Source organism: Rosa rugosa, chromosome 5 (assembly GCF_958449725.1).
Source record: "Rosa rugosa chromosome 5, drRosRugo1.1, whole genome shotgun sequence".
Taxonomy (NCBI): domain Eukaryota; kingdom Viridiplantae; phylum Streptophyta; class Magnoliopsida; order Rosales; family Rosaceae; genus Rosa; species Rosa rugosa.
In genome coordinates this window covers 56,198,182-56,270,270 of record NC_084824.1, presented here as the reverse complement: position 1 = coordinate 56,270,270, position 72,089 = coordinate 56,198,182, and the positions used below count along the sequence as shown (strand labels likewise).

The 72,089-nt window shown below is 41.7% G+C and overlaps 3 protein-coding genes across 4 annotated transcripts; all 3 read right to left on the bottom strand.

Moving 5' to 3' along the window:
- Positions 1–17,455: 17,455 nt before the first annotated feature.
- Positions 17,456–34,224, bottom strand: LOC133709422 (uncharacterized). The gene is made up of 24 exons (XM_062135155.1): positions 34,000–34,224; positions 33,777–33,886; positions 33,630–33,702; positions 32,894–32,955; positions 31,775–31,916; positions 30,296–30,514; positions 30,100–30,166; positions 28,654–29,053; positions 27,624–27,771; positions 27,358–27,518; positions 27,059–27,158; positions 26,022–26,096; positions 25,779–25,913; positions 24,384–24,473; positions 23,712–23,894; positions 22,774–22,878; positions 21,743–21,901; positions 21,387–21,431; positions 20,994–21,215; positions 19,840–19,946; positions 19,691–19,744; positions 19,533–19,605; positions 19,155–19,409; positions 17,456–17,731 (listed from the first exon to the last, which is right to left on the bottom strand). Exons 1-23 carry the CDS (start codon positions 34,138–34,140, stop codon positions 19,248–19,250), a joined length of 3,033 nt encoding a protein of 1,010 aa, XP_061991139.1. The 5' UTR covers positions 34,141–34,224; the 3' UTR covers positions 17,456–17,731; positions 19,155–19,247.
- A 28,668-nt stretch (positions 34,225–62,892) lies between these two features.
- Positions 62,893–65,456, bottom strand: LOC133708679 (leucine-rich repeat extensin-like protein 4). The gene has a single exon (XM_062134159.1). The coding sequence runs from the start codon at positions 65,366–65,368 to the stop codon at positions 63,005–63,007; it is 2,364 nt and encodes a 787-aa protein (XP_061990143.1). The 5' UTR covers positions 65,369–65,456; the 3' UTR covers positions 62,893–63,004.
- Positions 65,457–66,321: 865 nt separating this feature from the next.
- Positions 66,322–70,660, bottom strand: LOC133708680 (glucan endo-1,3-beta-glucosidase 6). 2 transcript variants are annotated; one of them, XM_062134161.1, is made up of 3 exons: positions 70,160–70,660; positions 69,666–70,020; positions 66,322–67,656 (listed from the first exon to the last, which is right to left on the bottom strand). In XM_062134161.1, exons 2-3 carry the CDS (start codon positions 70,013–70,015, stop codon positions 66,528–66,530), a joined length of 1,479 nt encoding a protein of 492 aa, XP_061990145.1. In that variant the 5' UTR covers positions 70,016–70,020; positions 70,160–70,660; the 3' UTR covers positions 66,322–66,527. The 2 variants fall into 2 exon arrangements, with proteins under 2 accessions (XP_061990145.1, XP_061990144.1); XM_062134160.1 differs by having other exon boundaries at positions 69,666–70,660.
- Positions 70,661–72,089: the final 1,429 nt, after the last annotated feature.

Below are 72,089 nucleotides of genomic sequence, written 5' to 3'. Positions count from 1 at the left end.
CAGCACCTACTCCCACGCCACTAGCATCACATTCAACCTCGAATATCTTGTCAAAATTAGGAAGAGCAAGAACTGGTGCAGTACAAAGTTTCTCCTTGATTAAAGAAAAACTTTTCTCTTGTTCCTCTCCCCATTGGAATTTGCCTTTCTTCAAACATTCAGTAATAGGGGCAGTAATGGTACTGAAATTCTTCACAAATCTTCTGTAGAAAGTAGCTAAACCATGAAAACTCCGCACTTCAGAAACTGATTTTGGAGCTGGCCATTCTCTTATTGCTCGTACCTTTTCTTCGTCAACCTGAATGCCTTCTTCTCCAACCACAAATCCCAGAAATAATAACTTGCTGGTGCAGAATGTACATTTTTTCAAGTTGATGTACAGTTTATTCTCCTGTAAAGCTTCCAAAACCTGCTTCAAATGCACCAGATGTTCTTCTTTGGTCCTGCTATAGATCAGTATATCATCAAAATACACTACTACAAAGGAACCTGTAAAAGGGCGAAGAACCTGGTTCATAAGCCTCATAAAAGTGCTGGGTGCATTAGACAACCCGAATGGCATAACCATCCACTCGTACAAGCCATCCTTGCTCTTAAAAGCTGTCTTCCATTCATCCCCTGGCTTGATTCGAATCTGGTGATATCCACTTCGAAGGTCTATCTTGGTAAACACTTTGGAACCTTCTAGCTCATCAAGCATGTCTTCCAAACGAGGAATAGGAAACCTGTACTTCACAGTTATCTTGTTAATGGCCCTGCTATCAACACACATCCGCCATTGATTGCCCTTCTTAGGAACAAGGAGGACTGGAACTGCACAAGGACTCATACTCTCTCGAATGAACCCTTTTTTCAACAAGTCTTCAATCTGCTCTCTCAAAATCTCATTCTCCTTGGGACTCATTCGGTAATGTGGCAGATTGGGCAAGCTAGCTCCAGGCACCAAATCAATCTGATGTTGAATGTCTCTCATAGGTGGCAGCTCGTTGGGTAACTCATCCGAGATCAACTCTTCAAAATCTCCCAACATGTCCTGTACTTCTTTGGGAATCACCACTTCTTCCTTTTCTGCAGACAACAACCCCTTTATCACCACTGGACAGAAAACCTCAGATTCTTTAAAGGCCCTCTCCATCTCAAGTTCACTGCTAGATAAGGTCAGGAAACTCTCCCCTTTCTTCACATCAGATTTCTCAAATTGACACACAGGAGCCATAGCAATTTTATGGTTATTCCACATAAACAACATCACATTGTCCCTGCCTTTATAAGTAATATCCACATCATATTGCCAAGGTCGGCCAAACAAAATATGACAAGCATCCATATCAATAATGTCGCACAAAACTTCATCTTTATAATGCTTACCAATGGATACCGGCACTTTGCAGGATTCAACAACTCGAACTTGTGGACCTTTCTTGACCCACCCGAGGGAATAAGGTGCCTCATGAGGCTGCGCCGGTAACTGCAAATACTCCACCAGTTTCTTGGCTACAAAATTTTCGCAGCTCCCATTATCCACAATTAAATTACACACTTTGTTATTAATGGAACAAAGTGACCTGAAAATATTGCGCCACTGCCCCTCTTCTTTAGGACATAGTAGAACCCGCTGCAACACAATGTTAACCTTCTCAGGGGATTCCTCCTCCGCAAACTCAGCTCCATCATAATCGCCATCCCTCCTAACTTCTTCTTCATCCTCATCATAATCATCTATAAGGGCAGTTTGTCTCCTCTCAGGACACACATTAGATCTATGCCCAGGCTTGTTGCATCGATAACAGACATCTCCTGTAGGTCTAGCATAAGGATTATTGATCCTCTGATTCGGGGCTCTATTTTGAACACCACTAGAATTGTTAGAACTGCCCGCGCCTTTAAAAGGAGGATTAGAAGCTTTAAAGGCATTTTCTGCTCTCTGCAGCGTAGTTGTACCCTTGGTAGTTGAAGCATTAACCAAATCTGCACTCCTTTGGTAGTTATACCTCTGGAAAGAAGAAGCTCGTGAAGGTTTCTCCAACAACTCTGCTTTCAATGCTAGGTTTGTCACTTCGGCCATAGTATGAACAGTTTGCAACCCAATTCTCTCCTGAATGGAAGGCTTCAACCCACTGATATAGCGAGCGACCTTCTGGCCTTCAGTTTCTCCCAATTCATTACGCTCTGAATAGCGTAAGAATTCAGCCGTATAATCAGCCACCGTCCTAGTTCCTTGGACACATTCAATATACAGCCTATATAGAATCTGCTCATAATCATCTGGCAAGAACCTCTCCATCATCAACTGCTTCATTCTTCGCCATGTTCTAACACCCTGCTTCCTCTGTTTCTTTCGAGTGTTCTGCAACTTATCCCACCATACTGCAGCAGTACTCTTCAATCTCCAGGCAACATGCTTAACTTGCTTGTGTTTAGGCACTTCCATAATCTCAAAGAATCTGTCCACCTGAAGCTGCCAATCCAAATAATCTTCTACACCCAAATTGCCCGAAAAGAAAGGAATTTCGGCCTTGACTTTGTAATCCTGGTCAGCTTGTCCATGTTGCTCTTGTTGTAAAATTTCTTCTTCAGGCTCAGATTCTGATGTATTGTCAACAACTTCACCACGTGGAGCCCTAACTCGCTGGCCTCCTTCCCCATCTCTACGCCGATTATTGTTGTTGTTGTTGTTGTTCCTCTCACCCAACAATCCACGAATTTCTCCAATCTGATTATTCATGGAATTGATGGCAGCGGTAAACGCTGCTGTAAGAGCTTCAATATCAGATTTCGTAACTTCACCCATTGCTACTAAGGCAAATAAAAGAGACAGGGAAGACCTGCTCTGATATCACCTGACGCAGTCAGATTGATAACTAGGTTTACCAGCAATAAACCTAAGCAAAAGATTATGGAGTCCACCAGAGATAAAAGAGAAAATCTCTATTATATTGATTAAAAGTTGAAAGATGTGTTCTGCAGCCGCTTGCGGCTGCATAAATAAGAGAAAAGTATCCTAGGGCGACTAACAACGAAATCCTAAGGCCCATGGATAAAAACGAAAACAATCCAAAAATAACTAAGAAAACCAAAAACGGGTAAAATAGAAAAATGCCGTTTTGAGGCCCTAAACGATCCCGAAAGCCCGAAAAATGCTACAGCTCATGGCAAAGCGATGAGTCTTGTTTCTAGCGCGATTCCCTTTCCGGAAAGGTAAGGTGCGTCCCAATCAGACACCGAACTGCCATTTTCTGTCTACTAGTCACTTTTCGTTTTCCTCCTTTAGCACGGTCTAACTGTTGTTCAAATTGAGCCGCCATCCTCTCTGCATCAACAACTCACTTGCAGAATCAACTAGTCTCGAAAATGGTTGGTGCTTAAGCGCGTGACCTATACCCGGACGTCAGGACAAGTGCCAGGCCCCGATGAGTAGGAGGGCGCGACGGTCGCTGCAAAACCTGGGGCTTGAGCCCGGGCGGAGCGGCCGTCAGTGCAGATTTTGGTGGTAGTAGCAAATATTCAAATGAGAACTTTGAAGGCTGAAGAGGGGAAAGGTTCCATGTGAACGGCACTTTCACATGGGTTAGTCGATCCTAAGAGACTGAGTAACCCCGTCTGAAAGTGTGTCTCGCACGAACTTTGAAAGGGAATCGGGTTAAAATTCCTGAACCGGGATATGGTGGTTGACGGCAACGTTAGGGAGTTCGGAGACGTCAGCTGGGGCCTCGAGAAGAGTTAACTTTTCTGTTTAACAGCCTGCCGACCCAGGAAACGGCTCAGCCAGAGGTAGGGTCCAACGGCTGGAAGAGCACCGCACGTCGCGTGGTGTCAGGTGCGCCCCCGGCTGCCCTTGAAAATCCAGAGGACCGAGTGCCATTCACGCCCGGTCATACTCATAACCGCATCAGGTCTCCAAGGTGAACAGCCTCTGGTCAATAGAACAATGTAGGCAAGGGAAGTCAGCAAAATGGATCAGTAACCTCGGGAAAAGGATTGGTTCTGAGGGCTTTCCCGAACCCGTCGGCTGTCGGTGAACTGCTTGAGCTGCTCCCGCTGCGAGAGCTGGTCGCCGTGTGCTGACCGGGGGACGGACTAGGAACGTTCCTTCGGGGGCTTTCCCGGGCATTCAACAGTCGACTCAGAACTGGTACGGACCCTAAACCCTAAAGCACAATCTAAAGTTCTTGAACAACCCGAACCCACTTCTGTAGACCACAACTCTCTCATACGATCTCGGAATCAAGTGTGCCGCATGTCTACAACCTCATATCGACATGCCCTTCGACAATCTAGAGGTCCTTAAACCCTAAACCCTAACCCCCCAAACTTCTGTAGACCACAACTCTCTCATACGATCTCGGAATCAAGTGTGCCACATGTCTGCGACCTCATATCAACGTGCCCTTCGACAATCTGGATGTCTAAACCACCCCAACTCTTAAACCCTAACCCCCAAAATTCTGTAGACCACAAGTCTCTCGTACGATATCGAAATCAAGCGTGCCTCATGTCTGCGACCTCGTATCGACGTGCCCTTCCACATTTCGGATGTCTAAACCACCCCAACCCCTAAACCCTAACCCCCAAACTTCTGTAGACCACAAGTCTCTTGTACGATATCAGAATCAAGCGTGCCGCATGTCTGCGACCTCGTATCGACGTGCCCTTCAACATTTCGGATGTCTAAACCACCCCAACCCCTAAACTTTTGTTGACCACAACTCTTTCATATGATATCGTAATTTAGCTTCCCTAAACCCTCAACGCGGAACACCTTGGCAGGATAATAGAAGTCTACGTGGATGACATGTTGGTCAAGAGCATCAAGGCCAGCGGACACGTGGCAAACCTCCGCATCATATTCTCCATTCTCTTGGCCTACGGTATGCGCCTCAACCCGAAAAAATGTTTCTTTGGCGTCACCGCCAGCAAATTTCTTGGTTACATCGTCAGCGAACGAGGCATAGAGGCTAACCCTGACAAGGTTCAAGCCATCCTCAACATGAAATCCCTGGTATGGAAGGTACACATCCAGAGCCTCCTGGGCAAGCTCACCACTCTGTCTCAATTTATCTCCAAGCTTACCGACAGATGTCTCCCATTCTTCAAAGCCATGAAGAGGACCCACAAGAAGGAAATTTACAAGACCCCAGACTGTGAAACGGCATTCCAGAGTCTGAATGAGTACTTAGCGGCAGTCCCACTACTCTCCATTCCTGTACAAGGCGAGATACTCTACATATATCTAGCGGTATCCCCTTCAGCGGTAAGCTACGCCATTGTACGCCGCGAGGGACAGGAGGAGCTCCTGGTATTCTACGCCGGTAGGGTATGATCGGTGCCGAGACTAGGTACAACCCTTTAGAGCAACTCGCCCTCGCACTCATTGTTGCCGCTAGGCGTCTCCGCCAGTACTTCCAAGCCCACACAATCCACGTCTTGACAAATCAACTGCTGAAGTAGGTTATGCAGAACCCTGAGCACTCGGGATGCCTCAGTAAGTGGGCTATCGAGCTCAGCAAGTTCGATATTGAATACAAGCCAGCGTACCGCTATGAAAGGCCAGGCAGTAGCGGACCTCATCGCTGAGCTTACTGAGCACCAGGATGAACCCAGCCTCAGAACAAAAGAGGACAACACCGCAATGGTAACCGCTGAGGAACCTACACCCAGGCAGCAGTCAGACTGGAACCTCCACGTGGACGGCTCCGCCTGCGCTAAGGCCTACGGCGCTGGAGTTATCTTAACAAGACCAGGGGGACTGAACGTGGAGTACGCCTTGAAGTTCAATTTCACAGCTTCAAACAACATGGCGGAGTATTAGGCACTCATTGTAGGCTTGCTCTTCGCCATTGACTCAGGCATTGACAGCGTCAACATCTTCAGCGACTCCCAACAAGTCGTCAACTAGGTCAACGACACTTTCCAAGCAAAAGACAAGCAACTAGCGGCATACCTGGGATACGTCAAGACTCTCCTTAGGAAATTCAAATTCCACAACATCACACAAATCCCCAGGGAAAAGAACGCCAAGGTAGACTCCCTGGCAAGACTGGCAACCGCTCAACCACACCAAAGTCCAACGGACACAAGGGTCGAATGCCTTGACAAACCAAGCATCATGAAAACCCTAGCGGAAATTTTCAACATCGAGGTAAGCGCCAGGTGGATGGATGAGATTATCGAGTACAAGCGCAACGGAACGCTGCCAACCAACAAAGTCAAAGCACGCAACTCAAGCGGAGAGCAACCCGCTACAACATACAAAATGGCAAGCTATACGGCAGGGATTCATCCATCCCAACCTCCGGTGTCTGACCCCAGAGGAGAGAAAGGTCGTTCTGGCAATGATACACGCTGGGGAGTGTGGAAACCACTCGGGTGCCAGGTCTCTGGAAAATCGCACGATGCGGCAAGGGTACTTTTGGCCCACGCTCGGCGACAACGCCAGAGAAGTCTCTAGGTCCTGCCACAAGTGTCAGCAATACACTGACCTCCATCATGCCCCGGCGGAGCCCCTCTCGATAATCATCGGCCCATGGATTCACTCCACTTGGGACCTCGACCTACTTGGCAAATTACCAACCGCTAAAGAACAGTTCAAATATATCATTGTTGCCATCGATTACAACAGCAAGTGGATCGAAGCGGAACCGCTTACAGCAATAACTACCGCCAAGGTGACTTACTTCCTCTGGAAGAACATCTACTGCTGCTACGGCGTCCCTCATACCATCATCACAGACAACGGAACACAGTTCAACAACAAGGAGCTCATATATATCTTTCACCGCTAACCTCGGCACCAAGATGAGCTTTGCATCTGTCGCTCACCCCCAAACCAACAGCCAGGTTGAAGCGGGAAACAAGATAATCAAAAAACTCCTCAAGAAGAAGCTCGATGATGCCAAGGGTCTATGGCCATAAAGGCTACCAGAAGTCCTCTGGGCCATCCGGACAACCCAAACATCCGCTAATGGTAAGACCTCTTTTTGCATGATGTTTGGGACTGAGGTCGTCCTACGGTTGTGACGCCATTCTTGTCCATTAAGTAGAAGGTGTCGGGGCTAACGACTTCCACTATTTTGTATGGTCCTTCCCACGTGGGACGGAGTGCCGTTGGCGGTGGAATTACTTCCTTCATAACCCAGTCCCCAAGTTGGAGGTTCCGGGCTTTGACTCTAGCGTTATAGAAACGCGAGACTCGTTGCTTATACCGATATTTAAAACCTTGGTCACAACGACCCACCCTTGGAATACCGAACACCTTCGGTATTATTACAAATAGTTGTGCCCCTACCCAAGAGCATCTTGACTTAGCTAAATTTTTGTTCAATATTTAGCTAAGGGAAGCTACCCAACGGGTACAACCCCTCTTTTGTAAACGCTGATCTCTCAGCTAATCAATGAAACGAGGAATTATTCAAACCATTGTTCTACACACACACAACGTTAACTGGCAAAGCCAACAGCGGTCAGCGGACCACGTCCGCTACATCGTGCACTTAGAACAATTTTAATCCCTTTAATGTTTCATTGATTAACAAAAGCATGTCAAAGTTCAAGCGGTATACTAACATTCATCAACATAATTATTTGGCCAACGGCAACATCACACTTGGAAAATTTCAAAGACTATTATTTCATTATAAATCCAGGTCGGGACTCCCCGTCCAAAAATATTGTCACAAGTACAAAATGCCTCAGCAGCAACAAACAAAAAAAAACAAGGGGGGAAAGAGCGATAGGGCTGCGATAGTCTTCAAGGATTGTTGGCAGCGGCAGCAACATTTTCATCATCCACCGGCGGCTGTTGGTCGGCCAAGCGGCTCGTCTGATCGGAACCATGAGCGGTAGGACTCGGCGTCACCATGGTGCCATCTGCCTGAGTGTGGGCTGCCATGAACTCAGCGCGAGAAATTTCAGACTGGGTAGGCAGTGGAGTCTGCTGAGAATCGTCTGTCGGACCATGGTCGCTCACGCTACTGCCAGAGCGCACACCTTCAGTCTGGTCAGCGGCAGGCCTACCTGCCGACACGGGTGGCTGGCTCGACGCTCTGGCAGACCCAGACGCTTTCACCCAGTCAATGGCGCCTTTCTTGTTCAGCAGCTCCAAGTTGGCAACGGCGTCGGCCTTCGCCGCCTCCGTCAGGGCATCCTTGAATGCTGGAGACTGCTTGTAGGCTTCCACGGCGGCAGCCTCTGCACGGCTCCTCTCAGCTTCCATCCGGGCAACCTTGCCCTCCAGCTTTTTCAGCTCCGTGGACTTGGTGGCAGACTCCCGCTGAAGGATATCGGCCGGCTTACCCTTGGCCGTCAGCTGCTCCCGCAACAGGGCCATGTCCTGCTCCAGCCAGGACACCCGGTCGTTCCGCTCAACATCTCGGTCAATGGCGACGCTGAGTTTGCCGCGAACATCCGCCAAGTCAAACTCGGCCTTGGTCAGGAGGCGCTCTGCCGTCAACTTGTCATTTGTCTCCCCCAACTCCCTCCGGAGACCTTCAATCTCCTCCCTCAGCTGCCGCTCAACATGAGGTTGCTTCGACGTTGCCAGGAATAGCTCGTGCAGCCCAACAGACAGGTGCCCAAATGCCAAGTTGTACAGCGATTGATTGACAACCGTGGAGCGGACGGTCCTATCCAATCCGCCGAACCCAAGCTGCTCGCACAGATGGAACAGAAACTCCCGCTTGGGATCGGTCAAAAACTCCGCATACGCAGCAAAGCAATCCAGACCGCTCGGCGACAGCCGCAGTCACTGGCTACGAGGCCTGCTTGGCCCTCTTCTGTTGACGGGTCCAAATGGTCCCCACGTCGTCATCCACATCATCTTCATCAGCATCATTTTGCCGCCATTTTCGCTGGAGGGACCCCCGTGTGCTCACCGTGGCAGCAGGCCTCGAGGGTCCCTGCGGTTCTAGACTCGCAATGATAGTGGGCTCCTTCGTCGGCGTCGTCTTCTCTCTTTGGGGCCCTCGCCGTTGGGCAGGCGCTCTCTCCTCGCCTTTCTCCTGACCGGCGACGCCAAGATGCGAATGATGCGGTATCGGCATCACTACCTCAGTCTCCGACTGGCTCAACTCCAGCGTCTGAGGGTCGACAATGGTTTGCCTGGCGTTGAGCCCAGCGGCGTACATGCCCTTAAGGAAATTTTGTAGCTCCGCACGATTCATCGCTTTGCCAAAAGCCTCACGACTCGCCTTGTTACCAGGAACAGGATCTGACCAAATCAAACCAACAAAGCAAATTAGCATAGGTCAGGGCTGCGAAGACACGAGTCGGTGGGGCTCTTACCAGGAAGACGGGTTAGTCTCAGCTCCGCTAACAAATCCCAGCCTGTCAGCAGACGAAGATCTAGCAAGTTGAGATTCTGCCAGCACCCTTTGATCCTTGCTACACGGCACTTCTCCTCGCGCGTCAATATAAAGTGCAAGCCCGCTGCACAAAAAAAAAAAACAAAACAAAACAAGACAAAACAAAACAGGCGATTAAAAATAAAAGGAGGTAGACGAAGGCAACTAAGTCACAGCAAGTTAACTAGCAAGGTTAGCGGCAACCTCGGATAGGCTGGAACTCAGACTTAATCCTAAAACTTGGGGTTTTGTGTTCACCCCCGCATCGAATTCCAAACCCTCGGTCGCAACACAGAAGATCGCCCGCCAGGGGGACATAGAATCCTTCAAATTCTCGATCAACTTAGGCGCCCCCTGACAGCGGGTCAGATTCACTTGCCCACTACAACCTTGGCGCTTCACATACACAAGCTCGTAAAAATGGAGCACCTCAGCCACTATCGGGCCTTCGCATCCAGACAACCGCCAGAGCGAGTTCAGTGCCATCAACAGCCTCCACATGTTGGGGCAAATTTGCCCAAAGGCGAGGTCAAACTCACATAACAGGATCTGAAGGTTGGGCAGTAGCGGAAAGGTGACACCTTGACGGAGCACTGCCTTGTGTACAGCGGCATGGCCAGCCGGCAGAAACAACGCCTTCTCGTCTTTCCCCGGCGAACGCAGATTCACCACGCCAGTTAAACGGAACACCCTTTTCATCTTTGCAATGGCGGCCGGCGGCATCAGTCCTCCCGTCTCATCGACTAGTGTCCTATCTCGAAGTACCCAAGCCGACTCTATCTCCTCTTCGATGGCGTCACTCCCATGAGCGGAACCGCTCGCAGCACTGTGGTTGGCCAGCCTATCCTCACATTGCTCGTGGGCAGTGGTTTCCTCTCTTGCCACTGACGTTTCTGGGCGCCCAGCACAAGCCATCGCTACTTCCCACGGTATGGTTTGTAAAGGTTGGATATCTAGTGGTTCTGACAGTGAGGTTCCTGCAGGGGCAGACGGACACAACGAATTAATGAAAACCCTATCGGAACCGCTGAGCGACACGTCAGACCCGGAATCCTCACTACTCAAGATCTCTACAACGCTAGCCATCACAAACACCCTAAAACCCAAATCAGTTAGTTCCAAGTGGATCTAAACTATCCCTATGTCAGTTTTAGCCAAGAACACCAAGAACAACCATACCCAGAAAACCCAGAAAAATACCAAAACAAGAACACAATGCAATATATACTCAGAACCCAGATTCGACCATCTAGCAAATCCATAAACCTCAACTCTCTGCCACAAACACCTAAAGACATCCCCAAAATCCCTCTAGACCCTCAGACACACCATAAAACTGAAGGAATGGATGGATTTCAAAACTTTTTAATTAGTGCGGAATTAGTTTAACAATTAAACTACTAACTAAACATAAAATCCATTCCTTTAATCCATGATCTTGGCTTATTGTGATATGTATATAAACATAGCATGCATAGTAAGGAAGAACAAAGAGGGAGTTTATGTTCTACTCACCCTTGGAGCGTGATTTTAATCCGATCCAAGTGAACCACCAAAGTTCCTCTCCTTGATCTCTCCTTGTGTGTGTTTCCTCCACCTTGAAGCACCTTGAATTAAGAACTCCTTCTTGTACTCCTTCTTGTGCTTGTAATCTCCTCCTTGATGTAACAAGTAAAGCCACAAAAATATATGGCCTCTAAGGATCTTCACCAAGTGAATCAAGAGATGAAGAAAGATGAAAGAAAAGAAGAAATTATGCAAGTGTTCTTCTTTCCTTTAATTTCTAAAAAATGGACCAAGAGAGAACACTCTTTCTCTCTCTCTAATCTGAAAAATAATGGTGTAGAGATACTTCCATTATTATGTCTATGCTTTCACTTTTATATAATTGGAAATAACTCCAATTACTAAAAGAAAATATTGACTTTCATAAAGCCAATATTTTGGCTGGTCCATACATGTTATTGGGCACTAAAAATGTGTCTTGGGCTTTCATTTAAATCTCATTTAGTGAAGCCCAAGTCCACACCAAAATCCGACAATCGTTTAGGCCCAATAGGTTCGGTTTTACCCGAAAATTCTAATTATGTTCAAATAATAAATCTAATTAATTATTTGCTCATAACCAACTCTTGTTTAATCTTCTTCATATACAATCTCAAGGATCCACTTATATGGTGTGCGATCTCTTAGGTTCTAATTAACAAGGCAGTGAAGTTTATAGAAACCATTCTATTTTGTTTACGAATCAAAAACTCCATTTTTGATTCTCCCTTGTTATTAGAATAATAAATGTTTATTAATCCTCGGGGACTTCACAAGTCATGAGTGACGTCTTGCAACATATCATGACTACCCTAGTTAATGTAGAATGACAAAGAACCTATTCAATTGGAATTACAATACAATACGGTCCTTCTCTAACACGATGTTCTAAATCACATCATCGGGGTATGGAATTGATATGTCAATCCCCTAATGTGATTTTCATTCTTATGTGATTCTTAGAATATGATTAAAAAATCCTTTTTAAATCTCATTCAATGCTTTGGCCAAAGACTCATTGAATCACATCTTTGAACATACACCTTATTTACTTAAGGATAGAGATTCCTTGTTGTACACTCACATGTCTACATGACCGAATTGATTATACCAATGAATGCATCTATTATATCCATTAAGGGACACAATATTATTGCATCATCAAGAGATAATCCATTCACTCATAAGACAACTATGGTGTCTCAGGTCAAAGGACTAATTTGTATTATTGCAATTTAGAGTTCAAGTTTGACATGTAAGTAAGACTCCATACAAGAACTCTAATGATCGCGTTCAGTGTACTCTTTAAGTTAAGAGCACCCACATACTTGTATTAGTGTCTCTACACAAATGACAAGAGACATATCATCCTCCATATTGAGCATACATAGTATGTGCTAGTCTTTCCGGATTATCAATGTCCAAGTGATAATCCTATGACTAGGAACCTTTTAGGATAAGAGTGTGAAAGAGTAAAGGTCTCACACATCTAACTCTTTAGATTACTTTCTCTTTAACTCATATTCCTTGGACCTTGTTCAATCAAATATTAAATATAAGCAATGAACAATAAACTTGCCCTTTTGATTAATAATAATTACAATAATAATTACATCAAAATGATTGTTTTAGGACACAATTCCTTCAAAAACAGCAGCAATTCTTTCGAATCATAAAAGTATCAACTGACAGAACCAAGAAGCAATCAAATAGGCACGAAACTCGTATTACCAACCTGAGATATGGGAACTTCGGTGCTCCTGGGGATACTTCTCACCACTTAGACGAATCTCTTTCGTCAAACAGCAACAGACTTGACGTGCAGAACGTACTCCTAAGCTCTCAAAAGCAAGGCTTGAAGACGACGAGTTAGGTTTGAAGAACAGAAAATGTCAAAAACCTCTGAGTTTCCCTCTCTTTTATGTCAACATCAATCAGATCGAGGCCGTCAGCTTAAAAACGACATCACACCAGCACCGTACACGTGCCCCACGATCGCATTCACTATCCAGATTAACCGAGGCGTTGCCTTGGTTACAAAATCGATAACTACTAGCATTAATGGCGAAGAGACGGGCGTGCTAAGGTGACGTACGCCCACACGCCAATCCAATGCATGATAGCCACATGCCGGGTAGTGTCAGACAAAGCGTCCATCCGAAGTAACCGTAGGCAGACATACCAATCGACAAGCGAGGCAGTCTCCGCTAACCGCAACACTGCTAGCAGAACTCCTCCCTTTCATCTTGCAAGCGAGGCAGTCTCCGCTAAGCGCAACACCGCTAGCGGAACTCCTCCCTTTCATAATGCAACCGAGGCAGTCTCCGCTAAGCGCAACACCGCTAGCGGAACCTCTCCCTTTCATCTTGCAAGCGAGATAGTTTCCGCCAAGTGCAACACCGCTAGCGGAACTCCTCCCTTTCACCTTGCAACCGAGGCAGTCTCCGCTAAGAGCAACACCGCTAGCGGAACCTCTCTCTTTCACCTTGCAACCGAGGCAGTCTCCGCCAAGCGCAACACCGCTAGCGAAACTCCCTTTCATCTTGCACACGAGGCAGCCTCCGCTAAGCACAACACCGCTGGCGGAACCTCTCCCTTTCATCTTGCAGGAGAGGCAGTCTCCGCCAAGCGCGACACCGCTAGCAGAACCTCTCCCTTTCATCTTGCAGGCGAGGCAGTCTCCACCAAGTGCGACACCGCTAGCTGAACTTCTCCCTTTCATCGTGCAAGCGAGGCAGTCTCCGCCAAGCGCATCACCGCTAGCGGAACTTCTTCCTTTCATCCTGCATGCGGGAAGGTCCCCGTAACACTTCTTTCTGCTTACTTAGTAGAGGGATTTCCACCAACGGCGATTCCCGAGGCAACGCCTCATACCGACAACGACTGCCACGCGGCGTTACAGTCAAGCTCTACTCCTCCGAGACAAGTAAGGGGACACGTCAACACAGTCTTCGACAGCCCTGATCAGGCACGTTGACCCCCGCCACTAGGGTATCAAAGATCGGGCTCGCTACCCAACACCCTCTGCTCAGCGCAGATCCCCCTCATCAAACAATATGCCTGCCAAACGGAGGCCTATCTTAGCCGGGGAGTGGGGGACTCCCTGGGGGGGCCTAGCAGGGGCCCACCCGAAAGGGTATAAAGCATTTGCTCATAAACAAATCCATGGTTGACAACGCACTGACGCAAATTATGCTGTAGCAAGTCTAGCAGAGGTAACGCTTCAAACCACTAGGCAACTCCCTAACCAAGATTGCCCTCCTTGACTGGGACTTGGGGGACTTGTACTTATATGAGCATTTTCCAAGCATAATTAGCTATAATGAGCCACGCTCATACTACCGTCAGTGGTACCAACAACCATCAGTGGTGTGACCTACGGAAACACAGCCAAACAGGCTATCATCTGAGCCCTGGCTCACCCCCAGATTACAGCTGACGCGCTGCCACGCGCTGCGCCAAGATGGCTCGCTAAAGCATCAGAGGCTAGGAACTGAAGCATATCAGTCCCACATCGAAAACAAGGAAGAGGTCAGCCTCTTCCCCACCTATAAAAGGTTCACTCCTCTCTCCTCATTAATTACGCATTTACTACTTACCTACTGTTATTCTATCAACATAAATACATTGACTAACTTAGGCATCGGAGAAGTGAAGACCGCCAACCAAGGTCTCTCTTTGACGCCCTTTGTATTTCATTTGACAGGTAACGGAAGTCACAAGAACATCTTAAGTAGCGGTCCACCCCTCGGATCAGTGTTAACTGAGATTTGGCTACCGCCCAATCTCAGACATTAACAACTGGTATTTCCCTCTTCTCCTCCTTTTAGAAGCGGAACTTCATTCTCTCCAACCATTGTGAAAGAAGAACAGTGTGCAACGGAATTAACACAGAAGTCTAGGGTTTCAAAAAATTGGAAACTAAACCTATGAGAGTCTTCTAAAATAATAGAGAATAATCTAAATCACTGAAAAGTGATAGGAACATAAATCAATCCTCTGAATAAGAGGAAAGAACAATGAAAAACAAAGAGATAAAGTCCTCGCAGATATATGCTCTGATGGATGAAGAGAAATATTTGTGTGAGAATTTTCTGTAATATTATTCACAATCGTGTTAGGGGTATATATACAACCCTAAATGAGTACTACACAATTGTACTACAAGTTAGTGCAACTTAATATAAGAGACCTATTTCTAGAAGGTAACTACTAAATGTCTAAATACATATATTCTCCTAATAATTTTTATAATGATTAAATACTTGTTACTCCTCAAACTTTGCCCTGAAAAACAGTTTAGTCCCTCGCCTTTTAAATTAAACTGGATAGTCCTTATTCTTTGCAAATCTCACACAACAGGTCCAAAATGACATTTATACCCCTCACTTCATTTTTCTATATTATTTTTCTCTCTGTTTTTTTTTTTGTTTTACTCTCTCTTTCTCTCTTTCTCTCACTCGCTCACCAACGGTGACCCGCCTCTTCTTCCTCTTCTCTTCCACAGCGATGGCCCCGCCCCATTCTCCGATGGGCCACTCCACCCAAAACAACGCCGCACTTCTCTCCAACCTCGGCATCGGACCCCACTCCACCCAAAACGAGATTGAGACTCCACGCCGGCGACATCAACGTTCTTCTGCAACCCGACTCTCTCCAAACGCCATCTCTCTCTCTATCACCCAGCCTCGATTCCGGACCCGAAGACTATTTTGGTGACCGGCAACAGAGGAAGAGGATCCACATCGCTCGATCCAGGACCTCCGGCAACAGACCTCTAGTTTTCGACCCAGGACCTCCAGCGCTCGACCTCCGGTGCTCGACCCAGCTCTCCGGCGCTCGACTCAGGCCAGTGGTAGAGGAGAATGATAAACCGGGTGCCCAGAGCTTTTCTCTGGGTGCCCAAAGCAATTATTTTCTTTCTTCTTCTTTTCTCTTTTTTGGTAAAATGGGATCGGAGCTGGTGCAGATGGTGGAATTGGTCTCTGAGGTTTGGTTGAGTTGGGCAGAGTGGTGTGACGAGTCAAACTCACAAGGAACTGGAGAGGGAGTTGTCGGAGAGTCAAGGTTATGGGTACAATTGTGGGCTGGGTTCTGGATCGGGCACCAAGTCGGGATCTTTAGCTTTAGGTTAGTGTTTGCTGTCTAGCTTTCTGTAGAGGTGATAATGTGATGGATTGATGTTGGTATAGCAATTGAAATTGGGATATTTTGTTTTTTGAATCATATGATGGCGGAGGAGTCACGGGAGTGGCGGCCGACAAGGGATTGGGAGTGGTGAGGGGAGTCAACGGGGCAAAGGATGGGGTTGGACTGAAAAGACATGGTGGTCTTCTCGCCGTTGTGGGAGTCGCGGAAGGGGCTTTGGATGTAGTAGATTGGGCGACAGGGGAATTGAGTTTGGGATGATGGTCTGCACTAACGGCGGAGTATGCCTACACCAACTCACAGAGAGAGAGAGAGAGAGAGAGAGAGAGAGAGAAATTAAAAAAAATTGAAAAAAGAAGATGAATGAGGGCATAATAGTCAATTTAGGTCTGTTGAGGACCTGTTGTGTGAGATTTGTAAAGTATAAGGACTATCCAGTTTAATTTAAAAGGCGAGGGACTAAACTGTTTTTCAGGGCAAAGTTTGAGGAGTAACAAGTATTTAATCCTTTTTATAATGACTCACTAGTCAACAGGACGGGGCACGCATGTTGGGCACTTTGGACCTATATTTTGTAGAGATGATGCTTGGTGTGAATTGTTGGGTAAGTAGTGTTGGCACTACTCTTGTGGTGTCCCTTGCTATTCAAGAAGCTTCACATCATACTCAGTCCCCTTTTCGTGTTGGTGGTCAAGCAGTTGTTAACAAGCGCCCATTGTGCTATGTTTCGTTTAAAGTTTAAGTGAGAGGCCCACTCTAGAAATGACCTCGTAACTTTTAAAATTTGAATATTTTTACTATTTTTCACTAATTTAACAATTTCAACCGTTGATCTTTTATATTTTAAATTTTTAATACAAGAATTGTGCTTACAAAAAATCAACTAAATTCATAATTATTTGGTCATTGAAAATGTGTAACAAATATTGAGCTAATTAAATGACTAAACGCTTTTAATTTGACTAAATTTTTGTAAAATTCATGTGTAGAGAATGAGTGATTTAGATTTACATGCTAAAATTAAAAATATTCTCAAATTTCAAGCTAGTTAACAGGCTGCATTGGTTAACAACCTGTACATATTGGCCCATACAAACATGGCCAGACGGAAGAGATGGATCAGCCATTAATCCCTAACGTCATCATGCACGACTTGCCATACTCAATATCCTCTTCATCACCATGAGGAAGTTTATCTCATAAATCAAGCACATCAGAGAGACAATTAGTACCTCAGGTGCAAGGAGTGCTCCATGTCTGGTCTTAATTGTGAAAATGAAACATCTCTATTTAAATCCCGTTTTCCTTTCATTTCTTATGCGAATACTAACTTATAATTAAAGCTTAATTCCTTTACTCATAACCTCACATTTCAAATGGAGCCTGAGAAGATTACAAATTGGCACATCTAAGCAGTGCACAAGGGATGTCAAGAGAACTCATGACCAGCTTCCCATGTCCTTTCCTTCCTCATTTCTATTGAATATTAATGCCATATGTTGGTAAATCAATTCCACAACCCTCTGCACTTTCCATCCAATGACAAAGATTGGCAAGCTATATACAGTCTCTTGTTGCCTAAGAGCATATGAAAATAAATTTGAAGATACAAAACAACAGCACATGCCCACCCAGAAAAAAAAAATTTAAACCAATGAATAATGACACCAGTATTCCGGAAGCTTCGAACTTCAATTCACCTGACAGAAATGATAATCACGTATTAGATACCAGCTTAGAAGAACAACATATGTGGATGCCCGTAGACAACAAAACAACGAATTCATTATCTGTACAAGTAGTCACATTCACCTACTCAATTTTTTCCTTACTCAGTTGTGCTCAACTAATCACATCCAAGGATGGAGAATAGGCAGTTGGAATGGGTTTATTTGCCTCATTATACTGAACAATTGGATGTAGATCCAAGGGAAGTTGAGAAATGAGAACTGAGTAAGAAATCAATTGCGTACATGAACAAGAGTCATAATTGCAGTAGTACATGAGAAAGAGAAAATGTCTCTGACCTATAGCAGAGTTCACAAAACTGCACTATTACAATTTATAATTTGGAATCCAACTCAATACAGCATCCTCTCCATCTGTGGAATTGCCAATTGGGTCATATTTTCCAAAATAAGTTCTGAATTAGACACGTCATATTTTATTACTTCCGTGCGAATTCTTTTACTGTTTGGTCAAACAGTAATTAACGGTAAATTACAGTTGGACTGTAAATTATTACTCTGTCCAAGGGTGGAGAATAATGAGGTAAATAAACTCATTCCAACTGACTGCCTCATTCTCACCTTAGATTTAGATGCAAGGGCAATTGAGCGAAACTGAGCTAAGGAATCAATTCAGTACCTCTCTACTGATAGTAAATATAGAATAAACGCGGAAAAGGTAAACTGCAGATTTACTTTATGATAGTAATTTTTATAATGATATTGACTTGTTTTTAGCTATTTATTTTCATTTTTGCTCATATTACAAGCATGTAAATGCAGGGAATAACATGTAGGAAGGACTCCATGCTTGAAAAAGTTCAAAAATCTTAATTATACAGTTTATACTGTATAATAGTTAAAAAAAATTGAAAAGGAAACGGCTTTTATTAAAAGATCAAGGAAAGCAAAGTACAATAAGGTGAAAAAGAAGTCCACTTCGAAGAAAGATAGGCAAACAGCCTAGATTGAACCTAAAATACAGCTGCATTCCAATCTAATAAGATAGAAGATAAGCTATAGTTTTCTAAATTCCCCAAAAACAGAAGTCCAAAGAGACGCCCAAAACCTAACTGTCTAATAAACAGCAACCAAAAAATAACAAAAACTACCAAAAAAGAGAAGAAGAAAAAAAATATCCCTTGTGGCCCATTATTTGACCTTATCGTTCAAAAACCCATAATTTAATGCATCCAAGACAATATTAAGAAAAACACACGATTCACTTTCTCAATTTCATATAGGGACACATGCTATCTCCATTCCACTAAAATTTTCCCATTTTGTTGGTGGAAATCCATAATGTTGCCTAGCCATAAGTTTGATGTAAAATAGAGATGATTGAGCAGAGGGAGCGATATAGACAAAGCACAGTTATATTTGTTAAAGAACTCACCCTATACTGTCTTCACATGGGAGAACAGGGGAAATTTGAAGGGCCTTGAACATATACCACCATGGATAGAAATATGAAAGGTATGAAAGCCAGCTAAGCCATCTTTAATGCCTGCTTCAACTGTGTAAGGGCCGAGGGATGCATGTTACCGATGGCCTTACTAAAAGATTCTCCATGAAGGGCAGCACATGTTTGAAGGTTTTCCCTTACTGAAGCCTCCAGAGACATATGGTTTATAGGGTCTGAAAACTTGACCTATAGTGGGATATAAAAACTTCATCAGGAAAATATTAACTATTGAATGATCAACTATAGACAGCTTATATGACTTTAAAAAGTAGTGTAATGACCACAAAGGAGAGAAAAAAAGTTGTTCACCTGTCTTCTTCGCAATTCTTTACTCGGAATGCTGTCCTTACTAAGAGACCCGCTGGAGCTTATACTATCACCACTGTTGTTGGTTGGGGTAACATTCATGAGTGAAATAGTCGTATAATCTAGACAAACACATTAAGGTTAATCACTTGGGAACTAACCTGGACTCCTCTACTAAGTCATCATTGCCACCCAAAATTACAGTCGTACACACACTGCACGTAAAAATAAGCATCAGTTTAAGATGTAGAAACAAGATCGTTTAAGAATCAGAAGCAGATGACTCACTGAATTCATATAAAACTCATACCTCAGAATCTGATCAAGTTTAACGAGGACTTGAGGAAGTCTTAATGTCAGAATAATAGAAAGGGCCAAGCCATATGTCTTCCTTTGGACTGAAGATACATTATCTGCCTGAAACAGTAAACACCAAAATGAAAAAAACAAAAAAACAAAAAAAAAAAAACCACAATACGTTAAAGCAGTGAGGTCTGAATTTGGCTAGAAAAAGCTCCATTCAAACAAAATATTCAAAGCAGTATGAAAACCTTTCAATTGCAAAACCCAACGAGTATGACCACAATTATTTTTCTTCATTTACTAAATTACTATTTTGTATGGACAGAAGCATGCTGTAAATTGTTCTCCTGCACATTTTACTAACAAGAAATGCTAGTGTAAAATTATATGTATTCTTCAAATGAATGAATTATTTTTATGTAATAGTTCCAACTGTATGACAAGAAAGACAATGACAAAAAGGACCAAAACAATGATACCCAGAGTACAGTAGCTCCGGCACCTAAGGCAAGTATATGAGCGTGTGGTACATTTAGTTGGTATTTGGGTTGTGGTACCCACTATGACTTTCATTGGGGTTACCTTGGTGCTATAAATATATTTTTAACCGCATACACGCACGCGCGCGCACACACACACTCTTCACCAATCATAATACTTTAGCAAGAATGATATTTACTTTATTGTTATGTAAACACAACTAGAAAGTTTTTTTTTTTTGGCAAAGAAACACAACTAGAAAGTTTAATGATGCATTTTGAATATTTGATAAATAAAAAAATAAAGATGAAATTAGATAGCACACCTTAAGTAATAATTCTGTATTGAAAAAGATCTCTAACATTTGTTTTGAATATAAAAAAGTACACAAATCTAAAAATCCATAAAGTACAGATATTAAAACTAAAAATAAAAATAGTAATAATAAGAATAATAAAATAATAATAATAATAATAACAACAATTATTAATAAAAATAACAATGAAACACAAACTGGCAAGCAACATGCATCCAAATGTGCATCAAAAAATCTATTACGCACTGAGAATTCTCATAACATATTTTGGTGTCTCAGACATAGGCATACAAGATCTAATTACCGAAAGAAAATTATCAACAATCTTCAGAAGTATCCTTGTAGTGAGATGAAAGCTTACTAACCTTGTCAAGCCATATGTCAACGAGAGAAAGAAGTATATTTTCCTCAATTGGGACACCCGACTTTTGAAGGAGCAACAAAAGTGATGGCTCGGACGTCAAGTGTGCTAGGTAATTGGTATTCATAACCAATATTCTTGCCAAGATGGCAGCCGAAGATGCTTTAACAGTGGCCTTAGAAGGATCTCGGTCATCAGCTCCAGTTATGCATATAACAATTAATTTCTAGCAACATTTAGCAGAAAAATTACTTTAGCTCTAAGAAGGCCTTCGAAAGGGATGACAAGATAATACTACTAATATTATTTTTTTTTCTTTTCTTTTCTTTTTCAGGGGCGGGGGTGAATGAAAATTTAATATAGGAACATCAGGGATCTTAATAGCAAAGAACCTCACTTGTAATGCACTGCTGATCAACTGTGGTACTTCTGTAGGGAAACACTGTAGATAAACAAACTGAATTAGTATTGAGAAAAATCATGATTTGGCCGGTTCAGAAAAACATCAGTACATGTATATGACCAAAAGAAAATCATTTCTATAACAAAAAAAAAAGATACAAGCTCTGAACATGTCAAATGACAACCAAAAGCTTTCCAGCTTTCCCATTATTTAATTAGCAGATTAAGTGGCTAGCTAGTGCATCCTCTTAGAAGTTAGGACTATTAGAAAAGCGTAGTTCATTCCCCAAGTTTTCTAGATGGCCCTATTATCCTACTGTAATAATTTCCACTTGCAAGTTTGATCAGTACCTGTATTAGAATATCAATGACAGGGAGAGTTGACAGAAGTCCCCTATCATTGACATTCCCAACAACCAGATCTAGTATTTTAGCCACACTTGATGCATGCATACTCAGAAATTCCGATCCACCTAAGATAATGTAATCTTCAATTATAGTGACAGCAACCTGCAATAAAGTCTCAGTCAAGATAATTTAGAGCACAAGCATGACAACGAAGTACACACACACAGAGAGACCCTGGGGAGGGGTTGTCGTTGAGGGGTTAACAACCAAAACCGTATGACATATAAAAGAAAACTAACAACTCAAAGAAATTGGAGTGCTATCATTGATACACTAGCTTGAGTGATGATAGATGCCACACACACACAACTAACTCTAAAATACGCAAGCAAAACCTAAGATAATGAAGCGATGCCATCTGTAAAGAACGATATCTCTTCAAATAATTGATGAATAGAATGGTTGAAACATTTCAATCATAGGCCCACCACCTGGCTAAATTCCTAACTATATGCAATAGGATGCCCTACAGTTAAGATCACAAACAGCCAACTAGCATATGGTCTTGAGGTAAAGTATTTCTTTAAAACAAAAGATTGGTCCAGGTCCCAACTCTGATTACACACCCCAGTTGATCAAAAAAAAAAAAAATTAAATAAGATCACTAGAATTTGGTCTAGTGGTAAAGCAATTCTTTTAAAGAAAACATTGGTCCAGGTCCCAACTGTGAATACCCACCTCGGTTGATCATAAAAAATTAAAATAAGATCACTCGAATTTGGTCTAGTGTTAAAGCATTTCTTTTAAAACAAAACATTAGTCCAGGTCCCAACTCCCAATCCCCATACTCAGTTGATCAAAAGAAAAAGTACAATCACAAACAAAATGCTTGGTTCCCAAAGTTAAAGGTTACAGCAAAAGAAGACCATCTGATACATTAGTCAAAGTGGAATAGTGGAATTTCACACAAAATCAGACAAATTCCACAGTATTTGAACAGATAATAAAAGAACAGGTCCTGCAAAATTTCTAACCTGCAAGTGATCAAAACTTCTTTCCAGAATCTCAACTAAACAAGGGAAGTATGCTAGTAGTTGAGGCACCATTGAAGGGGCTTGAGAAAGTGTGGCTTCCCATAACTGCAATATTTATGCAAACTGAATCAGCATAGAAAAAGGACACTTACAAAAAGGCCATTTCAGGAGGTCGAATGCCAATAATCAATTGCCAGAACAGCCAGTGGACTCCCCTTTTTTTGTTTTCTCTTTCCTTTCTTTCCGCAAACAATGTTGCAGCCAGGTAGTAAGTTTTTCCTAATATAGATCACTAACAAGTGGGATGTGCTTATTTTGGGAATATTTATGCATTTTTGTTGTTTTGATATTTGGAGTGGGTTAGATCATCCAACTGTTCATTTTTTTGCATTTCCCTAGACCATGAACTTCACTGGACTGATATTGTTTGTCATTGTTAGTGCCTGGCGATAACAATCTTACCAAAGCTCAGGAACAAACCTAGTGCAGGTCAGTATGAAACTATGAATATTGCTGTGTCTTGGACATCCATTTCTCTATGAATTCTGAACAGTTTTCAACTTCAAATCAAACCAGACAAATACACCTCCACCTTCACAAAAATAACCTAAAAAAACCTGGAGTCCTATTTTAACAATCCTATTGCAGGTCAGTAGCAATCTTTTTGTATCTTTGCATAAACTAACCTTAGCGCCAAATCTTTCTCTTTTCTGGTTCAACTCAAACCAGACCCATCCAATTCCACTCACACCCATCCCTTGACAAGCACAAGACAAAACAGACCCAACCATCAAGGTTGGAAGTTTACTGCCTGGCATTAACATTGAGGTTAAAAATTTAAGATAAGTTTGCCTGGCTTTTGTTGTCACAAGGCCTCCTAATATGGCCTTTTTGTAATTGGTTATAATAAAAAGATGATAATAATAATAAAGACAAACCAGCATGCTATCCTCTAGAAGATTGAGTTCATCAGGGCTATTTATATCGATTCCCTTTTGCAGAACGGGCAGCAATATGTTGTAGCAAAGAGGTGATTGGTAACCAAGTGCGACCACAAAGTTCTTCAATGCAACGAGAAGTTGAATCTGCAGAAGGCATTCACCAGAAGATTCCTCCCAAACCTTTACCAAAAAGAATAAAATCACCAATGAGAGAGAGAGAGAGAGAGAAAGAGAGAGAGAGAGAGAGAGAGAGACGTGCTACTAAACTCAAAAATAAAAATAAAAAAACGCATAGCAGCCTACTCTTCTCCTCGTGTGTTGTCTACTTTAAAGAACGAAGTAATTCAGGTCAACACGATTGTTAACATTGAAAAACAAAATGTAATATCTTGAGACAAAATTTCTCTGTTGACATTTGTTAGCAAAATATGAAAAAGGTCATATAATAGTAAAATGTAATGTTTCAGAGATTTATGTGCTGTTTCTGAACTCCAATGTCCCAAAAGATTTAATTAAACTTGTATTAATCATCTTGAAAACTTTACCATAGACGTGGCAAGAGGTCACAGAAAAATGAAAAACGAAAGAAAAGATAAGTAATTCTACAAAGACAAAACAAAGAACTAAAAATAAATAAAAACAAAACAAAACAGTATGCTGTTCTCGTACCTTCTGAAAAAATAGAACAAGCTTGTTTGCGAACGGAATAACTTCAGTCACATGTCCAATGAGAACAGAAATCAAATTCAAAACCTGAACCTGAAAATAAGTGAAAATAAATAGGAAACATAGAAACTATAGTTAAACAATCAGCACCATCCTTCAAAACACTTGTGAAATCTCTTGTCATAAAATATCAAAGGCATGCTTTATAAAATTCATACCTGAAGCTAACTAAAACATAACCCTGAGCATATAGGATGTGCATGCAACTATATGAATTAGAAGAAATACAATAAGACCCATTCCGTAGCATCATCACTCATCACACATGAAAACGAAAATGTCAAATCTCATAGAGAATTGTATCATGTGACAAATAGAGTGTCTTCTCCACAGGGACGTATAGTCAAAATTTTTGTGCTGAGCATTCTTTCTTTAGACCAGATTTTAAAGTTTGAGATTAGGAGTTAGGCCGGAGCACTTGATCCAAAACGAACTTGCAACGGGTGGAGGCCCATGTCCTCATAAGCTCTATATAAGGTCTTGAATTTCAGATGTGAGACATTACTCTAAAGACTAGACACAGCCACTCACACGTGGCCATTATATTGTGTAACATGGGAGCACATGATGCCATTGTGCTTAATGTCGGGGGGAAAAAAAAAATTAATTGGCAATGGATGAATAGACACACGACCTCACAAGCTATTGTGTGAGGCTTGCATGTATAATGTGAAACATTGTTCTCACCAAGTATCATAAGAGTGATAGATAAGGTGGTGTCGTAATACATCAACATACTCACACATAGACAATTGGCAATGATCTAAAGGAGGACACAATAGCCGGTGCATAGCTCCTCATTGCTAACTTAGAACAAGAGAAGATTTCTCATAAGAACACCCACCAAAATCTCCCGTTGGGTTTGACGAACTTTCATTCCCACAGTTTATCTCATTGGTCGTTCATCCTTCTATATTGGCTGAGAGAGAGAGAGAGAGAGAGGTTGCTTCCTCTCTTTGCAGAATATATTTCGGGAGGAGGCTGCATTATTTGGGAGTCCCCAGCAAGGAGTTCTGCCCCTGTTTGTCAAAACCTTTTGGTTTGGCAAAAGGAAGAAGACATTTCTTTCAGGTAGTTAGTGTAATTCTAGCCCCTGCTATTTCATTATATGAGCTTTGTGCACTATTTTGTACCCTTCTTTGGTTCAGTAAAATTTGTTTCTTTGAGAGAGAGAGAGATGAAGGTCATTTCCTCAATAACTAGTTGGAAAGAGGAATCAAGCAATACTTTTTTTAAGCCAATATATATTCAAAAATGTTGGGAACAGAAGTAGTTATTAACACATACAAATATACTAGTTGAATCATTGCATCCGAATGAAGTAACAGTAATATTTACCTTCGAGTCAAACTCCTGAACTTCCTCAATCAACCTAAAACTTGAATCCCAACATATAGGGAGAAGATCAACGAATTCTCCTTCTGAAAAGCTAGCATCTTCAATATGCGAACACAGAGACCTACAGGCTGCCAACTAAAACATGAAAAGCACACAATTGAGCAATAATCAAGGAAAACAGCCAACTACCAGTGCAGGCAAACCAAAAGAGAAGACAACATTCACATATGAAAATGGGCATACCCTAACAGATAGGTCTTTGTCCTGTAGTAATCGGATTAAAGCACAGTAAACTGGCCTCTTTGTGTCCTCTTTAATCTGGCATAACAATTAAACAAACCAATCAGATTGCAATAATGAACATCAAATCTGATCAATGAAAAGATCTATTAATTCGTCCAAAGCTCCAAATCTTAAAAGAGCGAAGTAGTGGGAGTGTCCCAACATAACATAGCCTCCTGGAAAAATCTCGTCCAAAGGACTAAAGCAATAGGACAATGTGAAAATAGGTGATTCTCACTCCCCGCTCCGTGTTTACACATTACACACCAATATTTAGAAACACAAAAAGACCTACACTGAACCACATCATGCAGTCATTAGCAGCAGATCACATCCATCTCCCACAGTGGAAGTTTTATGCTTAGATTTAGGCGACAATTAAAAATTTCAGCTTATCCACAGCAATTTCTTCCCGGAACGTGAAAGGTATGGGATGTTAGCCTAACAAGATATGCCTAATTGGTTGACAATATATCTAAACAAGGCCATTCTTCAGAGGGATCCCTGCTAATGAAAACCAAACTGGATTAAATATGGATCTAACGATCAATTTAATACAATGATCTGAACCATCCATTTGTTAGGTCCCAATTCAAGGACTATCCTTACAAACAATCAACCAAATCAAAAACCACTTACGTCGATACCCCTGAAAGGACCAATTGGTCAAAGGAATTTCAGATTTTGCTGCTTTATGCAAGGATGATTATATAATAGAGTTCTAAATCTTAAATGGTTCAGATCATTGAATTGACATGGCCACAACAATAGGATCCCTTTTGGTTTTAACGATAGAGTTCCCACTTAAGGATCTTGTTTGTCTAAATATGAATACATGTTATGCACTTATGTCTAGCATAAATACATATGTATCCTCCAGTGACTAGTTTCTACCTCAGAAAACCACAATATAATGCATCTTGGGATGTCAGTGGACATCTTCTCAGTTGTACTTCGTTCTTTATAAAAAGTTTACTTATATGTATATAAATTCATACCTCAGAAACCCATTGACCCAAAATTAGTGCAACTTTCCGGTGGATGATACGCATATTTGGATGATCATTTGAGAGTTCAAGGGATAATGCACCATTAAACCTGCAATATTCATAAACAGATGTCCCAGCTCATTCAAACACTTTTTAAAGCTAGAAAAGAAAGAGACAGAGATAATATGACTGCTACTCGATCAACTCCTACTGCATTTATAAATATTAACAAACAAGAAACCTGAACTGTCATCTAAACTGATAATAAGATGATCAAACAGCCTCGGAGTCTTGTTGAATGAACTTACCAATCTTTAAAGCTCAGGTAATTTGAGAGTTCGTAATAAACATATGCAGCAGCACCATAAGCAGCATCTTTAAGAAGCAACCCTGGAGTGATTTCAGTCACTGAAGATGGGCAGCCATTCATTGCCTCTTGAAGGATGGAAACCACAACAGGCCCTAGGAGCTAAAATCAATAAATCAAGATGTCATAAGCACATATTCTGTAAATTTGAGCACCAATTACATTTTGTTCAAAACCATCTGATTGTACACAAAGAAATGCATCAACCTGGCTGTGGTTTTCAAAAAGAACAATGTATAAAGCTTCAGCACATGGCCTTAATTTTTCTGTCCACTGAACCATATCCTGCTCATGATGAAAAGATTCAGGATTCTGGTACCACTCTTCCAAATCACTTGTTGTTAGAACAAAATACCTGCAACAAATCGCTAAAATAAATTTTCAAACAGAATACATAGTAATTTTGTTAACCTTAGATAGAACTATAAATTCTAGATAAATCTCCCAAATGCTTGCATCTTAGTGCCATTCAGGATGTACCATAACTAGAAAAAGGCTCAAAATGGTCTTTTATCTTTCTTCTTTTGTTTGAGTGTTCAAAGAATTCACTATATTCCGTAAAATAAAGTAAGAGAAACTTGTGCACTACTAGAATAATGTCAAGAGTCACATCCATAAGTTTTCCAAGATTCTCTCACACCTCTAATCAGTCTGAAGTTACAATGTGGATTTCAAATCACATAGGTGCCACTGTACAATCAGTCAACTGTGCGAAGTACCAAAAAGATAGAAACATGTTATTGACTTGCATGTCAAAATTACCAAATAGTCATATATGCTTCTATTGTTAAAGTTTATATTATTTATTATTGACAGAATTTTTATTAGTGAGTTTTCATTTTCTGAACTAAGCAATAAGTATAGTTATTTGAAGACATGGTTGGGGTTGTTTCAAGAGGATTTATGGGACAGTGGTTTTGGCAAAGGCTGCAAACTAATATGTCCAGGAATTAACTCTTTCATGTTTCAGATAAAAAAAAGTTTGTCATATTATAGTTTGCTTGTTTACTTACCTATCTTCTCTTGTGTGAAGCTTTTAGTTTCCCTTTCGTGTGGATTACTTCTCCACAATGTGCATTCTCTCTTTAGTCTTAGCATTAAGTCTTGTCTCTTTTCAAAAAATAATAATTATATATAGCAACCTTGTCCAACTGAAACGTCAAGTATAAATTTATAAACCAAGCAAGAGAAGGCCATTGAACTTGATTAAGTGAAACAGAGATTAAGGTATCATTACCTTCTTATCAGTGTATTACACAAGACTATAATGCGTTCACTTGTCATGAGGGAAGTCAAGATGCCACTGACAGCACCAGATATATTTTTCTTCATTTGCTCCAGTGTAACCCCATTTTCATCCATCACCCGACCAGTGAGACTTGGCTTGTACTCTTTACATTCTAATATAGATTTAATCATTACCATACATTGAATCAGAAACTGCTCAAAGGATAATACATCTGGATCAGGATCTGTTATCTTCTGTAAACAGAAATCAACTACAGTCGGAAGGACGCATTTATCACTAAATGAATAAGGATGCCTGCCCTGAAGTGCAATTAAAACCTTCATCAGTTTAGTACAAGCCCTCTTTAGGAAGTCCAAAAATTTAGGATGTCCTTTCTGAAAAGATGAATCTGGAAAAGAAAGCAACAGTTGTAAAACTTCATTAAGAAATAACATATTTTAAACCATAATATATAATTTATGCATTTCTATATATCCCATATTGTTATTCATGATGACTTCAGCTTCCTTCACCCAAAAAATTACTGAAGGATTACAGGGGTAAACTGACAAGTACAAAAAATGTCATCTGAGGAAACAACAGAAATCAATGGATCTTACATTATTTAATCTTAAATGGCACTTTACGAAATTGAAACAAAGAACTTGGTGAAAAAGCAAATTTAAAATAAAAACTAAAAAGCATTTGCCAAAGTAATATAACCAAATATTTCTATTTGTTATGATCAGTGGGCGTGAAGGATTTCAAGATTTTTCATTGAGAGAGAGAGAGAGAGCTAATATTATCCAAACAACCTATTACATAATTGCTATACAGGAACAAAGATCTGCAGGTGATGTACCCATTATATCATAATCCCCCATACCCCTTTTTTATGGGGCCTATATATCACAATCGTTTACTCTAAGATTATCAAAGCAGAAAAGCTCACTAGCCTAATTATTACATTATTTAGTTAATACAACATCATCTATATGGGTTGCATAAGAAGGATTCCACTGAAAACTGTCGAAACAGAGGCCTTTCTTCCATTTTGTTAGATTGGAAGGCTGCTATACTCTAGGTTTGTTATTCTTCCAGGGGAATGTTTTTACTTTAGTCTTGTTGCTGTTGTTGTTTGTTTGGGATTTTTTTGTGTAGCTCTGTTCCTTTATGAACTCCTCCACTTTCTCTTTTGTATCATTTTTCTTTTTCAATATGTTCCGTTTCTATTCCCAAAAATAATAACAATAATAAAATATAAAAGATTCCATTGATTTGTTTTGATCAGAAGCTAATACAATGTAGTATTCTTCATTCATTTATTACTATTGCTTTACTTCTAACAATCTCTCATATACACCAAGAAAAAAATGTACTCCTGTGTAAATGTATAAGACTGGACAAGGGACAATAATAACTGTTTAATATTAGTATAGACGAGCAATATCTCACAGTATGGGAGAAATGACTGAATGGCATTCAAGAGCATGGGCGAGACCTCCATGACTGGTCGGACCTCCTACAAGATACACAGACGATTAGAAGTGATATTGTATATTGCCATATTTAAAAAACCACATGGTTTCCGAGTGAAACCAACAACTTCTGTTCCTGTTTTTCTTTTTTCTTGGGTTGAGGGGATACCTACCTGTACGCATTTTGCGTCACTTGGAAACCCTGAAACTATTAATTGGCGTATTATCTTTAGGCACAACAGCCATCGCTCACATGTTAGATAAAGATCATCGTGATGTTGCTCCAATGTATTTGAGTTGTAGCTTTGAGTCAATGTAGAAAAACCATGTAACAACGTTTGCACATCTGTCTGCCAAAGGTGCCAGCTATAATCAAAGAAGCGAGCTGATATCTGCCAAAGAATGTCCATAAGTACCACAATTTCATATAAGATTGTTCATGAATATCATCCTCAAAATAAGTGATAAATTTATGGGGGCGTGTGTGTGTGTGAGACAGTTGGGGGGGGGGGGGGGGGGGGGGGAGAGAGACGGACAGACAGAAGCTTGAAGCCCTAGGTTTAGTATTATAATTCACGTCTCAGAGAAATAAGCAAAAGAGCAGAGTCTACTCAGGATGTCCCATCAAATATCTGTATCCAACAGTCAGCATCTTTACAGACAATTCTTTTTTTTATTAACTTCATCTGGCGTCTTTGTCTTGGAAGACAAGAAACTGATTGGAAAGATATGCCTGGCGCCCCAGCTCTCAAATCCCATCTACTTAGAGACAAGTAAATTTTTCTCCTTTAAAAGATCCACTTCAGTAGTCATCCCAGTCACAAGGAACTATGAAATCAACAACAGATTTAGTAAAAACAGAGAAGACCACAAAGTTTGACATCATCTCTGACCACAGCTGGAAGGATAGCCCCTTTAAGAGTAAAAATAAAAAATTCATGAAAGGGAGAGCTCACACCATGCAACTGATATTTGTCCAACTTAACCATGTTATGCACTACAAACTAACTTCAAACTATTCCCAGTAGGGCACAGCAATACAGTCACTGATAATCATTAAGAAATCACCTTCGAACACATTAGTAAGAGAAGAAAAACATTACTTTTTAATAATTCTGAAATATTTTTTTGAAATCCTTATTACGAAAATAGAGACCATACAAGCAGGCATAAAAAGTTAATGCCATAAGGGCTGCCCAAATTTACCATCTATGTGCTCTTTCACACTGGGGACATCACATTAAGCTACAGTTTGCCCGCTCAGGGATGCAAACCAATTAACCAGCTTGAAGACAGAATTAGAAACTCAACTATAAAAGTGTTCCTTCATTAAAAAAATATGACTGGTAGCTCAGGGCATATATTTACATATTCTACAGGAAAGAAAACTACCATAAGGTATCTATATTTTATCTACGGTAGGAACGAATACTATAAAAAGACATCTCACAAAAAATTACCAAAACTAAGCTTTAAAGCTATACAGAAAACACATGTAAAGCCCAAGCCTCTGGGAAGAAAATAAAACTACAACCAAGGCTTAAACAGTGATGCCCTAATCAGCACATTTTTTTATTTCACTAATATGATCAAATGAAAAAAGGGAAGGAAGCATTTGTAGAAAGAGAGTGGAAAGAGTACAGTAGCCTAACCTCTGCAAAGTTCTTTTGGTCTGAGATGAGACGCTTGGTGGACAACTCCTTCAAGGTTCGAAAGAGGGTCAAAAAAATTCTGTGCGAAGAAAGAATATCTGCTGATTGAAGCTTCTGTGCTAAAACAGAAAAGAGCTCAGGCCTGCATATGTCATTAGCCTGTTATATACTTGATGAAGGAAGATTCAATATGGTGCTATGGAACGTTTTGAGATTAAAAAAAAAAAAAAAAGGATAATCATCGAGATCTGAAACCTAACATTCAAAAACCTAAATATGCCTAAACTCAGCAAGAGATAAATAGAAGGTATAAAAGTTTCCGAGTCTTGATACAACCTGTCAACAATTAGTATGTCAATGTCTGGAATGTACAATTCGCTTCTTGCACTATATGATAAATTCATAAATCTCAGGTCACCTATACAAATGTTATTCCCCATTTTGTTCTCTCTGGGGTCATTTTTATTCCAAACTATAGGGAACAAGGACGCATTTCCATTCTGGCACTCTGCATTGTAATACACCGAGACATGTAGCTGCATTATAGTTTATACCTCTTTTTTTGTTTTCTAAGTCATGCAAGGCTGCTTCATATAATTTCTCTCACTAGTCTTTTAATTTACACTTCAGAAATGTATCGTGTACCCAATTTCTAACTCAGACGCAAGCCAGTAAAAGCATCACAAACTTTATTCCAATCGTAGCTTAATTGCTATGATATATATATATATATATATATATATATATAGTCTTATCGCCATCTATAGTTTTATCCCTCTCCATGTTCTTTCTTCTTGTTCGCTAGTTCCATCTCTAGTCCCATCTCTTCCCAATCATTAACTATATAAAGAATAACTAAAACATCCCATTATCAAGTTTTATGGCACCACAAAGCTCAAGTACATTAAGAGCTTATAACTTTGCCACAAGACCCAAGTTTGAAAACATAGAAGTTATAATAACAGCAAAATCCAGAGAAGAGGACAAAGGAATCCACAAACAAGAAACAAAGAAGCCTAGAAGGTCTCTAAACCTTAGAAATTTGTCTCTTCTTTTCAGTAATAACGTCTTTGTTTCTTCTCATAAAATAAAATAAAAAATATAACAGCAACATCATACCATTCTCTCGGGTAATCTATACGAGCAATTTTGGAAACAAGCACAGCCAACATTTGCGCTATCTGTGTTGGAAAAAAAAATTGAAGAAAATAGAAATCAGCAAAGTTGAGTAAAGTTTTAAGTCACCATAGGCTGAAACTTAGAAACTTAGAGTGAGTGAGTGAGTGAGTGAGTTTAGTGACCTCAAATCCTGAACATGTAAGTCCCTAGTGACCCAAAAGACTTAATAGTAGTTTCATGTGCCCTATGAAAACTAAATCCCATCTCTTATCCTCGAGGAGCTAAAATAGTAGCAACTAACAAATTGTAACCAACTCAAAAAGGTAAATGGTAGCATGTCTATAATTCAACACAAGTAATTTTAGGTGTGGATCTAATTTTCCTTAAGGAATTCAATGATAGATAACGAGCTCATACCTTGAAAGCCTAGGTAAAATCCAATTAGCGGGTTGAATTTCCATTTACATGATAAATTTTAAGGAAAAAGAAGCTTTTACTAAGAAGAAAGATGAGATGCAAGAACAGAAAAATAGATACAGCTCACAACTCCCACACAGTCTAAGATGTTTTTGACTAAGACGCTGATAAAGAAGCTAAAGTCTAATCTTCTCTCATAAGTCAACCTCTTTCCCCCAGTAACAGCCAATAAGTTTCCAACCAAAATGCTCTAAAGACTATTGCAATTGCATATACAATTCGGTACCAAAAGAAAAGCAGGTGAATGTAAACAGTGTACCTGATAGTTCTCTTCCCCGAAGTGTGATAAGAGTTTTTGTCTGAGATATAGTTTCTCCTCGTTGCTAATTCCCCTGAAAACAAACAAGAGAAAGTGATAAGCCCGGTGTAGACAAGATTGAGAGAAAGGCGATGATCAATATCTTACGAGGAATCACGCCTGTGCCTCCAGTAACGATTAATACTATTTTTGAAATACACTGAAGCCATCAAGCGAACATCTACATGAGGTGCCAAATCCTTGGCTGTTATGACTTCCTGCATAATAATAGTCTAATTTCAGAAAGAACAAGATTGCACATTTCATTTCACGGCCTAAAACCCTAGAGCATAGCGACGATTCTATTTCCCAAAAGAAAAGGTCTGCTTACCATTAGACAAGAGCAGAAACCAGGCCTCGCCTCCGACTGGGAGAGCGCCGCCTCTGCCGGTTTCCGGACACTCTCATCACCACTCAATGAGTTACTCAGCAACGAGAACATGGCCGGTAGGTCAGACGCCGATAGCGCCATTGCTTTACACCGCCCACTCTCTGACTCGCCCCCTTAAGCAATTGTTTTTGCTACACCCTACTACCAATTGATCACAAGCTTTTTTTTCCTTTTCCAATTTCTAGTTTTAAGCTCCTTTTTTTTTTTTTTTTTAACTTTTGTAACCCAACCTTTGTTAAAAACATCGCTTTGGTCGTAATAATTCTTAAGAATTAGAGCTAATCGATCTAAATCTGAATTCGTTTAGTAGCATATAAAATTCAATCCAATCTTATCCAATAATTAGTTAAATCATTGATATTATCAATACATTCACATTTGTATCCCGTAAATTAACGGATATCAGGTCCATTAATCAGATATTTTTATTATGTCAAGTATTATTGAATTTTTAAAGAAAAAAAGTTATAGTTTTGTCACCGTACATAATAAAATTTAACTACAATACTATATTATAACAATCTTAAGATAGTTTTCCTCTTTATATGGGTGGACGTTTCTGCAATTTTCTCCATCTCCGATGGAGATCAATGTCGGCTCCTCCTTTGGTGTCGTATACCTCAAGTGCGGTGCAAACCGTCTCTTCTATCCTTCCAGTTTGCTTTTCAAAGGCGTGGTTTTCGACTCCTCCTGCGGCGGCAGATTGCGATGTGTTCCCTTTCTCTCAGATCTCAACAACTTGGGATTCCAAGCTGTGGTCGATCTGGGCCTGTGGTCGGCGACCTTCCACCTGGAAATCGGAGGTGTTGGATCGGATCCGGATCTGGGATCCAGGGACTATGAAGACGTCTTGGAACCTTGGTCGTGCCTTCTTGGACTTTCTGGTAGTAGGGCTGTGGGAGGGGCTCGAGATGGGAAGGTTCATGCCTCAGCCTTCTGGCGGAGTGCAGCTGTTAACGTTAGTGATCCGAGGGATCTCTAGTTAGCTTTAGAGAGAGAGAGAGAGTGACACGAGATGTATAGTGGTTCGTTTCCCGCCTTAGCGGGAAACTACGTCCACTTGAATGTTATACTAGTGTGTTGAGCCTTGCGGCCCAAGAGGATTACATGAGATGTAATGGGATCGATTTAGTTGTGGGAGGAGGCATTCCTTTTATAGGTGAAGGAAGCCATCTCATTTACATGGTTTTCGATGTGGGACAAGTAAAGATAACTATTCTAGTGTAGAAAGCCTAGTTTGTGAGGGCATGTTGGCAAGGCCGGGAAGGTGGCTTCCCGGCGACGGATTTGCCACTTCCGGATACCGTGGCGTAGCTTGAACATAGGGCTACAAGATGCAAGTAGCGGTTGGGCCTCACCATGGCTTGTGGGTGTCCCAAAGAGGGTGTTACTTATGCTTGGTGATGTAGCAAATAGCCTTGCTAGTAGAGGGTATCTACAAGTCCCCGAAGTCCCCAAGTAAGAGGAGCTTCTTGGTTGGGGAGTTATAACCACGAAGTCATCAAGCATAAGTAACCGGGCGGCACGGAGCCCCTACAAGTCCCCGAACTCCGTAAGCAAGAAGGGACTCGTTAACCTGCACAACAAAGACAAAAAAATAGGCATATGTAGAATGCTTGTTGCATTGGGCAACAAATGTGAGTTGCATTGATATGCGTTGGCATATACGAATGTATGAGGTGCGTGATACATGGTCGTGTGAGCATATGGATTGCATATGATAAATATGTGACGCGCGCAAGGAGACGAACGAGGTCGAGTTTGACGGGGTTACGCTCGTGAGATGTAAGTTGCATGAGTGCCGCGAAGGTATGCATTTGTAACTCATGAACGATGACCGCGCGTACGGTTGTCTGTTTGGTTTTTGCTCGTATTAATGGAACGCGAAAAGAATTTGATTTGTCGCGGTCGGTAAACGACAAATGGTAGAAAAATTCAATGTTCCATTAACGTGTGGTGTGTCGAGTAGACATGAGAGTAAAGCTCGAGGATTGCCGGGAAGGCATGAGCGGAAAGCTCGTGAGCGGGAAACTCGGGGTTGCCGGGAAGGCATGAGGGGGGAGCTCCTAGGTTGCCGGGAAGGCATGAGCGGAAGCTCGGGGTGCCGGGAAGGCATGAGCGGGAAGCTCAAGGGTTGCCGGGAAGGCATGACGGGAAGCTCGTGGGTTGCCGGGAAGGCATGAGCGAAAGCTCGGGGTGCCGGGAAGGCATGAGCGGGAAGCTCGTGGGTTGCCGGGGAGGCATGAGCGGAAGCTCAAAGGTTGCCGGGAAGGCATGAGCGGAAGCTCGGGATACCGGGGAGGCATGAGAGGAAGCTCGGGATGCCGGGGAGGCATGAGCGGAAGCTCGTGGGTTGCTGGGGAGGCATGAGCGGAAGCTCAAGGGTTGCCGGGGAGGCATGAGCGGAAGCTCGTGGGTTGCCGGGGAGGCATGAGCGGGAAGCTCATGAGCGGAAGCTCAAGGGTGTCGCGAAGGCATGAGCGGTAAGCTCGTGAGCGGAAGCTCAAGGGTGTCGCGAAGGCATGAGCGGTAAGCTCGTGAGCGGAAGCTCGGGGGTGCCGCGAAGGCATGAGCGGTAAGCTCATGAGCGGAAGCTCAAAGGTGCCGCGAAGGCATGAGCGGTAAGCTCGGGGGTGTCTCGAAGGCATGAGCGGTAAGCTCGTGAGCTGAAGCCTAGGGGTGCCGCGAAGGCATGAGAGGTATGCTCGTGGGTGCCGCGAAGGCGTGAGCGCGAAAGCTCTGTGGTGCCGCTGAGGCACAAGTGCGAAAGCTCGTCGGTGCCGCTGAGGCACGAGGGGGAAAGCTCGGCGATGCTGCTGAGGCACGAGCGCGAAAAGCTCGGCGGTGCCGCTGAGGCATTAACGGGTAGGTCGAGGTGATGCCCTGAGGCATGAGCGTAACCGTTGCTAATTATGTCGGGCTGTATGTACAAGTCCCCGAAGTCCCCAGTCAAGAAGGGTGTTCTTGCGGGTTGATACTAAAGCGTAGCTTTGTGCCGTATATCAAGCATAATTAGTGCGAGTGCGTCGTCCATCTAGAATTGGTTGGAGCGAACGCTTTTGTCCTTTCGGGTGGGCCCCTGCTAGGCCCGCTAGGGAGTCCCCCACTCCCGAGCCACGACGGACCTCCGGATGGTCGGTAAATTGTTTGTTGAGGGGGAGCTGCACGGAGCAGAGGGTGTTTGGTAGCGAGCCCAATCTTTGGTACCCAAGCGTCGGAGTTAACTGCCGGATCAATGGCTGCCGTGGGCTGTGTTAACTAGTCCCTTTACTATTTCTCGGAGGAGAAACTTTACTGCAATGTCGCGTAGCGGTCATTGTCATTATGAGGCGTTGCCTTACCGCTTGGCGGTGACCATAGACTCGTAAAGTTTGTACTTGTATGAAACATGACAAACAAATAGAGCAAGTAATAAAATTTTGTTTGAGTGTCCCATATTTATTTAATTGGGTTGCAAAAATAGAAGCATGACATATGTGTATAGCATGTACTTGTAATGTGGATGCTAATAACATTGTATTATTGTAAACTTGCTTAGAGATCGTTTGAGATCGGTATACGAAGCATGGCATATCTAGCATGTGCGGTCTAGAAAGTGTTGCAAAATTTACGAAATGTTGTTGGCATGCTCAAAAGTTTATGGAAGCATGTAAAAGCATATCAAGTGTGATATATTGTAGGCATGCTTAGAAGTAGTAAAAGCATGGCATTGGCATGGCACTAGCTCAAATTGAAAGAGCGTAAAGGAAGATATAGTTACTTATCTTATGCCGATTTGGAGGCTAGCGGAGTTGGCCGAGCATGGCGGTTCATTGCTTGTGGCAGATAAAGTATTCCGATAATGTACGTCAACTCATAGTTGTGGTTGAATGCTCAATAGAAATAGTTGAATTTCTTAGCTCGTGAATTCGCGTATTTGACCGCTGTAAGAGCTTGAAGCCATAGTTGAAGACCAGTAATGGTGGTTGGATTTGGATCAGCGTCTCAACACCCAGAGGTGAAGTGAACTCAACATCCGAGATGGTTGGGTCGGAGTAATGCATAAGCTGATCATGGGTGTCCAGATCAGATGTCTAGGTGTGCAGATAAGATACTCTGCCCAGAAAATTGAATCTCTGCCAGGGATTAGAGCTCCGCCTCCTTACAGCTCGGCCAAGAGGATTGAAGCGGTGGCCAGCGGTGGTTGTTAGCGGTTTGGCGGAGCTGCTTTTGGTCAGTGGAGCTTGTCCGTGAAGTTTTGGTCAGCGGTGCTTGATCAGATCAACAGTGCAGCGGTGCTTGGTCAGCAGAGCATGATCAGATCAGCAGTGCAGCGGTGCTCTGGCCAGCGGAGCTTTGGCAGAGATGGGTTTTGGCCGGCGGAGGAAACTGTGGTCAGCGGGGGATGCTTTGGCCGGTGAGTTGGGCGATGGTTCCGCTTGGTTCCTAGCGGAGGAAGTTGGGCGGTGAAGCTCAGTGATAATGCTCAGCGAGTCAGCGGAGAAGCTAGGCGGAGCTTGCCCGGAGGAGGCTGCCTAGCGAGAGCTCAGCGGTGAAGCTCAAGGGTGCAGCTCGGCGGAGCCTTGGCCAGTACGTGGGTGGTGATATTTAGCGGAGCTTTGGCCATCGGTGGAAAAAGGTGATGCCCAGCGGAGGAGTTGTTCAGCGGAGACGCTCAGCGGAGCTTGGCCAGCGGTGATGCTCGGCGGAGTTGTGCTTGGCGGATCCCTTAACTGATCGACTCTTGATGGACCATCGAAACGCTTATTGCTTGAGAGATAGCTGCTGGCGGAGGCGTTATATAGGTTCGAAGGGTGAGCTGGAGTGGCTAGCGGTGGCTTAGCTGAACCTTTTGCCGGCAGCTGTGGCTGGCGAAGCTTTTGCCGCTGATTATGCTTAGCGGAGGAAGCAGTTGCCGCTAACGGTGATGATGGTCAACTGTGGTGGACTCGAAGTTTGGCGGAGGAGTGCCTAGCGGCAGAAACTTCCCGCCGATGGTGCTTCGTTGAAGAATACATGGCGGTGTTGGCCACTGATGAAGTTGATCGGAAGAGAGACGGCGGTGAACAGTCCAGCGGAGGGGAAGTTCGGCGGTGAACAGTCCAGCGGAGGCTCGTGTCGGCACTTTGCTGGCGGGGGTTGGCCAGCGGTTGCCGGTTACCAGCGGTAACGGAGTTCTTGGCCAAAGGAGTTTCGGCCAGCGGAGTTGTCCAGCGGATAAGCAGAGCTGCTTCAATGCTTGATGTCCAGCGGAGTTTTGTTCCAGGTTTGTTGAATGGTAGCCGGCGGTGGCAGCGAAGCTTGCTGGCAGAAGGTGCGAGTTTGGTGTTGCCGCTGAACCAGTGTGGCTGTGCCGCTGATGATGATTGAAGAGTGTTGGTGTCCACAATAAATCTCTGGGTGTCCAGAGTGAGTTTGTTACACCCCACACCCGATGTACCCCTTTTACTGAGTTGCACGAATCACTTTATGTTTTACCATTCGTGGTTATAGTTTTATCTTTTAGGGGGGTGGCTAGAAGTTGACTTTTTATGGGTTAACAATTTGAGAAAATTTCATTCATGAAAGTTGTAGAGGACGTTAAACCGAGCGCGGGCATATGTGGTACGTAAAAATTGGAGTTCGTATGCAAAAGTTATGAGTGAATTACGAAAATTACTGTTCATGGTAAAAATTTAATATATATGGAAAGTTACCCGGGTAGGTTTCCAAAACCGGAAACCCACCCCTTTTTCTCTCTCCTCTCCCCCGACTCTTCTCCTTTCCCTTCGGGTTTTCTCTTCCTCCCTTCGATTCCACACTTTCCGGCCACCAACCGGCGTGCAGCCGGCCACCACAGGAGCGCCTCTTCCCTCTCTAGACCCTAGTGACCTGGGATTTTGGAGATTTGGCCGAGAAATTCCAGATCGAAGCAAAGTTCGCTCCGGCTGCAGTTTGGGGTTTCGCCGATTTCCGGCAATTCCGGCCACCTCCGGCCACCAAGTTAACGTCGAAGGTTCGGTTTTTGATGGAGATCATTTCCCCTAAAGTATTTCATTCCAATTTGCATTGTAGAGGTCGAATTAACGATTTGCATTTCTAGGGTTCTTGAAGCTTCGGGGCTTTCCTTCACCGGCTTGATTCGACCACTTCGAGGTAAAATTGGTTAATGTTGTAGTTGGGAAGTTGATTGGGCTTGTTGTGTAGATGCTATTGCCGGAATTTGGTGGTCATCGGAGGTAGTGGTCGCCGGCGCGTGGACCCCACGCGCCGCCACTGTAGGTGGCGCGTGGTGGCGCGTAGAGCAGCGTTTTAATTATAGTTTTAGTTCCATAAATCCTATGTTGATTGTAGAATTTGATACATGAAGTTTGGTGGAAATCGGAGGAATTACGAATTGAGTAGAAATGGTTTATTATTGATTTACGTGAATTCGATCGCCGAATTTCTTTCGAATTCACTTTAGATCTTACATCAATGAATGATTAATGTTGGAGTATTAAGGATGGATATTGTGGAGAGTTGAGGAGTTGGATTTTTGGAAGGGGGATGTTTTGAATTTCCATTTCTAAGTATCGTAAAGTTAATTTCCGTCCTGTGAAATATATATATATATATTTATGAATGCTATTCGTACAGGACGAGAGGAGTCTCCATACGAGGAAAATCATGAGCGACGTTAGGATTGACCGCATACTGTGAGTGGACTTTTATTTTTAAGAATGATGCATGCATTTATTTTCATGAAATAATAATTTATTTATCATTTTATTATCGAGCATAATATTTTGTCTTGGATTATAATTTTGAGATTGTTTTTCCATATAAATTTCGGATACGAATTTATTATGCTCGGAGTTTGATTTACTTGTTTTCAGGAATACGATTAAATTTTTGAAGATTAATTATGAGTTATTTTCAATTATGATTCGGGAATGGATTTTGAGCATTTGATAAGTATCTCCGATATATGGCTTTTATTTGAAATCATGATTTAAGTGATTTTCGACGAATTACTTTCCGAGGTGATTTCCGGAATTTATTAATATATTTTATTCGTCGATATTGAGATTTTTTGGAATATTTTTCGAAAATGGGATTTTCGATTGAATTATTTTATCGATTATTTCTCGCCTAATGGTTTATGAATTCTAAATATTTTGGCGTGCGGGGCCACGTCATTGGAGTATATATTTTCTTGAGATTTTCCGAGTATGGATGGGATTCATACTCGTGTTTTGTTGCGAGGTTGGGGAAGCCTTACTGATTTACTGGTTTTCGATTGTTTTTCCTCACCATACTCGGGTCATTCGATTAGGTCTCCTCCTCACTTACTTTGTGTTTGTGAGTGGCAGTTGAGGTAGTTTATTCTCCTCCTCACGTGGGTGGCAGTCGAGGTTATTAGTTCTCCTCCTCGCACAATCTATGTGTGAGTGGCAGTCGAGGGTAGGTAGAGCCTGAGAGGCTCCATTCCCGTATGGTGAATTCTCTTCCCCGTATCCGTTTATTGTTGTTCTTGACTAGCGGGGTCTAGTCCGATTTCTGTTTAACCAGCGGGGCTGGTCCTATTTCTCGAGCATCGGAATTTATATTCTTCTTCGTGGTTATTTATGACTAGCCCCATTTCTTGAGAGGAACTTCTCGTGGCTTGTTTTCATAATTATTGCATGCATCGAAAGTTTTTAATGAAATAATTGTGGGAAAGTATAAAAATCCATTTTGTTTAAAATTTGTTTATTTTTGTCCACTCACGCTAACGTTTTTATATACTTTTCCCCTGGGCCCTTTGGTTTCAAATGCCCAGTTTTCAGTGTTGCTGCTCGGCGTTCAGGAGTGAGCCATAGTGACCGCATCCGCTTCCGTCATCATATTTTGTAGGTTATTTATTTAGCCTATGGTACTCTATGTTAAACTTTATTCCTAGAATGCTCTGATTACTAAGGGATATATGACCCAAACTTGTATGAATTATATTTGAGGTCTATGACCTAACTTTGGTGATTGTAGTAACTTGTACCCCTTTTGGATAATATGTTTGACGTTGTTAGCTTGTGATGGGATTTGTTGAATTTGGGAGCAAGGCGGCTCCAGGAGTTGTGGTTGGACTATTAGAAGTGAATTTTGTTTTCCGCAGGGTTTTGGGTTATCCATTTTTAAGGGAGGTTATGTCGAAATTTTTGGTAAATCTCCTTTAAAGGTGGGTCCCGCAGGGCCACTTCGGATTCCAGGGTGGGATTCGGGGTGAGTCTTGTCAGTTGGTATCAGAGCACTAGGTTTCTAGATTCTGTAGACTTCCTTACTTCCTTGCTACTTTATATGCGTAATGACGCCTAGTACCTCCCGAGTGATGGCCCGACCGCGGCGGATCCCCATCGTGTGCTCTTCGGTACTAGTGTGTTGAGCCTTGCGGCCCAAGAGGATTACATGAGATGTAATGAGATCGATTTAGTTGTGGGAGGAGGCATTCCTTTTATAGGTGAAGGAAGCCATCTCCTTTACATGGTTTTCGATGTGGGACAAGCAAAGATAACTATTCTAGTGTAGAAAGCCTAGTTTGTGAGGGCATGTTGGCAAGGCCGGGAAGGTGGCTTCCCGGCGACGGATTTGCCACTTCGTAGCTTGAACATAGGGCTACAAGATGCAAGTAGCGGTTGGGCCTCACCATGGCTTGTGGGTGTCCCAAAGAGGGTGTTACTTATGCTTGGTGATGTAGCAAATAGCCTTGCTAGTAGAGGTATCTACAAGTCCCCGAAGTCCCCAAGTAAGAGGAGCTTCTTGGTTGGGGAGTTATAACCAAGAAGTCATCAAGCATAAGTAACCGGGCGGCACGGAGCCCATACAGCAGCTGTCAGGTTTTTTTCTGGTTTCTGATTCCCAGATCAGATCAGAGGGAGTTCGCGGCAGGAAACGGCGATGCTACAGTCCGTGGGTGATGGTGACGCGACGTTCTGGCTCAGAAGTGGGGCGTGCAGGCTTGGGGATCCAAGGGTGGAACGACCTCGGATGGGGCTGTACGACTGGTGGTCAGGGTGGTGGCGCTTGGAGTCATGTGGACGGAACTGGGACCTGTGTTTTCCGACGTTGCAGATCTGGCAGGTTGGTCGGACGGAGGGCTGAAGCCAGGGTGCCCAAGTGCTTGGGTGCCCAGATCAGATTGAGTTGGGCTTGGGCATTTGTCAAGGTTGACCCGTCAGTCTTGATTTTGGATTTGGGCCAAATTTGGATCCGCATTTGGAATCCGGGTCGTATTCAAATCCTGATCTTGGATCCGAGACGGCTGCTCATATTGATCTGGTATTTGTTCTGGTTCTTAGGAGTTCGTTTGCTAATTTTCGAGTTTCTGACACCCTCGGTTACTTTCGAACTCTCGGTGAGCGAATCATCTCTCCTAGGTGATCATATCACCGGTTACGGTTACTATCATATTTACACTGCTCTCGTGACATATGCAGTGCAGCGATGTCGTTCGGCATCAAGTCACATGGTTACCTTTCATTCTAGATGCGTCTATGCTGAAGGAATTGTGTCCTAAAACAATCATTTTGATGTAATTATTATTGTAATTATTATTATTCAAAAGGGCAAGTTTATTGTTCATTGCTTATATTTAATATTTAATTGAACAAGGTCCAAGGAATATGAGTTAAAGAGAAAGTAATCTAAAGAGTTAGATGTGTGAGACCTTTACTCTTTCACACTCTTATCCTAAAAGGTTCCTAGTCATAGGATTATCACTTGGACATTGATAATCCGGAAAGACTAGCACATACTATGTATGCTCAATATGGAGGATGATATGTCTCTTGTCATTTGTGTAGAGACACTAATACAAGTATGTGGGTGCTCTTAACTTAAAGAGTACACTGAACGCGATCATTAGAGTTCTTGTATGGAGTCTTACTTACATGTCAAACTTGAACTCTAAATTGCAATAATACAAATTAGTCCTTTGACCTGAGACACCATAGTTGTCTTATGAGTGAATGGATTATCTCTTGATGATGCAATAATATTGTGTCCCTTAATGGATATAATAGATGCATTCATTGGTATAATCAATTCGGTCATGGAGACATGTGAGTGTACAATAAGGAATCTCTATCCTTAAGTAAATAAGGTGTATGTTCAAAGATGTGATTCAATAAGTCTTTGGCCAAAGCATTGAATGAGATTAAAAAGGAGTTTTTAATCACATTCTAAGAATCACATAAGAATGAAAATCACATTAGGGGATTGACATATCAATTCCATACCCCGATGATGTGATTTAGAACATAGTGTTAGAGAAGGACCGTATTGTATTGTAATTCCAATTGAATAGGTTCTTTGTCATTCTACATTAACTAAGGTAGTCATGATATGTTGCAAGACGTCACTCATGACTTGTGAAGTCCCCGAGGATTAATAAACATTTATAATCCTAATAACAAGGGAGAATCAAAAATGGAGTTTTTGATTCGTAAACAAAATAGAATGGTTTCTATAAACTTCACTGCCTTGTTAATTAGAACCTAAGAGATCGCACACCATATAAGTGGATCCTTGAGATTGTATATGAAGAAGATTAAACAAGAGTTGGTTATGACCAAATAATTAATTAGATTTATTATTTGGACATAATTAGGTTTTTCGGGTAAAACCGAACCTATTGGGCCTAAACGATTGTCGGGCTTTTCGTGTGGACTTGGGCTTCACTAAATGAGATTTAAATGAAAGCCCAAGACACATTTTTTAGTGCCCAATAACAAGTATGGACCAGCCAAAATATTGGCTTTATGAAAGTCAATATTTTCTTTTAGTAATTGGAGTTATTTCCTATTATATAAAAGTGAAAGCATAGACAAAGAGAATAAGTGTGTCTCCACACTATTATTTTCAGATTTGAGAGAGAGAGAGAAAAAGAGTTCTTTCTTGGTCCATTACAAAATTAAAGGAAAGAAGAACACTTGCATAATTTCTTCTTTTCTTTCATCTTTCTTCATCTCTTGATTCACTTGGTGAAGATCCTTAGAGGCCATATATTTTTGTGGCTTTACTTGTTACATCAAAGAGAAGATTACAAGCACAAGAAGGAGTACAAGAAGGAGTTCTTAATCCAAGGTGCTTCAAGGTGGAGGAAACACACACAAGGAGAGATCAAGGAGAGGAACTTTGGTGGTTCACTTGGATCGGATTAAAATCACGCTCCAAGGGTGAGTAGAACATAAACTCGCTCTTTGTTCTTCCTTACTATGCATGCTATGTTTATATACATATCACAATAAGCCAAGATCATGGGTTAAAGGAATGGATTTTATGTTTAGTTAGTAGTTTAATGGTTAAACTAATTCCGCACTAATTAAAAAGTTTTGAAATTCATCCATTCCTTCATATGCATCTTGTTATCTTTTATTGTTTTCCTACACTTTAGATGCGTTTGTGCATCTTGTTATGCTTTTTTATTTTTATTTCGATGTTTTTGCATCGCTCCATGTACTTCTCAGTTTCACTTAATATAGTTTGTCGTCTTTCCCTTAAAAAAAAAAAAACAATCTTAAGATTTTTAGTCTTATGCCAAATTTTGGCTAAATTATATATAATATTTATTTCTATATTTAAAATGAATAATGTTATAAACTATAAAGAGAGAGTACATATGAGGAGGTAAAAGTGTGATTATAATGAGACATGAGTAAAGTTTACATGATAGGGACATAACTAATGAGTATTTACGTGGACATCCATATATATATAATATTTACAACACTCCCTCTTGGATGTCTACTCGTAAATGAGATGGTGTTCGATGCGCTTAATGTTGTCTCTTGAAAAACTTTTTCAAGTAACAAAAACTCAATGGGATAAATACAACTTTGGTCAAAGGACAAAAAGAGTGCAACGCTGTCACGCCCCGAATTTTGAATAACCAATTCAAATCCGAAACATGAATAAACAATTAATACAAATAACGTTCCTAATTTTTTTTTCTCAGAAACAAACACACCACTCGCCACTCGACACAAAACTCGAAAACCTCGAGTTAATTATTACAATTCACTCTTACAAAGTAAAATTGTAAAGCTCAAATGAGCATAACAAACTTCACAATATAATGCTGTAATTCACATAACACTACTCTAAGCAGCCCGATCACCGTCCTGGTTCTCCTGACCTGTAGGATTACCCGCTACACAATTTGAATAGTGTACCGGGAGTTGCAACAACACAAAACCCGGTAAGCTTTTGACAGCCCGTATGAGTAAAAAGAAAGAACTGTTGATTTATTAAATTTCAGTTCAAGTAAAATTCAACAGTATTACGTCTGCAAAGAGACATCAAACCACTCATGTAAAACCACAAGGAATACATTTTCACAATCCTCAAATCACAATACACCACACTGGTCCTGCAAAAACCCAACCCACATAACACCACTTTGGTCCATCCCAACAGCACGTTAGAGCTCTAACCACATCGCTACCAGTCACCTTGGCCTAGGTGCAAGTAATGCGACATACTTCGGTTAATAATAAACCGTCGCGCTTTGGACATCCCCGTCCTCAGCACCATATACTTCGGTTAATAATAAACCGTCGCGCTTTGGACATCCCCGTCCTCAGCACACAACTTCGGTTAATAATAAACCGTCGCACCTTGGACATCCCCGTCCTCAGCACACAAACACTCCGGTTATCCTTAACCGTCGAACTTCGGACACCTCATCCTCAGAACCCTACATTCTCTAACTCTATACATCCTCCAATGTAAATCATGAATATTAACAAGAACTCATCAATCATGTTCATCACATATAATTATGGTAAGTCACATGTCAATTCATAATAATTTAATCATCCCAATTCCACACTCTTCAATGTCACACCATTCTCATATAATCACGTAAGTATATATATACGTAATTATCCGCTCAGGGATAATCACTAATACCAACTATAGTTCACATGCAATAAAACCGAGAAATTCATTTGTATAGTAAAAATCATTTTACTTACCCATGGACCGTAGTTGATCAAGTCCATATGATTTTAAAACAAATATTTATTCCATAAATATTTTCACGCAATTACGACAAAATAAGGTAATTAAATTTATTCGGTTCGTAATATGAACCACGTGAGGTTTACTCACCTCTAAATTCCCGCTGCGTCTTCTTAACAGCTCAAAACAACGATCCGAAATCGTTCACCAATCAATCCATCAACCACCTAGTCAAACACGATCTTAACTTAGCAATCATTCATAAACCACACATATACAGAAATCCAACGGTCGGATCGAAATTATATGATGATCCAACGGTCGGATCCTCACGGATCGCCCTTAGGATCATCCTCCAATATTATCACGAAGATCCAACGGTCAGATCTTCTCGAATCATCCTTACAAACATCTCCACAAAATTATATGAAAATCTGACGGTCGGATTCTCACGAATCGCCTTCCGAATCACCATTTCTCAATTATACGAAGATCCAACGGTCGGATCTTCGCCCGTGACCTCACAAAGTCACCGGGACAGTCATACGATCATCATATCAAAATTATAGGTTCATCTGACGGTCCTAATTCCACAGATCATAAATCTAACGATCGAAATCGATCGAAATCTCAAAATTCATAACTAATTCATACGATAACCGAAAAATGCGTATAATACGCCGAAATGATCGTATCGAAACATAGAATCATAAAATGGACAGAAACTAAATTTTTGACCTCCGGAGGTGGCCGGAAAGGGCCGCCGGAGTTAGGGACAGAGCCACCGCCGACCACCACAATTGGTATCGGGGTTGTGCTTGTCCCCTTCGTTTTCTCATTCTGGACACTTTTCATAACTAGCACAAGACCAAAAATGACAGGAAGGGATCGAAATGTACCAAAAACCAGTCGGTGGCCGGAATTTTTCCAGAAACCGGCGAGCTCCAAAATCGACGTGAAAATTACAACCTCACGCCTCGATCCCTTCTGGAGAATTGTTCAGAACTTCCTTATGAACTCAACAAGCCAAGAATCACAAGAAACGATCGTGTATAGCTCGAGATATCTTGATCCGAAGGTTGGTTGTTCGATCCGCACGGGTCGAGCTCCGACGAACGTGAAAACGTTCGATCCAGTTCCGATCCTTCTTGGTGCTTGTATAGGAAGATGAGGCGAGCTCAATGAGCCAAGAATCAAGTGAAATGGTGCTCTGTAGCTCGAGATATCGAGTTTGGAACGAAAACGAGCTAAACCGGACTCGGGGTCGCCGCCGTCGCTGCCGGCCGTGCCGCCGCGCAAGGTTACCTCCGGTAGCTGCGCAAGGTCGAGGCGAAGCCGTGGAAGGTGGTCTGAGGTTGTTTGGTGGTCTGTGGTGGACGGTGCAGCACGATGAACAAAGCTCTGTTTTGTTTCTTCGACTGTGACGAGAGGAAACGAGAGAGAGAACGAGAGAGAAATAGAGAGGAAAGGAATTAAGTTTCTGCTGTCGGTCGATCGAGTGTCGGCAACAATTCATAGTGCTCTAATCGACAATCATCATGAAAGGTAAAGAATGAAATGATCATGTTCCTTGCTTTTGATTAATTATAAAAAATCCGGTTATTACAATCTACCCCCCTTAAACGAATTTCGTCCCGAAATTCAAGCACCCAATTCCACAAAGAGCTGTGGATACTTCACTCTCATGTCAGACTCTAACTATAGAATCTCCATCTTTTCCAAATCTGTAGTAATCTACAAAGCCTCAGCCCTTTGTATAAAAATACATTCCTATGGCCACTAAATCCTTTCATCACAAACGTAAACTCACAACACAACTGCTCAACATCACTCCACATCAATTACACAAAATCATCACATGGATCATCACATAGATCATCACTTAGATCTTCACAGAGATTATCTCATAGATCCTCACATAGATCTTCACCCTGTACTGGCATACAAGCACAGTAAACACTCCCACAAAGCGTTTCGCTACTCAATTAGCATCACTCAAAACAAATCATCCCCAAAAGCACGCCAATAAAATATGTCACCCAGTGACGATGACTTGGGCTTGCTCAATCCTTGGCTAAGCATTAGGGCTGGCCAATTGGGCCGAAGAACCGAACCATCTACATTTCGAACCGGCCCAAACCAATTTGGGTTTAACATTTGGGCCTACTATTCGGGCCGAACAATTGGGCTCACTATTTAGGCCTACAAATCGGGCCTAACATTTGGGCTTACTATTTGGCCCACAACTTTTTAGCTCGGCTACGGTATGAAATTGTACATACCGTAGGTATACCGTATATACGTATGCATACCATACAGACTGTATATACGTATGCATACTGTACAACCGTATATACGTATGCATACCGTACAGACCGTATATACGTATGTATATCAAGCATATACGAGATCCAAAAATATTTGTAAGAGGTAAGGTTCGAACTCCCGACCTCGAACACGAAGGTTTTGCTCCCAACCACTGAAGCAAGAGCTGCCTTCATTAATATATGCTCACGTGTTATATTTATTATGTCATAAGCGACATAAATAAAATAACAGGGAAGGCAAGGTTCGAAACCTCAACCTGCCGCACGAAACCTTTTTCCCCCAACCACTGGAGCACAAGCTGTGCTTAATATAATGTGTACAAATGTTATACTTATTATGTCATAAGCGAACATAATAAAAATAAACGAGAGGCAAGGTTCGAACCTCTGACCTCTTGTACAAGAGCCTTGCTCTTCAACCACTAGAGCACCAGCTGCTCTCGTTACTATCCATGCAACTTCTTTTATTTATTCTATCATAAGCGATAGAATAACAACAAACTGTCGGTACACTCCACGTGCCACGACACGTCTCTTCCGTGATTTACGGAAAGCAAATCACTTTCGGCTAAAGCTGTCTGCCACAGCGTCTCGAGGTTCGGCCTGTCCCCTTACACGCTCTCCACGCGCCAACAACTTTTCCGGGTTTTCGGATGACTTTAATCCAACGCGTAGATTGAATCTCAGAGATCGTCCATCCAACGGTGGAGATCTGCTCACCTCGTTCTATAAATAGGTGCATCCTGGAGAAAAACTGTTCACACCAAAGAAAAGAATTTTTCCCCAGCCATTCTCTCTCAAACTCTGCAGTCTTCCTCTCGAAACTCAAATCCTTTCTTCATCAATTTCAATCCTTCTCTTCTGATCTTCTCTCCCATTTGAAGATTCGATTTCATCTTTCCTCTGAGAATCTCAGATCTCCAATCACCAGTTCAACAACTCCAATCCTTCTAACAAAATCTCCCTCAAACACTAAACCATGTATTCCTCGATATTCACATCCTCTCACCTCATGACCCAAGAGCCACGAACTCTGCAACTAATGGAGCTCCAAACCCCGCAACAAATGGAACCACAACAACAGCAACCAACAGAGGAGGGAGGAAACACCCAAGCAGCTGGAAGTAGTGCCAACATGGATTTCTGGCGAAGCCGTACCAGATGGATTCCTACTCCAGAACAAATAAGAATCCTCAAGGATCTTTACTACGTCAAGGGATTTAAGTGCCCATCTACAGAGCACATTCACGAGATCTGCCTCCAGCTGAACCAGTATGGACATGTTGAGGGTAAGAACATTTACTTTTGGTTCCAGAACGTCAGGGCTCGAGAGAAGCAGATGAATAGGTGTAATCAGGCTGCTCCAGTGCCCATGGGAACTAGTTCTCTTGGTACTGGTGGATCCATCGATCTCAATTTTGGGTCCACTGGTTCTACTGGTGCTGGTGGATCCATCGACATCAATTTTGGGCCAGCTGGTGGATCCATCGACATCAATTTTGGGTCCACTAGTTCTACTGATGATGGTAGATCCATTGATCTCAACTTTGGTTCCACCTATTCTACTGGTAATGAAAGATTTCTTGATTTAAATTTTGTTTCAAATTCTTCCTCACACTTCAACACTAATACCAGTACAACTCTTTTGGCACAACAGGAGGACAAACATCCCTGCAACAACGAGGAGGAGATCACCAGGAGGTTGAAACTCTTCCTCTGTTCCCCGTGCACGGCGAGGACGTCTTTGGTAACCCGAAGACTACTTCCGAGGAAGGTAGCGCATTTGGTTACTATTCTGGTGGCTCAGGCGGTTACCACAGTGGCTCTAACGTTTCTCTTGAGCTCAGCCTCAATCCATCTGGAGCTGCTGACTAGGCTTAGCATAGCATAGTGCTCGTTTTCCCTTTTGTAATATAAAATCAATAAGATTGCATGCATGTCGTTTCTTCTTTTTGTTAAACCATCAACAACACCAAGGATCAACCTTGGTCACCCAATACAATTTTCAAAACCATTGACAACTCTGCTGCACACATCAATCATAATGATTTATCACAAACAATCAATTAAGTTGCACAGAGGTCTAGCTAGCATCCTCTGAGTCAAACCAAACACAAACAATTTCGTCGCTAGAATTCAGGGATTAATAAAGCTAAACACTTCCCATTCAGAAACACCTATAGAGCACCAAACTTAACACCTCTTATGCTCGTGATCCTTAGAACTAGAACACTAACATATCCTTCACTGGGCAGGAAAGTACATGTCTCAAAAGAATGCTACAAATTCGCTCCAAGTCATTATCGATAATTCATATCCTTAGTACCAAATCTAATCATGGTCATGTTTCACCTTAAAGAAGGAACATAGCCACATTCTTCTTCTTTCTCAATACAGTACCATCATGGAAAAATACTAGCTCTAATGAATCTCTACTCAAGTAAACTCTCACCTTGAACCTTCAACTCCTTAAGTTCAGTTTCATCCAATAAAGCGACATTAATATAGGTATCTAACCTGGTATCACCTCGATAACAAACTCCACCACCCTCCTTATAGATAACCTAAGTATCTCCAAATTACCTCACTACACTCAAAAATTTATATCAATCTCTTCCCAAACCACAGAGTCAAGAATCCTGTTCAATGGCTAACACCCTAACCAAGGTGAGTTCTATCAAATGGTTACATCACACAACTACCACTAAAGCACTACAAGCACTGCCATAAAAACTGTTATAAAATAAACACTACTGGCACCACCACAAGGCTGCCATATGCACAAGTCTGCTATAGACATCAGGGAAAAACCCATACTTTTACTCATAACTTTTCCTTCTAAAAGTTCATCACGTAGTGTATATAAAATCACCACACAACCTTCTTAGTCTACACTAAGAATTCAATCTCACACAAGGTCAGCATAATTGCCTCAGAGTCACTTTAATCACGTATCACATGTCAATTACCAAAACTCCACTAAGACGTCTCTTTATAAAACAAGATATCTAATCCTTGATACGTACACCCCATCTAAACATCTGTACGTCCAACTTAAGAAGACAAAATTTATAACAATTCATACTCGTATCCACACTAGGTACGTGCATAGGTCAACATCATGCCTTCAACCAAACACTTCAACATCCAAAAGGACCTCACTTCCATAAAACAAATCTCACCGACTCATCAGAGTTAAATCTAGAGGTCTCTATTCCTCGAAGATTACAACCTGCGGAAACTAAACTTATTCTAATACGAACTTAGAAGACAACTCTACCGTCCTACAGACATACACGCTGTCTAGACCCCATACTAAGACATACCCAATGATTATACCAGTACCGAAGAGTATATGATGGGGATCCGCTGCAGACGGGCCATCACTCGGGGAGTACTGATTATCACCAAATATGTACCTTACGCTCTGATACCAAACTGTCACGCCCCGAATTTTGAATAACCAATTCAAATCCGAAACATGAATAAACAATTAATACAAATAACGTTCCTAATTTTTTTTTCTCAGAAACAAACACACCACTCGCCACTCGACACAAAACTCGAAAACCTCGAGTTAATTATTACAATTCACTCTTACAAAGTAAAATTGTAAAGCTCAAATGAGCATAACAAACTTCACAATATAATGCTGTAATTCACATAACACTACTCTAAGCAGCCCGATCACCGTCCTGGTTCTCCTGACCTGTAGGATTACCCGCTACACAATTTGAATAGTGTACCGGGAGTTGCAACAACACAAAACCCGGTAAGCTTTTGACAGCCCGTATGAGTAAAAAGAAAGAACTGTTGATTTATTAAATTTCAGTTCAAGTAAAATTCAACAGTATTACGTCTGCAAAGAGACATCAAACCACTCATGTAAAACCACAAGGAATACATTTTCACAATCCTCAAATCACAATACACCACACTGGTCCTGCAAAAACCCAACCCACATAACACCACTTTGGTCCATCCCAACAGCACGTTAGAGCTCTAACCACATCGCTACCAGTCACCTTGGCCTAGGTGCAAGTAATGCGACATACTTCGGTTAATAATAAACCGTCGCGCTTTGGACATCCCCGTCCTCAGCACCATATACTTCGGTTAATAATAAACCGTCGCGCTTTGGACATCCCCGTCCTCAGCACACAACTTCGGTTAATAATAAACCGTCGCACCTTGGACATCCCCGTCCTCAGCACACAAACACTCCGGTTATCCTTAACCGTCGAACTTCGGACACCTCATCCTCAGAACCCTACATTCTCTAACTCTATACATCCTCCAATGTAAATCATGAATATTAACAAGAACTCATCAATCATGTTCATCACATATAATTATGGTAAGTCACATGTCAATTCATAATAATTTAATCATCCCAATTCCACACTCTTCAATGTCACACCATTCTCATATAATCACGTAAGTATATATATACGTAATTATCCGCTCAGGGATAATCACTAATACCAACTATAGTTCACATGCAATAAAACCGAGAAATTCATTTGTATAGTAAAAATCATTTTACTTACCCATGGACCGTAGTTGATCAAGTCCATATGATTTTAAAACAAATATTTATTCCATAAATATTTTCACGCAATTACGACAAAATAAGGTAATTAAATTTATTCGGTTCGTAATATGAACCACGTGAGGTTTACTCACCTCTAAATTCCCGCTGCGTCTTCTTAACAGCTCAAAACAACGATCCGAAATCGTTCACCAATCAATCCATCAACCACCTAGTCAAACACGATCTTAACTTAGCAATCATTCATAAACCACACATATACAGAAATCCAACGGTCGGATCGAAATTATATGATGATCCAACGGTCGGATCCTCACGGATCGCCCTTAGGATCATCCTCCAATATTATCACGAAGATCCAACGGTCAGATCTTCTCGAATCATCCTTACAAACATCTCCACAAAATTATATGAAAATCTGACGGTCGGATTCTCACGAATCGCCTTCCGAATCACCATTTCTCAATTATACGAAGATCCAACGGTCGGATCTTCGCCCGTGACCTCACAAAGTCACCGGGACAGTCATACGATCATCATATCAAAATTATAGGTTCATCTGACGGTCCTAATTCCACAGATCATAAATCTAACGATCGAAATCGATCGAAATCTCAAAATTCATAACTAATTCATACGATAACCGAAAAATGCGTATAATACGCCGAAATGATCGTATCGAAACATAGAATCATAAAATGGACAGAAACTAAATTTTTGACCTCCGGAGGTGGCCGGAAAGGGCCGCCGGAGTTAGGGACAGAGCCACCGCCGACCACCACAATTGGTATCGGGGCTGTGCTTGTCCCCTTCGTTTTCTCATTCTGGACACTTTTCATAACTAGCACAAGACCAAAAATGACAGGAAGGGATCGAAATGTACCAAAAACCAGTCGGTGGCCGGAATTTTTCCAGAAACCGGCGAGCTCCAAAATCGACGTGAAAATTACAACCTCACGCCTCGATCCCTTCTGGAGAATTGTTCAGAACTTCCTTATGAACTCAACAAGCCAAGAATCACAAGAAACGATCGTGTATAGCTCGAGATATCTTGATCCGAAGGTTGGTTGTTCGATCCGCACGGGTCGAGCTCCGACGAACGTGAAAACGTTCGATCCAGTTCCGATCCTTCTTGGTGCTTGTATAGGAAGATGAGGCGAGCTCAATGAGCCAAGAATCAAGTGAAATGGTGCTCTGTAGCTCGAGATATCGAGTTTGGAACGAAAACGAGCTAAACCGGACTCGGGGTCGCCGCCGTCGCTGCCGGCCGTGCCGCCGCGCAAGGTTACCTCCGGTAGCTGCGCAAGGTCGAGGCGAAGCCGTGGAAGGTGGTCTGAGGTTGTTTGGTGGTCTGTGGTGGACGGTGCAGCACGATGAACAAAGCTCTGTTTTGTTTCTTCGACTGTGACGAGAGGAAACGAGAGAGAGAACGAGAGAGAAATAGAGAGGAAAGGAATTAAGTTTCTGCTGTCGGTCGATCGAGTGTCGGCAACAATTCATAGTGCTCTAATCGACAATCATCATGAAAGGTAAAGAATGAAATGATCATGTTCCTTGCTTTTGATTAATTATAAAAAATCCGGTTATTACAAACGCACATATGTGCTAAGTAGCATAATTTTGAATGCTCTCCCTAATGAGAATCTCTCTTTGATTTTTGCAAGCTTCAATCATATATGTAATAAAATAAATGTACCATGTATAGTGAATATGATGCGTCGATCACATAGGTGAGACCATGTCTTTTTTGCATAAAAGAGACTCATCATGAATTTCAATTCCTGCAAAGGTTAGGGTCATACCAATAAAACTATGATATTCTTAATAATAAGTGACTTCTAAATGTGGAAGACACACCAGGCAGATAGGGCAACACAAGAAGCCTACCCATCACCGACCCCTTGATACCACGTGCATACACTAAAATCTCATAAATAAGATTCCAAATAAGAGCTTTGATCGATCTCGTATTTTTCCCCAGTTTAAGTCAATTTAAGCTCTCAAACAAGGGGAGCAACCCTGAAAGTGATTCCATAGTTCAATGTACCTTTTTAGATACCTAAAGATACGCTTTATAGCCAAAAAATGAATATATGTGGATGACTGCATAAAACTAACAAATGGAGTCTACACTACTATATGCAATGTCAGGCCTTCTAAAAGTGAGGTATTAAAGACAACCAACTATGCTTCTATATATTTTTACATCAATAAATGGTGCACCTTCATTCTTAAGTAGCTTAGAGTGTAGTAGACAAAGTGTAATGTTGGTGTTGTAATCAGTCATACCAGCTTTATCCAAGATATCCGTAACATACTTACCTTGAGAAATAAAGAGATCGGACCATCAGGTAAGTATGTTATTAGTAATCTCAAGAAACAATGTAAAGGCCTCAAATCCTTTTTATCAGACTCCAATTGCAATGCATCCTTAATAGATTGAATAGTTGGTTATATCAAGTGATAATTATATCATCCACATATAAAAGAAGATAAACATATATAGTTGTTACCAGATTATTTGACTAACAAGGAAGGATCTTAATTGGAAGGTTTGAAACCCAATAGAGGAAGATGAGAAGTAAAGCTTTCATTCTATGCCCTTCGTGCTTGTTTCAGACTATAGAATGATTTTTTCAAATTTACAAACATGTGTAGCAACTGAGGATCTTCAAAACCAGGTGGCTGTACATATATACTCCTTTTTCAGTATGTCATGCAGGAAGACATTTTTGACATCAAGTTGATGTAGTTTCCAACCAAATTAAGCTGCCAACGCTAAAACGAATCTCACAGTTGTATGCCTCACAATATGAATAAAGGTTTCCACATAATCAAAAACCAAACTCAAAAATGAACAACCACCAACCATCATGCCACTCTGAATAGTAACCCGTTGTAGACATAAATCCCAAATTTCCAATTCAACGCCAATTCCAATTCTGCAATATCTCACTGAAATTTAACTGATATTCAAAATAAATCGAGCATATGAAACACAACAACTGTGTTCATTAATAGCACCAACCAATTTCAGGTTACCTCTGATTCTCCATGTTTCTTTGATTCAAGCATATTCAAATAATGAATTCAAGTTGGAAATGGGTGAAGCGAAACCAATCCCGCCACTGTGAATAGTGAACCCGCAGTGATATGAAATTCCAAAACTCAAATTCTTCAAATCCCAACCAAATCAATTTCAAGTATACTGTTGGATCATATTTTATTGGGAAAATTTTAAGAACAATACATGAACTTAAGGCCACTAAGAATTGAGTTGGCCAACATTTCGAAATTATCACATAAGTACATGGACTTTTAAACCTGACTTAGTTTTCATACATTCTGTTATCTCCTTCGTTACAAAGTATGCCACTTGGCATATTAGTAAGGGCAAATCCGTCTCTTCAAGTTTGATTGAAAAAAAAAACTTATATGTAACACCAGCAATTACTATGGACACCCAAGGCTTCTCTATACACCAAGTTCTCTCTCTCCTCACCATCTTCTTCGAATACTCCCTAGTACAAAATTCTAAGGCAAGTTGTGGTGGTGGCTTTGGGTTTGGTGGTAGTGGTGGCTTCGGGCAAAATCAAGAATTGGGGTCAATCCCAATCAACTGATTCTACTAAATTGAGTTTCTGGGTTCCTCCATCTTCTTGATGTTAGTTCATTCTCAATTTGACAATTTTTCACCAACCCACAACTTCTTCTCGAAGATGCTGAAAAACCCAAATCTCAAAATGGTTGTGTTTATTTGGCGCCCTACAATCTAAACACACAATTATAATCAGCTTGTAAGCAATTGAGTATAAACTTGCATAAATGAGAGAAGGAGAGCTTTTGCAAAGAAGAAGAGGAAGAGAGGAAGAGGAAGGTGAGATTGGAGTTGAATTGAGAGAGGCAAGTTGTGGCGGGAGGTGAGATTTTGCAATGGGATGCAAAGGAGGAGCACAACAAGGAAATAGTCGCTTTAGACGCCATTGTTTTTTTTTCACTTCACTCTCTCGCTGACCCTCTCTAATTAGTAATTACAACACAATTTGAATCTCTCTCACGCTGATAAGAAAGGTCTAGGAATCAGTTTCCACCTGCAAGAATTCCACCTCGGATTCCTCCTCCTCGTCTTCTTCTTCTTCTTCTTCCACGACGAGGTTGTTTCTTGGGGCGTTTGATCTGATTCTGATGGAGCTGCTGATGCAAATTCAGAGAGAGATACGAAAATACTAAATTACCCCTTGTAAAATAAATAATGGCATAAGTGTTAACGTTGTTAGTGACGACATGTATTAAAAGTGTGTCGGGTTTGTAAATTCATGTACTTATGTGATAGTTTCGAAACGTTGGCCACCTTAATTCCCAGTGACCTTAAGTTCATGTACTATTCTTAAAAATTTCCTTATTTTATATATATTTGTGTCCTAAAACATGGAAATTACTTGTTCTAAAGTCCAATTTAATGTTGATTAATCAAATTTCATGTTTTGTAGAAAATCTTGACAAGAGGAGAAAAAAATGAAATTCTGGCAAATTTTCGATGCACCACCACTTTTGTCGGTACAAGTGGCGGCACACCACCACTCATGGTGGTGCCATGTATTTTCCAATCATATTCATGGGGGAGCAAGGAGGATGAGTAACATAGCATTTATTCAATTACATCCAATATTTATCGTCATTCTATCTTAACCAAATTCCAAACTTTTTTGTTCCAATTCAATTAACCATACATTTCTTCCATCTTTCTCATACCATCTCTACTCTCTATTGCCCAAAAGTCCACCATCATCATCACTTCAAAATCTATCATGTTTTAGGTTTAATCATCATCTCTCACTCATCATTACCTACTCAAACCTACACATCACTCACATAGTCCACCTCCATGCTTTTTACAAGGCTATAGCTACTCCCTTTTGCTTTTAGTGATGATTTCACACCTCTCTCTCCATCTATTTAAGCATCTCATCCCCCTACAAGCAAGTCCATCACCCATACCACCTATTACATCTTCTTTCTCTCCCCATCTCCTTCACAAAACCTCCATATCCACCTCCCAAAATCCAAACTTATAATCCATACTACTCTATATCCTCCATCACCACCGCCATTTCTTATCCTCTATCTTCATTAACACCACCACCACTAAATCAATTTTCCACTCTATTTTCTTCATCTACTCCACCTATTCACACAATACATAATTCAAGCTTCACTATCTTTTATCATCAAATTTTCAAGAGCAAGAAGGAAAGGGAATCACCACTACCACCATCATCGCCACCAAGACGTGAGCTTGGGGACCATCTGGCACACCACTAAGTCAACTCCATCATTTTTACTCTAGATTATATTTTGGTGTTTGATTTGATTATAAAGTTAGTATATGTAATTATGAGTGAGTAGTACTTTGTTGGGTCTATGGCTTTGACCCCTAGCCAATCTTGTATGGATTGATGCTATAATATGATTTGATACAACTTTGATTAACATGCCTACATGCTAGTTCAATAGTTGAATGTGTATGCTTAGATTTTACCACTTTGAGTATGTGTATTTGCCATGTTATGGTATAATGTTTAGAGCTTGGTAACCTTTGAATGTTAAAGCATGAAAACACATTAGGTGTGTATGTAAGGGATGTGAATTACAGTCACTTAGGGATAAGCTTGGTTGGTTTGCATGATTTCTTCATCTCCAAACTTTATGCACTTAGAGTACTGCACTAGATACCTAACCGGATTGAAATGCATAACTTAAGTAGTTAAGTACTACACCCAACAGAGGTTACTTGATATCACAAAATGAGCATGTCTCTTGTCATACCCGAGAGGGATGCAATGAGAGAAATTGGTTAATTAATTGAGCATCATTCATATTGAACTGTATCAATACTTGCAAAGGAGGTTATTGGTAGACAATCTAAATCCTAACTTTCATCCATTAGATCACTAGTTTAGTTTAGAGTAATTTTGTTTACATTTGAGCATCTAGTTGTTTTCAATTCAAAACTATCTTCAAAAACCAAAATCAAATCACTACTCCATCTTGCACATACTCACCATGAGCTTAGATTTTCTTGTGAATTTAGGTTCGTGATTGTACATTTGCATATTTAAACTTGCCTTAGGTGAACACACTAACTAGAGAAATGAATCCAATCCTCGTGGGTTCGACAACGTTTCTTAAATCCCTATACTATTACTTATATCCCTTATAGTTGAGAGTGACTATTTGACTAACATATACATAGAGGTAGAGCTCGACAAGTAAACCAACTTTGATACCTAAGTTGAAATCGAACGTCACCCGAAAAGCAAGAAAACCTGCCGGAAGCACCGAAGCTCCCCAGCTTCGATTCTCTCTTATGTGTTATCATCTGGACAAACCAACACCATGGATAGGTCGGTGAGGTCGTGAGAAAGCTTCTGACACTGGTGACACGCCACGACATGGCCGGGATAGGAAAATCGACCTGCGAACCCAAAAAACTTTCTGGCTTCTATTCTTGGTCATCGGAGCTCGTATGAAAAAACATAGACCACATAGAGGACAACGACGTCAAGACGAAGCAAATGCCACTAGTTCGCTACTGAGACGTGGCCGGAGGATGGAGAACCGGTCGGGTCGCCGACCCATCGCTTTAGGGTCGGGAGGGGTCTGGTCTAGGGTTGAGATCGGATGTTTCTCAAGCTGATCTAACACATATATACACAAATCTGACGGTCCAAATCAAACGGTGATTAAAATGAACGGTCCAGATCAAGGCACCACAAAACTATATTTTTAGATAACTTTTAGAAAATACTATCTTAAAAAAAATCATTAAAAGAAGCTCGGGTGTCCAAAAAAGTTTCCAAAAATTCCTACGAACTCGTAACGACGTATAGTTTACAAGCTTGAAAGATAAAATTTGTAAGCCAAAAATTTAAATAATTTTTCAAAGCTATAAAGAGTTTAAAAATAATAGAAATTCAACTAAAAATAGCTCAAAATTATTTTTCCTTTCAAAAATAGGAAACTGAAATTCCGAGATCTCACACAGATGTTGTTCTGCATTCCGAGTGCCTCGAATTTAGCTCCGCAGGTGGTGCGGTTTAGGATACTCGCTCAGTCAACTTCTGGTGGCTTAGACCAGCATTGCATGTCAACGACCTTTGTCTTTACTCCTATAAGACCATCTCCAACGGAGAGGTCTTTTGGTAGATGGACAAGGCAACGGTAAGAAATGATATAGCAACCCAACTCCAACAGATCTGTCAAATCCTGCGTGGATTTGACATATCAAACCAATCTGTCAAATTTGATAGTTCTCCCCAACTCTGTCAAAATTTTCTTTTCTCGCTCTTTGCTTCTGTGTTCTCACCTCTATCTCTCTTTCGTCTGACCAGGAACAAAGCCACTCATGACAAACCTTTCATGAATCATTCTCTAATTCTCATATCTCAATTTCTTCCTACCATACCAGAAACAACTATGGCAAATATTCATGAATTTCTGGCAAATATTCGCAAGGTCCAATTTAAATATGAGATTTGGGGTTGGTGATTTAATGGAGATAAGCAAAATCAAGAACATCTTACACCCAAAAGCAGATCAAAATGAATCCCAATAATTCGATCTCTTTCTACTTCTTCTATTAATTGGGCTTTGCTTGTGTCCGTCCTTATTGCAAAGTCAAGCTCTTTCCTAATAAAGACTCAAACTTTGATCTTTCTTTCTCTGTTTTGATGTTTTTTGCAGATCTTGGTCTGAGCATAAAAAGGGGGAAATTTTGGTTTTGGGATGGTTTGCTTTTTGTTTGTGGTTATTCACCTCCCCCAAAATCTTATATGGAATAGTTAGGGAGAGATCGAGAGAGAGAGAGAAAGAGAGAGAGAGAGAGGAGGAGAAGGAGGAGGAGAAGAATAAGATAGAGAGCTTCTGAACTAGACCCAAAATTGGTTGGGCTAAACCGCTGAAGTGCTGAACACGAAGACAAGAGATAGAGAAGAAACAATTTTTTTAAATAAAATATTCTTTAATAAAATAATATTTAAATTTAACCTATCTAGAAATTTGTCAAAAGGACAATTGACACTTCAGCCTTCAAATTCAAATTTGGCACAAGCAATTTGACATCTCCATTGGAGATGCTCTAACAAGTTCTAAAAGATTGGTGCCGGAACCTGTGATTCATATTCCAAGCGCTTGAAGCAGTTGGTGCTTTTCACTCCAGTCCAGCTAGTTTTGAGCCCTCTCTGGCTTTGAATTCAAAATCCGATAGATTGGAGGTTTCTCCACGCAAGAAGAGGAAGTTGGGCAAGTTTGTTGGTAGCAAAAACAGGACCAAGTTGGAGCTGCAACCAAAGAAGCTGGTTATGGCTGCATAGTTTAGGATTCCTAAGAGTACTAGGAAACAAAAGAAGAAGAAACTAAAGCCAGAAGTTGTTGGGTAAAATGTACCAATTTGGGTAGTTTACAGTCCTAGGATAACCCCCTATGCAGCTGGATATTCCAAAGATTTAAGAATAAATTAGGGTTGGTTCTTGAATTGTTCAATGAAGACCTTAGAGCAAGTTCACCCGTTGGGTCACTTACTATTCACTGCTTTTTAGTGTATATTTTCATTCTCTGGGTCACGAAATACATTGTGCTCGTGACCCAGAGGGTGAAATTAACACTAAAAAACAGTGAATAGTGGGTGACTTGGTGACCCAACGGGTGAACTTGCTCTTAGTAGTTACGCTTCAGGTTACTGATTACTTACGCTTCTCTCTAGGTAGCTTTAGGATTCCATCTACAGTGATACAAGTAGTGCTTGCCCTCCACAGGCAGTCAATGTGTACTTCTAACCACATTATTTTTTAGTAGATTAACACTCAATTCCTATAAAAAAAAAAAAAGGTTCAATTTTCATCTGTGTAACAAAAAAAAAAGCGACTAAATCTTTAATATTGAAAATATTAACTTTAATATTGAAGAATACAAAAGTACACGCAAGAGATATTGATCCTTGCTACTACATATACATTCATAGGAGCTGAATCTCAATTTCTACTCGATCATTTAAATTTGCAGCAAAAGAAGTGTGATTCTTTTCTTATATAAATAATATATGTCAAATAGAAAATAAGCAATATTGATGGAATTAGTAGTAAGGAATTGCAGGAGGAGGAGGAGATGCATATGAGACTCCAATCACTGGTGGAAGCGGAGGGTTGTTACCAAACTTGGGGGGCTCACCATGTGGAGGAGGTTGTTGATGCGACGATGACGGTGGTGGTGGATGATGCCATTGTTGAGGAGGTGAGTGGTGATGGCTTGGTGGAGGTGGCAGAATTGGTGCTGGAATGATACAGCCTATGGGCGGCAGAGGATGGGAAGGTGATGGCTCGGTCGGTGAAATAGGAGCTGATGGGGGAGGGGGAGGTGGACTTGCAACTGTTTTGGGTGGTGAATAATGCTCGGGCGTGTGCCAAGGTGGTGGTGCATTTGTATAATGCTCATTGGTCGGGGGCGGAGGTGGACTAGCAGCTGTTTTGGGTGGCGAATGATGCTCGGGAGTGTGCCAATAAGGTGGTGGAGCTTTTGTATAATGTTCCTTGGCCGGGGGCGGAGGTGGACTATCAGCTGTTTTGGGTGGGGAATAATGCTCGGGAGTGTGCCAAGGTGGTGGTGCTTTTGTATAATGTTCATTGGCCGGGGGCGGAGGTGGAGGAGGTGAAGTGTAACCCGGACTATGATGATAGTTTGGAGATGGGACATGGGAAGAGTACTGTGGCGGAGGCGGTGACGGGGGTGGAGGTGGTGAACTGTAAGAATGTTGGTAGCTTGGAGCTTCTGTTGGTGGGACATGAGGTGAGTAGTAGTGTTGTGGTGATGGTGGGGCAGGAGTTGGAATCTCAACAGACTGTTGTGGAGGCGGCGGCGGTGGTGGTGAAGCATAAGAATGATAACTTGGTGGTGGTGGTGATGGTGACGGGAATGATGGAGGCACTATATGAGAGTGATGATCAGGCGGGGAGGCATGGTAAACCGGTGGTACAGCTGGTGCAGGTACTGGTAACAGTGGTGGGGACGAATAGTTGAAATGGGTCGAACTGGGGGGAGGTGGAGCTAGATGGGTACTTGGTGATACCTTTTGGGTCGGTGGGGGTGGAGGAACATGAAGATGAGTCCTGGGTGATACTTTTTCAGTAGGTGGTGGAGGAGGTGAAGGCGGCTTTGACTTGGTCGGTGAAGGTGAAGAAGGCGGGGGTGATGTTGGTGTTGATATTGGCGGTGGAGGATGTGATCTAGTGGAAGGCGATGACTTTGAAGTCGGAGGGGGTGGAGGAGGAGCAACTTTAGGAACAGGAATTCTTTGCGATGGAGGTGTTGAAGCCCGAGGAGGGCGCGGCTTTGTGACAGACCCGCCGCGGCCACCGCCACCTCCGCATTTGAGCTTGCTGCAGTCCACGGGACGTGCAGCTGGGGAAGCACATTCCCTTGTAGATCTTTGATCCAACTTGCCAGGAATGCAGTTCTTGCTACCATTATGAGAGACAGGAGTTGCAGTGCAAGCAGGAGCCTCTCCGGTGAAGTAGTTGAAGGAATAGGTGAAGTTGTGCAAGGCTGGCAATTGGCAAATGCTGGCTGGTATTACACCGGTGAATCTGTTATGGGCGACGTCCAGCTCCTCCAAGCTCTTCATTTTGGCTATGGAGGCGGAGGGCAGAGGGCCTTGAAGCTGGTTGAAGCTCACATCAAAGACGGTGAGATTGCGTAGGCGGCCAATCTGGGGAGGCAAGCAGCCGGTGAGATTGTCATTCAACAGAATGATCTCGTTGAGCGTCTTCCACATGTTACCGATGCTACCTGGAATGCAACCCCCAAGATTATTGTTGGCCAACACCAGCACCGAAACCGGCGAGTTTCCGAGATTCTGAGGGATGCCGAAGTGGAACCTGTTGTCGTTGAGGAAAATGGCATCGAGATCCTTGTCGAAGAGCTGGGAAGGAACGGAGCCTTCGAACTCGTTAAAACGGAGATCCAAGTACTTGAGGGAAGGCAAGGAGAGCACCACTTTGGGGAAGTTCCCCACAAAGCGGTTGTTGCTGAGATCCAGCTCATGGAGCAGCTTTAGTCGCCGAAAGCTTGTGGGGACGACGCCGCAGAAGCGGTTGGAGTTGATGTGGAAGAGAGCGAGGTCGGAGAGGAGGCCTAACTCTGGAGGCAGGTAGCCGGCAATGTCAGCGTGGTTGAGGTCAATGCCGGCGACAACACGCCCGATTGAGGGGAGGGCGGTGCAGAAGACTCCCATGTAGGAGCACACGTCCGACCCGTTCCAGTTCGAGGTGAAGTTGAATGGGTCCGAGAAGATGGCAGACTTCCAGGCTTGGAGGGCGGTGTAAGCCTTGGCAAGCCTTGGGTTCTCAAATTTGAGTGAGTCATCAGCAGCAGCAGCGTAGCAGATGTGGAGGTTGAGGAGGAGGAGGAGGAGGAGGAGGAGCAAGAAAGACAGACGAGACATTGGTGGTGGCGCAATTCAGCAAATGAAATGGCAGAGATTCACATGCTCTCATCTCCCCATGCTAGCTAGCTCTCTGTTTATAAATACGGACCAATCCCTTCACTTATTCTATTGGTTAATTATTTCAAATTTTTTTTTTTTGGTAATGATTTCAAATTTTACTTGAGAGCTGGGACTGACTTGGCCTTGGGTGGTGGTGGGGTCGCAGTACTAGTGTTTGTACCAGAGAGTAGATATCACTTACTGTGCTTCAATAATGGTCAATAAAATAACAATATATGAGGGACATTTCAAATGTATGTCATATGCAGTTGAAAGGAATCACGACATGACATGCTGGCACGTCTCAAAGATTTAGAGCTTTTTATTTTTGGTTAAATTAATCGGTGTAAAGAGCTTGACAGGGTCTAGTAATTGAATGGCCGCTCAGAACGTGTCAGCCAGTCTTTTGTCACATAGATAGCCCCAGCACGATCTCAACTGGATTCATTAAGCCATTTATGATGGCGTTATGATGGTAAAATCTGACCTACACAATTTACTCTCTCTCTTACTTTTTTTGTTTTTTGGCAAAAGAGGGTTGTCGAGGGGGCACATTGGGTAGCTCTGATACACTGTTGTCTGCCCGATACACTGTTCAACTTGGGGGGTGAGAGGGAATCCTTTCAAACTTAAAATAGAATTTCAATACGCGGAGTTGACGTGTCTGAAAATCGAAACTCATCTGTCACATCACTTTTTTTTTTTTTTTTTTAACAGTTCATGAAGAGTGACGCCAGTTCATGAAGAGGAAGAGTGAGGCCGGTTCATGAACAGCTGAGGAGGAAGGACCCGATTATTATATTTAGTACACTCCTACCCAATGGCCAATGCAGTGAAAGCCGCATCCACCTCGCATGGTCCAGGGGGCATGCCACACACTCTTCATCGTACATCAATTAGCATTCTACCCATCCAAAGCAATTCTAGTTTAAACAAACATGCATTTTGCAGACAAATTTGAAGGTGTCATACCATACCTTCCAAATTTCAAAATTTGAACTACAATCAAATTCCCTTCCACTATGATGAAATGGAATGCAATGGTTGTTCTCTAACTAGCTAATGTGGCACCTAGTGTTCCTCATCAATAATCAGAAGAAGCAGGCTTGGCATGAAATTAATTCACATAACTGTTGGCGAAAAAGAGAATAAGAACGGCAACCAGGCTCAGAGGCCTTTGGAGAATTCCAAGTCTCCTTTCTGAGCCTGCACCTCCATAATATGGTTCAATCATGATCTCAAACCTGCAAGACCCAACTGATGGATTTGTTTTGGTGATCATTGAGAGGTTTGGGAACTTGCACGCAACGTCCATTTGATTGTTCATCTGATAGTAACTATTAAATGCATACGAAATGTTTCCTCTAGCATCCAAGTTTCCACAAGATGAACCAAGACCAAGGCTTGTGCAATCCGCAAGTCCACAAGCATAGCTCACGCTGAGTGCCACTTGTGGGTCATCGAGGTTCGCTGATGGCCTCATCACACACCACTTGCGCTCCAAATAGTGCACCCCTTTTGCAGCTACTACAGACCCTGAATTTGTTGTACCAAGATTAAGCTGGTATTTTGGTATTCCATCAAAAGTAAATATTCCCCAGTGTCGTTCAAAATTTCCTGGAGCAATGCTCTTTGAATCCTCATCTATTAAACTGAATAAATATGCATCAATCGGCCCTGGTCTCATCGGAGTTCCTCTCCCGCTCAAAATGTGGGACATGAAACCTTGGTTGAACTTCTGAGCATAGACAAGATTAGCATTCTGGTCTCCATCAGTTGGCCATCCAATCTCTCCAACTATTATTGGCAAGTTTCCAAAACCATTCTTTTGCAGGGCCCATGCTAGTGTGTCATAATTCGCATCAAACATATTATAGTAGGTTAAACTGCCATCTGTAATAGGCGATGCATTGCCATCAAAGAATGCATAATCAACTGGGAAGTCGGCATCAATGTAAAGGCTTATAAACGGGTAAATGTTCACCGTGAAAGGAGCACCATTGTCACTCAAGAACTTGATAATTTGAAGCATTAGATCATGGATATCAGTTCGGAAGTCACCACCAGATGGAAGCCCGTTGGAACTCGCATACACGTCAGCATTTTGGGGTACTGTCACCTTTACTTGGTTACTAATGCCTGCTTTTATGAGGGCTGACTGGACATTCCGCAGAGCAGGGAAGATTGTCCTGAGGAAGCTACCATTATATGTTTCCAGGAAAGGTTCATTTCCAACTGCAACATACCTGAAAAATCAGAGAGGATGATCACATACAAGGATGTCAAGAGTCGAAATTATGCAAAGCTTGCAAGAAGTAGAAGAAAACAATAAATCCTAGGCAGATTCAGTATGTAGCTTTATTAAGCAGATCATAAAAAGAAATCAGCAGAATGAGTTCCTCATTGTACTTATTATAGACTAGTCAGACAGATTATTTATAATAACACTCTTACCGTACCAACACTAGAATAAACATGCCTAGGGAAAATATTACACAGAGGTTTGATAGGCACTGATATGCACAACCACAAGTATAAATAAACAGAAAATATATTCATGAATCATGATCCTCCTTGCAGAATGTTGGAGGCTATAAATAACAGTTAAAAACTCTTATCCTAGTACCAGGAACAAACATATTCAAGTACTGAATTAACATGTTGCTGAACCATGCTAGGAGCTTATAAATAACAGTTAAAAACTCTTATCCTAGTACCAGGAACAAACATATTCAAGTACTGAATTAACATGTTGCTGAACCATGCTAGGAGCTTATATTGTGCACATGTTAGGGAGTGAGATGCAGTTCAGAAAAACATGCAAATCATGACTGATACGGTTTCCTTTTGTTTGTTTGTTTTCTTAGGCCTTGAGTCATGACAGGATGTGTCTTCCAAGTAAGAGGTAATTGAGGGAGTACAGTCACCAAAAACTGATCCCAATTTAAGTTAGCAGTTACGGTTTGGGCATTTACACGACTCAGAAAACCAGTGCAGTACTACTACCTTAAAGCAACAAAACCAATACACAATTGAACATCGTCAACAAGTAAAATTCTGGACAAGTGAAATGCTCACACTCAGCTGTGAACAACTGACGTTCATGAGTTACAAGCATGCATAGCAGCACAAGATAGCTAAGTTACCATATTATCATAGGCACTAGAAGGGCAAAACCAAGTGTCCCTGGAAGCTTATTAACATAGCCAAATATACAAACAATACATTCTATTGATATATAATCTATAGTAATATATAGCCTATTTCAATCAAGGCCAATAAGGAGGTAGCCTAACTTTTCCTCTGTAAATTCTACTGATAGAAGTTTTTATTCTTCTTGGAAAGCTTAATAATACAGAGGAAAGGAGTCCTCCTCTTTGATTGCAATCCTCATTCTTGTTCTTTCTCTTGGTAAATGATAAAACAATCTTGGTCTCTGAATTCTTCAAGCATTTTTTACCAAGTCTTTCTTTGAGAAGTTAATTGTTGAGCATTCGTGATCAGTTTCACCTTGAAGCTCCTCATTTGAAATCTCCCTGGCCCCTTTAAAGAATTACAAATTTTAGCATGGATTTGTCTCATGGAAAATTGAACCAAAACTTGTTTGAATTAGATGACTAAACCTTTCTCTTTTATTTCCTTAATGGTGATGGTTTTGTTAAACAAAGGGAAGGCAGTTTGTGTTTAGACCAATGGACTTCTTAAGATTTCAACAAGACTTTGGAGGATCGAGGAAGCTGAGATATGAAAAATATCATACTCTGCATACACTTTCCCAGTTTGGATGAATTTATACACGTAGAGTAGGTACAAACTAGAAAGAATCAATGAGGCTCTTCTAAGCCTAATCAAAGATGTAGCAAATAAAAGTTCCCAACAAAAGCATTGCTATTAGCTGAAACATGTCAATGCTAGAGTCTGGAAGTACAAAAGCATAAAGGATCCGATCCAACTAAAGTTTTAGAAACCGATAATCACATAGATCTCATATGGTTGTCTAGATGAACCTAAACATGCGATTTACTTGCTAACAACAATCAATGGTTTCAAAGCCGAGTTGGTCTATGAGTGCCACGAGTATTAAGAATCTAGGGCTCTTGAACAGCATAGATGCAATTAAAATTACCACCATTTCTACCGACTACCAATATTCCAATAGCAAGTACAATAATAACTAAAGTTCCATTCCAAAAAGGAAAAAGAAAAAGCACTTATGAAATGAATCTCGACGGAAGCATCATGAAAAGAAGGTTACCTGATCTTGACATTATTGGAGGAGATGTGTGCTGAGACATTTTTGGATACCCACTTCTCAGCTGCCTTAACACTGGAGGCTAGGGATGCCAGCATATCATTAGGAATACCCACCATGACCTCAATCCCAGACTTACCCAAATGCGTCAGCGTGTCATATTCCGCATCAAAGAGCTTAACCTGTTGAATCCCATTTTGTCTCAGCAGGCTCACCACAGTATCTGGGGGCAGAGGATGGCTTGCCTGTGTACCCCAGTTTGCACCAATCCCAATCACTACTCCACACATCATTAAGTTTGAAATCAGGATAACTACCCAAATAGAAATACCACCTGAAAACCACCTCCCCATTTTCTCTTTTAATTCAAAGAGAAACAAAGACACAGATATTAGTGGGAGCTGAAAGCAGAAAAGAAATTGTGCAGCTAGCTCTAAGAACACAGAGGGACTGACCGACTCACTAGTACAATTTTTTTAAATAAAAAACATACTCACCTGCTGAGGTCTCAACAATCTAGCTAATTAAATTTTAGGTCTCTTTTGCAACCAAAAGAAAAATCTAACTAATTGAAGCAGACCCAGATTGATACGAAGCAATAGTAGTAGTAGTAGTATTATACAAATCCAGAGAGAAAAGGAGAAACGGAAAAGGAGGAGGAGGTAAAAGAGCTAAAAGGACTAAACTAGTTAAGGATCCTGTTCTCTCGTGCTCATGGAGTGAAGAAAGGAAGGAAGGAAGGAAGAAAGAGGAAAGCTCAAGAATCCATCACTCACTGGTCTTCCAAGTACAAAAAGCAGCTAGCCACTACCCCTACTTAACTTAATCCTACAGACGTGTAATGGAGAGAGAAAAGTGAAAAATTTAAGTGGGGGAGGAAGGAAAAGCTGCAAAGATGTCATTGCAGATAGACACTGATGCACATTAAACAAAACCAAAAGTAATAGTGTGTGGTGTGGTGTGGTGTGGTGTTGTGTGTTTTTAACGCTAGGCCAGAGGCAAACGGCAATTGATACCTTGTTTTGCAACTACAATGTGAAGAAGGAAGTGACCCTGGGCGGGGCGGGTCCCTTGACGGCGACATCACGTCGTTATACGTTTGTTTGAATTATCTCTGAATATTTAAGAGCCTTTTTTTGTTTGAGAAGAAATAAAATCCATTAATAACCGAAAATATTACAACGCATTGGAATGACCGGTTGTGGTACTATACCACGACACACATTCCTACAAAGATCCATAGTTATGGGTCCGTCGCTAATAGCAACATTCATGAGCCAAATGAGCCCAACCCCTAACCAAATTTTACGCCCGAAACCACGAGCTACTTCCCGAGAGTACCGATACAACCTTGCCACCAACATTAGACCGAGCCAATTTACCCTCTTCAACACCGTGTCCAAGTACCGCCAGACCACGTGCAAAGGCAATCCACCCTCACGTTGACAACCAGAAAGCACCGAAATTAAAACCCATAATTCCTCGAAGTAACGCCACAATAATGGCACGCCAAACAGAACACGACTCCTAAACCTTAGCTCGAAGGAGTAGGGACTTATTAAACCTAAACTAACCAAACCAAAACCCCTAAATAAAACCAAACAAAAAACCTTAATTAGACCCAAATGACAACAAGGCCCAAAGACAGGGACTCGACCCATACACCACTTCCCCCACCAGCAATCAAGCACTGCAGATACTCCTTCCCGCCGCCGGCAGACACCATCGTCATCCCCCCACTGCCTCGCCGCTCCCTGACACCGCCGCACCACTGTGCCCAGTTGAATATTTAAGAGCCTTTAGACCTATGACAAAAAATAAAAAAATTAATTTCAATCACCAATCAAAAATGGGTAACGCTAAAGAACCCAAATTTATGTACCAAATATAGTTACCAAATCCACATCACTATTTTCACATTATTCATAATTTCCAACACATATTTTTAGAGAAACAAATTTAATAAAAAAAAAAAGATCGAAGCAATTAACTCTAACCCCCAAAGCTCATCAAGAATGAGGAAAGAGGACAGTTCGAATCAACCACTAAACAATCTTTCTCCATTGAATTGTTAGTTTGAGGTTCACAATCATATTTTCAGATTTCTAATTAATTCACTTCATCATCTAGATAATAAATATTAAGTCTGGTTGGTATGATAGTATTTGATGAGTTAACATTGGTTCCGGGTTGCTGATGGCTATGACCAAGAAGCCATGAAAGGGTAAAACGAGAAAAGAGATAGAATACGTTGGTATATTAATCACTAGATGCATCTTGTACTTGAAATACTTGTCCGACTCTTTAACCTACCGTCATGACAAATATGCCATGCCCAGCGAGGAAGAAGGATATGATGAGTTTTTTTTAATAATATTCACAAATATTATGATGGATTTTTTTTGTTAATATTTTCACAAATATTTA

Excerpts from the sequence above, each read along its gene's own strand:
- LOC133708679 (XM_062134159.1), bottom strand. The coding sequence starts at position 65,368 with ATGTCTCGTCTGTCTTTCTTGCTCCTCCTCCTCCTCCTCCTCCTCCTC.
- LOC133708680 (XM_062134160.1), bottom strand. The coding sequence starts at position 70,015 with ATGGGGAGGTGGTTTTCAGGTGGTATTTCTATTTGGGTAGTTATCCTG. Across the intron at positions 67,657-69,665 it reads TCCAATAATGTCAAGATCAG|GTATGTTGCAGTTGGAAATG; the intron begins GTAACCTTCTTT and ends CTGATTTTTCAG.
- LOC133709422 (XM_062135155.1), bottom strand. The coding sequence starts at position 34,140 with ATGGCGCTATCGGCGTCTGACCTACCGGCCATGTTCTCGTTGCTGAGT. Across the intron at positions 33,703-33,776 it reads AGGCACAGGCGTGATTCCTC|GGGAATTAGCAACGAGGAGA; the intron begins GTAAGATATTGA and ends GTTTGTTTTCAG. Across the intron at positions 19,947-20,993 it reads TTGACATATGGCTTGACAAG|GCAGATAATGTATCTTCAGT; the intron begins GTTAGTAAGCTT and ends TTACTGTTTCAG.